We start from the raw sequence: 72,089 nt of genomic DNA on the forward strand, positions 1-72,089 counted from the left end.
CGGACATGGCCGGTCAACTCTACGTCAGCGTTGGCCTGGCAAGGCTCAGGGCTGATTTAAAACAGTAGATGGCGTGTTGAGCCATTTTCAACCCATGAAATGCCGATTTTTAGAGGGTCAAGAGGGTCAATCTTATCGCCGGCGTGACGATAATCAATTTACGGTCAAGATGGCGTGAGCGGTCGATCCATTTGCAAGCTCCGAGACCTGACCCCCCTCCTTACATCAAGAAAGACTACTTTTGCACTGAAAGACGTCGGTTTACATCAAATCACTATTGGACAACTGCGGACAAAAGTGGGAGAGACACGGAGCCGGTTTCGCTTGTTGCGACTGAAAAAGACGACGGCTGTACCGGTGGCTAGCTAAGCTAACTAGCTGGCTAAGCTAACTAGCTGGCACAAACAAAACAACTCAAAACTTTATTGCACACTCAGGTTCCATAACAGATGAAGACATGGTAAAAAAAAACGTCCTGGGACAAAAAAAAAACAACAAAAACAAAAAACGGGCTGTCGACGATTTTAAAAAGTTCGCTCGACTTTCTGACGGAGGAGGCTGCAACGGTCAGACCATCTGAAAACGATTTTGGACGTAGTGGAAGAAGTCAAGGCCCGGAGACTACAAAACACTGAGGAGGATAAAAGAACCGGGTGGATGATTTGGGGCAGTACACGCGAATGAACGACATCATTGTCACCGGGCTAGAGACTAAAACCCGGTCATACGCCCGGGCGGTGACGACGATGAACTCAGCGATCAGGACTCCCAACTCTGTGCAGCAACAGGTGACTTTTGCTTGAGTCTTTTCTTCAGTCTAAGGCAAGAGTGGGCAGCCTTATCCAGAAAGGGCCAGTGTGGGTGAAGGTTTTTGTCCCAACCAAGCAATTACACACCTGTGTCTCTTAATCAAGTTCCGCAGCAAAGACTCTACTGGTTGATTAGTGGGATCAGGTGTGTAACTGCTTGATTGGAACAAAACCTTAATCCACACTGTAATGTCCGTAGACGCCTTGTCTTACTGACATAAGAATAATTCAAGAACGAGCCGACTTCGTAGGTTCTTAACTGTGTAGCTTTTACTAGCGTTCATCCGACATACAACCTTCACAACATGCGCTTCTAACTTCCTGTATACGTCACACGCACTGCACGTACATCCGTGAGTAGGTCAAGTTAAACACGTGACCTTTCATTCATTACATCTCCCCCTCTTAAGATTATTTTCTAAACATTTCTCTGAACATTTACTGCCAACAATTTTAACCTGTATATCACTCCCCTTTTCACAAAAAAATAAAAATCTCCCACAGTACACAAGTCCATACGCCTCACAAATCCAGCCGGATTGCTGGCTTGCTCACCCTGCCAGAGCGAGTAACATACGGTGTGGAAGTTGGCATTTCTGCTGCTCAGGACTCATCCGTGTTTCCACTCTCCCCTGGAGTGACATGGTCAGGATCCCTGCTGACAAAGGTGAGTGTTTTAGGTGTGGCCAACAGGTGGCGCCTGTTCCTTCTGTAATGTTCACCTTGAGCTGTCTCCACTATGTAGGATCTGGGAGTGGAGCTCTGACTGTGAACAACTGCTGGCATTGTCCATGTTTTCTGTCCATCAAGTTTGGTGAGTACTGCGTCACCCGAGTTCAGTGGGCGCAGTGTCCGCACGCCGTTCCTGCGGTTGTAGTAGAAAGCCTGCCTCGATTTGGCTGCGGCGTCAGCGGTTTTGATCAGTTCCTCTTTAGGCCAGGCCGGTTTCAGGTTATGCTGCAATGTGGGTAAGGTGGTTCTGAGTCTCCTACCCATGAGCAATTCCGCTGGACTGGCTCCAGTGGAAGAAGAGGGCGTAGCTCTGTATGTCAACAGGGCGAGGAGAGGGTCTTCCTGCCTTAATATGCTTTTGGCTATCTGAACAGCCCTCTCTGCCTGTCCATTACTCTGGGGGTAGTGTGGGCTTGAAGTCACATGGATGAAATCATAATCCTCACTGAACCTCCTCATCTCTTCTGAAACTAGCTGTGGCCCATTATCGCTAACTACAATTTCAGGGATACCAAAACGTGCAAATGTAGCCTTCAGCCTAGCTACAACCTGACTGCTAGTAGTTGTTGGTAGATTTAGGATCTCCAAAAACCTGGAATAATAGTCAGACACTATCAAGTAGTTTTGCTTTTTGTACTCACACAGGTCTATGCCAACTTTCTGCCATGGTCTGGATGGGAGCTCACTTGACATTAAAGGCTCTTTTCTCTGTGTGTTCTTGTGTTCTCTGCAGAATTGACATTGCTGTATCTTTGTTGTAATGTGCTCTGTCATTTTGGGCCACCACACTGACTGGCTAGCTCTCTCTCTGCACTTAACTATCCCCTGGTGCCCGTCGTGTATTCTGTCTAAGATCACCTCCCTCATCTCTGTGGGAATGACGATACGACTGCCTCTGATGACTAAACCATCTACCGCAGATAACTCCCCTCTCACCTGATAAAAGTCTCTGACTGTCTCCGGCACTTTATCGACATACTCAGGCCAGCCGTGTCTGATGAAGCCCAACACTGTCTGGAGCTGCAGATCCCCATCCGTGCTCTGTTTTATCTCCTGCATCCTTTGAGGTGTGGCAGGCACCTGGCACACGATGGCATCAATGTGCGCTGCAACATCATCATGAGAAGCACCATCTCCGTAGCGCTGCTCTGGGCCTCTTGAGAGTGCATCAGCCACAGCTAAAGTTTTGCCTGGTGCGTATTCAGCCACTGCATTGAAACGCATCAGCCTCATTAACAGTCTCTGGCACCTAATGGGCACATTATCCAAGTCTTTGCTGTTCATGAGAGGCACTAGTGGTTTATGATCGGTGACAAGTCTGAAATTGTCAAGCCCAAACAAGTACTTCTCGAACCTTTCACATGCCCAGACGCTGGCTAAGCACTCTTTCTCGATCTGTGCGTACCTTGTCTCTGCGTCACTCAGCCGTTGGGAGGCAGTAGGCCACGGGCTTCCAGTGTTCCCCGTGCTGCTGGAGCAGAACGCCTCCCAGCCCGTAGCTGCTGGCATCTGCTGACACCACCGTAGCCTTAGTGACGTCATAAAAGGTGAGTACCGGGGCGGTGGCGAGTGCTGCTTTAAGGTCTTGGAATGCTGTGTTCTGTGCAGGTCCCCACAGCCACTCTGTCGTTGCTTTAAGCAGTCCATAAAGCGGCTGACCTACAGTGGACAGCTCTGGGACGTATTTTGCCAAATAGTTCACCATCCCGAGGAACCTCTTGAGTTCCGTCACGTTCTGGGGCTGAGGAAAGCTCTCTATTCCGGCCACTTTGTCCGGGTCAGGTCTGACGCCTGCCTCGTCGATGATGTGACCAAGGAAGCGGACTTGTTTCTGCTTGAACTTGCATTTCGCTTGGTTAAGTTTGAGACCTGCTGTTTCAATGACCCCCAGCGCCTCTGCTAGGCGCCGGTCATGGATTTCCTCAGTCTCTCCATGTATAAGGATGTCATCCATGTACACCTCTGTGCCCTCTAGCCCGGTCAGAGTTTCCGCCATCTTTCTCTGGAAAATCTCTGGAGCACTCGTTATACCAAATGGAAGGCGGCAGAAAGGATACCTCCCAAATGGGGTGATGAAAGTGGTGAGCCCCCTGCTGTCTTCATGCAAGGGGATCTGGTAAAACCCACTTGCTGCATCCAATGTTGTGAAGAACTTTGACCCTGCGAGCCTTGGCATTATTTCCTCCATAGTGGGCAGCACGTATTTCTCACGTTTCACCGCTCGATTCAGCCTCCTGAGGTCAGCGCAGCAGCGAACCTCTTTCTTGTTCGGTTTCAGCACCGGCACCATAGCGGCGCACCATTCTGTGGGCTGAGTCACTTTTTCAATAATGCCCTCATTTTCCATGCGCTGCAGTTCTTTCTTAACCAGTGGTACAAGTGGCAGCGGTATCCGTCTGGCTGTATGTACCGCGTATGGCTGGGCACCCTCCACCAGAGCTATTTTCACTGGGTCTGTTTTCAGCAGTCCACTTGAACCGAAAACTCCACTGACCTCATTCATCCGCTTCACTAGACCCATCTCCACTGCCTCTGGACGACTCAGCAGACAGCTGCCTCTCCCCTTGATCACATACACTGGAAAGGAGTATTGTTTCTCCTTGTAGTTGGTTGTGGCTTGAAACTGTCCTATGCAGCTGATGTTTCCACCTGGGCTTATGAAGCATGTGTCAGGAGGTCCCAGTTTTATGTTTGGCTTCAGCTTTTTAAATGTCCCTTGGTTGATAACAGTAGCGTCAGCCCCCGTGTCAATTTTGAAGGTTATTGGTACATCACTTATTGTTAAACTAACAGTCCAATCTTCCTGACTGCTCTCTTTGCCAACTTCTCCCAGAAAGTACAGCTGTTTAACCTCTTCAGTGACTTCTCTCACCGCTTTAGAGTGACATACACGCTCCCAATGTCCCTTTTTATGACACTTGTTGCACTTACTGTTCGTTGCAGGACACTTCCGCTCATCGGTGTGCTGCGTCTTGCCGCACCTCCCGCATTCATCTACTTTGTTGGTTGCAGGTCTGCTGCCACCATGACGCTGTCCGCCCTTTTTGTTTTGGCGTCCGTCCCGCCGTCGGACAACATTGACGTTAGCCAGCTGGGCCTCTGGTTGGTTAGCTTGGAGGCTGAGCTGCTTTGTTATTGCCTCCGCCTGGCGCACTTGTTCAATGACTTTCACCAGAGTAAGGTCCGCTGTGAGCTGGAACTGACGGGAGAGCACCTTATCTTTTATGCCCACTACCAGACGATCTCTGATATGTTCATCCCTCTTGTCCCCAAACTCACAGTGTTCAGACAGCTCATACAATGTCTGGATGTACATCCCCGCTGTCTCTCCTGGCTGCTGGCTACGTTGATAGAAGCACGCCCTCTCATGTGTGATGTTACGGCGGGGAATAAAGTAGTCGTCGAACTTTTTCAGTACGATATCATAGTCCACTTTATCACCCTCCGCCGCGAAGTCAAACGAGCTGAATATCTTTTCAGCCTCGCTGCCCATTGCATAAATCAGCGAACTCACTTGAATCTCCCCGTCGTCTTTATCCAGCTTTGTCGCGAGCCTGAAGCGCGAAAACCGTTGTTTCCACTCCGGCCATTCAACGGGGCAGTCAAACTTGAATTCACTCGGCGGATTAAACTTCGGCATGACCGTTCGTGTTCAGATACACAGACTATTCTGACACCATGTAATGTCCGTAGACGCCTTGTCTTACTGACATAAGAATAATTCAAGAACGAGCCGACTTCGTAGGTTCTTAACTGTGTAGCTTTTACTAGCGTTCATCCGACATACAACCTTCATAACATGCGCTTCTAACTTCCTGTATACGTCACACGCACTGCACGTACATCCGTGAGTAGGTCAAGTTAAACACGTGACCTTTCATTCATTACACACACTGTCCCTTTCTCGATAAGATTGCCCATCCCTGGTCTAAGGCATTGATGTGTTTCGGTCGTATCATTCAGTTTACAGCTCAAAAAACATGTTTTAGTGTTTAGCACCTCTTTCATCAATGCGCTGATGTATGCGGCGTGATTAGACATTACAGTTCACTCTTGAGGCATCTAAAACAACAAAACAGGCATTGAACATGTTATAGATGAGTGAGTTAAAACAGCAGATGGAACCTGCGCTAAGCTCCCATGACTTGGTCAGGTCTGCAGAAGTCTTGGATGAGCTGAAACAAGTGAATGCAGGTTCGATCTGCTTTTTTGCACTCAGGTCATGTTTAACCCAGCACGAAATAAGATATACGTTTGACTTGCACTCCACTAGATGAGTTAAACCATTCAGCCTTATCTGTTGTAAGTCTATAACCAGTTGAATAGATGATGTAATCATTAACCAGCAAATTAAAAAAAATAATCCAAATTCCAAATTTGTCCTGAGTACTGGAAACTGAAAGTTTAGAGGGTTGTTTTACATGCTGTTTGAAACTGTGGTAAAAGACGTCAACTTAGATGTTGATAAACTCCAATATATTTGTGGCTAACTGGTATTGGCGGCTAATTGATATTAGCTACTAAGTGCCAACAGCTAGCGGAAGTAACTAGCTAAGACACCAAGACAACAGGGTAACGTTATGGTTTAACTTTATCTATTTACTTTAACTTTTGTAATTTGAGACTCACAGATAATGTTACATTTTTCATTTAATAAGAATGTCTCATACCTGCTGCCCATTTAAAAAAGCTATTTTTCTGTTTTATTATTATCGTGTGTGTGCATGTACACTCACTGGCCACTTTATTAGGTACACCTTGCTAGTACCGGGTTGGACCCCCTTTTGCCTTCAGAACCGCCTTAATACTTCGTGGCCTAGATTCAACAAGGTACTGGAAACATTCCTCAGAGAGTTTGGTCCATATTGACATGATAGCATCAAGCAGTTGCTGCAGATTTGTCGGCTGCACATCCATGATGCGAATCTCCCGGTCCACCACATCCCAAAGGTGCTCTGTTGGATTGAGATCTGGTGACTGTGGAGGCCATTTGAGTACAGTGAACTCAATGTCATGTTCAAGAAACCAGTCTGAGATGATTCGAGCTTTATGACATGGCGCGTTATCCTGCTGGAAGTAGCCATCAGAAGATGGGAACACTGTGGTCATAAAGGGATGGACATGGTCAGCAACAATACTCAGGTAGGCTGTGGCGTTGACACGATGCTCAATTGGTACTAAGGGGCCCAAAGTGTGCCCAGAAAATATCCCCCACACCATTACACCACCACCACCAGCCTGAACCGTTGATACAAGGCAGGATGGATCCATGCTTTCATGTTGTTGACGCCAAATTCTGACCCTACCATCCGAATGTCGCAGCAGAAATCGAGACTCGTCAGACCAGGCAACGTTTTTCCAATCTTCTATTGTCCAATTTTGGTGAGCCTGTGCGAATTCTAGCCTCAGTTTCCTGTTCTTAGCTGACAGGAGTGGCACCCGGTGTGGTCTTCTGCTGCTGTAGCCCATCTGCCTCAAGGTTCGACGTGTTGTGCGTTCAGAGATGCTCTTCTGCATACCTCGGTTGTAATGAGTGGTTGTTTGAGTTACTGTTGCCTTTCTATGAGCTCGAACCAGTCTGGCCATTCTCCTCTGACCTCTGGCATCAACAAGGCATTTTCGCCCACAGAACTGCCGCTCACTGGATATTTCCTCTTTTTCGGACCATTCTCTGTAAACCCTAGAGATGGTTGTGCATGAAAATCCCAGTAGATCAGCAGTTTCTGAAATACTCAGACCAGCCCGTCTGGCAGCAACAACCATGCCACGTTCAAAGTCACTTAAATCACCTTTCTCCCCCATTCTGATGCTCGGTTTGAACTGCAGCAGATCGTCTTGACCATGTCTACATGCCTAAATGCATTGAGTTGCTGCCATGTGATTGGCTGATTAGAAATTTGCGTTAACGAGCAGTTGGACAGGTGTGCCTAATAAAGTGGCCGGTGAGTGTATATGTGTGTATGGATGCTAATTATTATGAGACCCGTAACAGTGCTTTGGTGACGACTGCTAGGGCGACACCCAGGTCAGTGTCACTTACCTACAAAGGAACTGTATTATAACTGCTGTTATATGGGTGTAGATATATTTTACTTCCTTTTCTTTTTTTTAATTTTAATTTAAAAAATATTTTTTAATATGGGTGTTGATATATAGTTCTTAGGTATATAAATACTTTTTGGATTTAATATAATCTTAACAAGACCACTGTTCGCCCTGGTTGGGGCTTGTTAGAGGGTTTTTATATGGTTATTTGCCAGGTTATACTAGAAATGGGGGATGCGATCTCTAGGGAATTAGTAGATCAGCATGGGTTCTCAAGGCTCTGTTTTTGTTTTGTAGCTAGTAGGCAGGGACTTTTTCTTTTCTCTTTTCATTTTTAGAAAAAATGTTTGACACTCAGAATACAGGTTATCTTCGTTTTTTGAGCTGGAATATAAAGGGAATTCACAATCCAGTAAAGCGTAGTAGGGTTTTTGTACATTTAAAATCTTTGAGAGCTGATGTCATGGTCTTACAGGAAACCCACCTTGGGTCAAGTGAACACACAAAACTAAAAAAGCTTGGATAGGACAAATTTTCTGTTCCAGGAATGAGAACAGAACGCAGGGCACGGCCATCTTGATCAGGAAGGGTATCCCATTCGTTCCACTACTGACTATTTCTGACCCCAGGGGAAGGTATGTGATAGTGACGGGTAACCTGTATGGTACACCTGTGGCACTGGCAAATGTATATGGACCAAACTGGGATGACCCACTTTTTTTCTCTAGTTTCATAGCAGCCCTCCCATACTTAAATAATTACCGATTAATATTGGGGGGAGATTTTAATTGTGTATTACATCCATATTTGGACAGATCAAACCCAAGACCTAATAGTAAAGTTTCGAAGGCAGGTGCTGTTATCCATTCATTTATGGAATCCTACTCTCTTTTTGATCCCTGGAGAAGAAACAACCCAACTACTAAACGATACTCCTTTTTTTCCTCAAGGATTGATTTTTTTCTCCTGGATAGTAGGGTCCTTCCTATGGTTAGGGGGAGCCAATATAATAGTATTGTTATTTCGGATCATAGTCCTGTACATCTAGATATAGGTTTCATAGACTGCCCTAAACCCCAACGCACCTGGCGATTTGATCCTCTATTACTGTCCAGGGACTCCTTTAAAAATTTTCTCTCCCAGCAGATAGAGATCTTTATGGAATTCAACCATACTCCAGATATGCCACTAACTATTGTTTGGGAGGCTCTCAAAGCCTACCTTAGAGGCCAAATAATCTCATACACAGCACATGAGAGAAAGAAACATAAACAACGTCTAACAGAACTGTCCCATAGTATAGCGGAAGTGGACCGTTCATATGCCGATTTCCCCAACACCTGAACTTTATAAGAAAAAAAATATTATTAAAAACAGAATTCGACAATCCCTCCATTAAACAAACAGAACAATTATTCTTTAAATCAAAACAGACATTTTATGAGCATGGAGAGAAAGCTGGAAAACTATTAGCCCATCAGGTTAGACAGTCCATAGCCGCTAACACTATTTCTGAAATTTGGACAGCAGCTGGGGTAAAGACTGCCGACCCTGACACCATCAATAACCAGTTTAAACAATTTTATATTACCCTTTATAGTTCAAAACCGCCCAGCGACTTGTTGCATATTTCAACTTTTTTAGACGGTCTGACCACACCAAAAATTGCCCTTGAACACAGAGCACAGATAGACAGAGAGATATCAACAGAGGAAGTGATACAAGCAATTAAATCCATGCAGAGCAACAAAGCACCAGGTCCGGATGGTTTCACAATTGAAATGTATAAAGAATTTGCTACCAAGCTGGCACCAATACTTAACCTGATGTATCAGGAAATTTTTAACCAACAGAAATTGCCCCAAACTATGATGCAGGCAATCATATCAGTGTTACTTAAAAAAGAAAAAGATCCCCTAATGTGTGGCTCCTACCGTCCTGTAAGCTTGTTGAATTGCGACATGGGTTAATTCAGTTTAAGGTGCTTCACCGTCTTCACTACTCGGGGGACAAGCTTGCCAGAATCTTTCCCACCACAGACCCTAGCTGTCCGAGGTGCAGTCATAGTCCAGCCTCGATGGGACACATGTTCTGGGCATGCCCCTCCCTCAACAGTTATTGGGGACAGATATTTAATGTATTCTCACATATCTGTAAACAGACCATAAACCCCGATTTTCACACAGCCGTCTTTGGCATACCACCCCCTAACTGTAAGGTCACAACTTTGCAGGCAAATGCTAGAGCATTTGCCTCATTACTAGCAAGCAGACTTATCCTATTTAACTGGAAGTCAAATAAAGCGCCATCATTTTTGCAGTGGTTGAGGGAGGTGCCATCCTTTCTACCTTTAGAAGAGCTCCGATATAAAATATGTAAAACCCGCAAAAACTTTACTTTGACCTGGAGTCCTTTCATAGACTTTATTGAAGGGTTTCCCTTTTATTGAATGTACTTTTTATTTACCTGGTTGTAACGAAAATACTTATAGATACACTACCGTTCAAAAGTTTGGGATCACCCAAACAATTTTGTGTTTTCCATGAAAAGTCACACTTATTCACCACCATATGTTGTGAAATGAATAGAAAATAGAGTCAAGACATTGACAAGGTTAGAAATAATGATTTGTATTTGAAATAAGATTTTTTTTACATCAAACTTTGCTTTCGTCAAAGAATCCTCCATTTGCAGCAATTACAGCATTGCAGACCTTTGGCATTCTAGCTGTTAATTTGTTGAGGTAATCTGGAGAAATTGCACCCCACGCTTCCAGAAGCAGCTCCCACAAGTTGGATTGGTTGGATGGGCACTTCTTTGAGCAGATTGAGTTTCTGGAGCATCACATTTGTGGGGTCAATTAAACGCTCAAAATGGCCAGAAAAAGAGAACTTTCATCTGAAACTCGACAGTCTATTCTTGTTCTTAGAAATGAAGGCTATTCCATGCGAGAAATTGCTAAGAAATTGAAGATTTCCTACACCGGTGTGTACTACTCCCTTCAGAGGACAGCACAAACAGGCTCTAACAGGTACTATTTAATGAAGATGCCAGTTGGGGACCTGTGAGGCGTCTGTTTCTCAAACTAGAGACTCTAATGTACTTATCTTCTTGCTCAGTTGTGCAACGCGGCCTCCCACTTCTTTTTCTACTCTGGTTAGAGCCTGTTTGTGCTGTCCTCTGAAGGGAGTAGTACACACCGGTGTAGGAAATCTTCAATTTCTTAGCAATTTCTCGCATGGAATAGCCTTCATTTCTAAGAACAAGAATAGACTGTCGAGTTTCAGATGAAAGTTCTCTTTTTCTGGCCATTTTGAGCGTTTAATTGACCCCACAAATGTGATGCTCCAGAGACTCAATCTGCTCAAAGAAGTGCCCATCCAACCAATCCAACTTGTGGGAGCTGCTTCTGGAAGCGTGGGGTGCAATTTCTCCAGATTACCTCAACAAATTAACAGCTAGAATGCCAAAGGTCTGCAATGCTGTAATTGCTGCAAATGGAGGATTCTTTGACGAAAGCAAAGTTTGATGTAAAAAAAATCTTATTTCAAATACAAATCATTATTTCTAACCTTGTCAATGTCTTGACTCTATTTTCTATTCATTTCACAACATATGGTGGTGAATAAGTGTGACTTTTCATGGAAAACACAAAATTGTTTGGGTGATCCCAAACTTTTGAACGGTAGTGTATATGTTTACAACTTTATATTGTTTTCAAAAATATGGTTATTATGTGGAATTGGAATAAGAAATCCCTGCGTAGTCTTTTTTTTTTTTTTTTGAGCCTTGGGGGGGAGGGGGGATTCCTGCATGTTTATTTTTGTTGTTGTTGTTGTTGTTGTTCGTGTGCTTTGTATACCTGTTCCAAAAAAACTTGAAAATTGGAAAATAAAGTTTATAAAAAAAAAAGACATCAACTAATCCCAGCACCAACTAAAGTGAGCATTTAACAGCTGTGTCAAGGTTTCTAAAGCCCTCAAAGCTAATTAGGTAATGTATGAATACAGGGGACGAGTTTCCATTTGTCAGCGAGATCCTAATGTACCTCCTCTAGGGGCAATGATTCATACATTACCAGTAAAAAACAAAACAAAAACAGAGAGGTGGACATATGTGATCCCAGGCTTGGACTGGCAATTTGGCAACTGGTAAATGCTAGATCGCCTGGCAGGCCAGCAATGTGGGGGAAAAAATTGTGGGGGGGGGGGGATTTCGACCTGCTGGCAGTGGCTCACTTGATGTTTGAAAAGCCCATGTGATTGAGGGTTACACAATCCCAATTGTCAATAGGTTACTTATACAGTAAGGCAAGTGCAGGAAGTGCTACCCTTGTCCTACCCCACCCCTTCAAACGGATGTGGCCATTGATGTAATGTCAGAGGTCAAGCGGGAAAAAATCAAATCAAGAGAGAATGAGTTGAAACTAAAAGTTCGGATCAAAAATAAGCTAGTCTGAAATGGATAAAGGTCCCAAGAAACAAAAAACTTGCGTGGGAAAGGCCGGAGAGAGAGAGGAGAAAAAAAAAACTCAAGGCTGATGCCGCAAAATGCTTTGTTAACACATTTATCTAAAATATGCCACTAATGAGCACAGTAATGAGACATCTTCTCACTGCCTAAGGTAGGACATGCTATTCTATTCTGTTCTATTTGTTGCTTAAGGCTAATGTGCTATGCTGTTTTTTAAATGGTGTCAAGGCAGTGTTATTATGGCTCAGCTGAGTCACTGTGGGTCTGCTCCAGTAGGGTGCAGGCATGCCGCTTGTCACACACAGCTTGAAAGTAGCAGTGAATGAACCTGTTTAAAATGTCGGTAGCATGAAATCTTGACTGTTAAGGCTGATGTGTCAGTTCCATCAGATCAACTGCAAACACAATGACGGATAATGTACAATAAATAGAGCGCTTTTAATGTCCAATTTCAGACACATTTCCAGATCATCATTTGGCTAGGCCTACATTAAGAATAGCTTTTGTCTAGTGAGGTTTTGTTTCATGATGACAGCATTGTATTTTGTCATAGACTACATTCATGACGTATGATTAGGTCATATTTGTTTTATTCAACTTACTGATTGTAGCATAATTGCACCGAGTGTTGGGTTGCCCATTGCCTAATGAATACAATCCTAGGTGCGCCTCCTGGGGTGCCGACTTTTCTTCAAGGCTATTTCTTGGCTGTTTATTTGTTACTTTATTTTATGAAACCCTGTAAGTACACCTGTTGTTAGGGCGCCAACTATGTTATAAATAGCTCAATATTGCTTTGTGCAACTTATAGGTGAGTATGTTGGGGAAAAAGGGGGCCGGTCCAGACAAAAATGGCCAGGGCCAAATTTTGTTCCCAGTCTGACCCTACGTGTAAGTGAGACTATGTATTAGTAATGCCAGCAATGTTAGCTAGCAACAGTCCAATTCTGATTCAGTAGGGGGGAAATAAAATGAAACTTTAATGGTGAGAAAGTGAGAGTAAGTTTAATACAGGGTTTATAGTGATTGCTAAGTTGCCCAAATTCATGCACAAGACCTCGCTCAATGTTTCCTTTTATAGAGACGTCAGATGAGATAGATCCTCGCTCATCCAGGGCAATTTAGCTGTTTCCTTTTCAGGCAGAACGAACCGGACTCCGCATTCCTCGTTTAATTTTGCTGCGGTACTATTTGATTTCCTGCCTAATTTCATTTAATCGGCTGTTTGGATAGCGCCACGCTGACGCAATTTCAGGTACCTTTCCCACCCTCAGATTTTTGTCAGGTGGAGAGAAATTAGACAGCCGTTGTTTAATACACTTTAATATGTATCAAGGCAGTACGTGCATCATACGCTAAAAATTAATGATTTATTTTTTAGAGGTTAATTACAGACACGGAATATGGTGAAGTTTCACCTTTGCAGATCGTCTCTATGTGCCTTTTACAGATTAACTCAGTATCAGTCAACGTGACACTGCTGTATTTTCTACACGGGGAATCTAAAAAAGCTACAGAAGTGGGGAAAAAACCCTGCGCCATTAAAATAAACCACTATATCATGCGAGTTAACGATGTTAAAGGTTTAAGTTATAAAAGTATGACATTTTGGACTGTCTTAAAAATGAAATAACTTGCAGTGGGTCATGTACGTGTCGTGCTATGCATGCCACAAAACGAAATCATTCTTTTGAAGTGAAATATAATTTCATAGTTTTCTCTGTGTCTGTGGAAACTCTCAGAAAAATACAACCACAACAGAAAAGACATTACAATTAAAGAGACATTTAGTAACAAAGTGCTCCACAACAACAATACAAGTGACACAAACCTCATGTCATCAGGATTGGTTTAACAGAGCTATACTGGAAGGTATAAAGGATTTCTGGGCACGGGAAGTCCGTAGAGGTGGTACCCTGTACATCCATCCTGATGGTAATAACTGGTATTCACCATGGAGATGGCGTGATACGTCACTGAAGACTGCCCGCCTTTCCCCACTTAGTATAGAAGTATAATCGTTGTAATCCTCTCCTGTAAATGACACCTATGTTTAAATCCCTTGACAGTTTTTCATCAGTGTCCTTAGATATCTATATTCTTTTACAACTTCAGTACAGTCACCATTAATAGCTAGTAATGGGCTATATGCACACAGTGGTGCTGACGCAGTTCCGATAAAATTTCTGCTAGCTTGTTCACTTCCGCTCTTCTTCCGCTACCCATACCGTTCATATGATTTTTGTCAAATGGCGACGCTGTCTTAGAAAAAGAAGTTTTAACGTACTGGCAGCATGACAGCTGAACATTGCTGTGTGCCTTTGTGCCAAGCCTCCAGTAAGTACAACAAAGTACCTAGTTTTCATACGTTTCCCTCCGACACAGAAACCAGGCGAAAATGGATTGTCGCTATCCGGAGGGACAACTTCACCATTAGAAGATGCCACCGCCTCCATCCCCAAAAAAGCCCAGCAGAGGATTTGTATTGTCTTGAGGACAAAATGTTAATCCTGTAAATAACAATTATCTCTATACTTACATGAAATCGGTTTTATATTGTTAAAGTTGTTTGATATTGTTTTAGAATTAGAATACTCAGTTTCCCCTCGGGGATGAATAAAGTATTCTGATTTGTTGAAATCATTTCACTTTGTTCAGTGATGATGAAATGAGTTGTATACTGAGGATAAAACGTGAATCTTGTAAATAGCAATTATTTGTATATACACTACATGAAATCTGTTTTATATTGTGCAAGTTATTGAATGTTGGTTTACTGAAATACATTTACTTTGTTCAGTTTAACTGGTACTCAGATTTTTTTGGTCAGCCACCTGTCAGTCAGTTCTGCTCATTTACCTTTCTATCGCAATTACTGTAGTTAATACAAGTCACAACCTTCCAATGCTAATCATTTATCACACTGAGTTAAAGCACTCAAAATAGTTAAAACACTCACTACAGAGAGAAAAAGGAGACATGCGCAGAGCGAAACAGATGGAGTAGAGGGAGTTAACAGATAATTAGAATAGTTATGGAATGGTTATAATTACAGTTAAAACAAGTTCTCTTTCTAATCAAACATCCAAAAATATGAGGGAAATATTCTTCTTGCAACTACATTTATAAGTTTTTTTTGTTTTAACTCAAACTTAATTTAGCCATGCTGTGTGATTTGCCACTTCAGTACACTTTAACAACAAATATTAGTGCACTACAGAAAAACATTTAAACAGTATTACATGATATACACTACCCCTGACTATCCCTGTAACAAAGTGAGCTGAGTAAGGCAGCGTGCAGAGCACTTCTCTGTTGCAGGGAAGCATAGAGGGAAAAAAAGAAAGAAAAAGGGAAATAGTCAGTTTTTTCTTTGTGGCTGTGATTTCTTTGTCTTCGGGAATCCTCAGAATGAACATGTCTTCCTGTGTGTAGGCAACAAAGTCACACCATTCAAGTCCAGAAATTAACAGCTGACCCTGGATCTGCAAAAAGTACGGATGGGATTTCCTTAGTGTATGTGTGCCCTCACTGATCTTAATGTATGGGCAGTCCACAAAACTCGAAACATTTGGGCATTTAATTTCAACAAGGCCAAACTCTGTCTGCCCCTTTGGACCATACACTATGCTATCAGGTGATGACCCCATCCAAGGTGCGTCAGGGGGGATAAGGAACCCACAAGGATATTGACTTGACCTGCAGTACTCTTCTACTGCTGCATGTTCCATGTCCAGCCCCCTCCTCGTGTCTGCAGTCTGATGGCTGGGTCTCAGAAGCCTTTTCGCCAGATTTTCAGCAGAGGTCTGTCCCCTGGTGTGACAGACCTCTCTGAATTTGGTGGAGGTGATGGGGAACTGCCTTAGTTGGTGCCACTCTACACAGGTACTGTGCTGTTTTGTGCCGTTTTCAATTTTGTGAGCTGTCTCGAATGATGTTGCCAGAGACATCATGTGGAGCTGCTGGTGCTCACAGCAAACAAAAGAAGAGGTAGAGGGTCCCAGCCTGTAACCAGAAAGTGGTAGCTGGGGGGAGAAGGGGCATCTGAGTGTGGGCGGGTTTTCGGCACTGCTGCAAAGAATCACCATGTCATTCACCAGACCAGGTTTAACACCCTGCATTTAAGCAAAAACAAGATTTCAATAAACATAAACAAATATCCATAAATAAAATAAAAGTACCATGTTAAATTTAGTTATTACCTTGGTTCTTGGTTCATGCCACTTCTGTTTATTTTCCGTGCAGCTGTGTGTTGGGGGAACAGATGTGACCTTCAGCTGGGAATAAGGTGCAGTCTGGTAAAGAAGTGCTGCCACATGGTTGCATAAAGCTGTACCTGCCACATAGGGGTTCCCATCCCGGCCAGTGTACCTAAGTACAATCTATGAAAAAACACATCTGTTACAATACATACTGTACTTGCTGCAAGTGCAGTTAAACATTAAAACATTACTTTTATAAATAATGAATTAGTGAACTTTTGTTATAAAGAATACACGAGTACAGTCGGAAAAATATGTATGAACTGATTATATGAATGAGGAAAAAATGAACCAAAAAAAACCAACACAGTTTATATGCACTAATGTGTAAATCTAAACTTGTAGCCAAATCATTACTAATCTCACTTCACTCATTTAAAATAATGGAGAACACAGAATGTGTGTAAAAGAAGTTACAGAACCGAGAACACAATATAGTTTCTGTGAATCCCATTACTTTTACACATTTTTTCACACTAGAGTTATGTATGGGGTATCATATGAAATGTAAATTTAACATAGCCTTTAACAGTATTGGATTCAATAGTCTCAAACGGCCAATGTCAGATCTTTTTGTAATACACGTGTGAATAAGTTAATCGTTGTAAATCACATTTCGGTGGCCTTCTGCATACGAAATAGATAGTGATTGTACAGAAAACGGCTTGTGTTCTATTATAACAGGTGTCTGAAATTCAGATTTGACCAGAAATGTAAAGCGCTTTGAGTGGCTGTTGCAGCTAGAACAATGTTATATAAAATGCAACTTGATTGATTGATTCATAAGAGTGATATGATTCACAGAAACTTAATTGATTTGACGAACAGGAACCTGTCTACACTAAACCTGCAGGATAACTTTCCCTTATGCTCAAACTGTGAGGCTTTTGGCTTTTCCTCATAGATCTATAGCACTCAGCCCTAATGGATAGTTCTCCTGTTGAATCCTTGTTTGAAACTGAGATTGACAATGGCGTTAGGAAAATTGTAACAGTGATTGACATATAGAAACATAAGGTTAGCAGTAACTTATCACTACGCTAGCATTGGCTAGTACAAAAACATGCCAGGTGCTAACGTTACACATCCGGATCTTACCTTCGTAATTGTGGATGTAGCTCGAAACGTAAAGTTTGAAGTCCTTCTCCTTTTTTTGGTAACTGATGTATGGCAAGCTTCTTGGATAATGCGACTTAATGTCGTTAACTGTGAGTTTGGGTAGATCTTGAAGAGACCGAGTGGAAAACGCCATTGCTTGCTTCGCTGTTGTTACCAGTTGTCTGTATCACTTCCGGCGCTGCCCGGAAATGATCGAGCTGGCCGAGTCAGAATGCGGAAGAGAGTGTGCATATAGGCTATTGGTGTGTCCTTCTGTTTGCTCTGGAATCAAAGACCATGTCACAGAAAGTTGAATCAGTTCATCTGGACACAACGTTTAATGAGAGAGAAACTTTTCTCTCTCAATAAACGTTGTGACCAGATGAACTGATTCAACTTTCTATGATTTTCTTTTGGATTCCCCTTCCCCCCCTTTTCCCCCCCAATTGTACTTGGCCAGTTACCCAACTCGTCTGAGCCATCCCGGTCGCTGCTCCACCCCCTCTGCTGATCCGAGGAGGGCTGAAGACTATCACATGCCTCCTCCGATACATGTAGAGTCACCAGCTGCTTCTTTTCACCTGACAGTGAGTTGTTTCGCCAGGGGGATGTAGCGTGTGGGAGGATCATGCCATTCCCCCCAGTTCCCCCTCCCCCCTGAACAGGCGCCCCGACCGACCAGCGGAGGCGCTAGTGCAGCGGCCAGGACACATACCCACATCCAGCTTCCCACCCGCAGACGCGGCCAATTGCGTCTGAAGGGATGCCTGACCAAGCCGGAGGCAACACTGGGATTCTAACCAGCGATCCCCGTGTTGGTAGGCAACGGAATAAACCGCCATCCGGACATCCTTTCTGTGATTTTCTTACCTGGATTATTGAGCATGCATAAAAACAAAGATCATATCCTTAGTTTTCTTGGTATTCAGCCGAAGAAAACTAGCATGACACCAATTAACAAACTCATACACACATCCACGATACTTTGTTTCATCTTGTGATAAAACCAACAGTCACTGTATCATCAGCAAATTATCATTAAACATCTGATGAGTTAGCCCTACATTCATTTGAATAAAGAATAAATAGCATAGCCTTTCATATCTCAAACATGAAACCTAAGGCTGCATAGCTTACATGGAGATGAATAAAAGACATAAGAGGTGGCAGTTTAAGTGCGCAGTATCATAAATTGAGCAACAAAAATAATGTAAAACTGTCAAAGTAAAGCAAGACATTAACTTTTTCAGCAGGGTTTGTCAATGTAAAGGTACACGCCTTTCTTGTAACCAACTTCCCTGTTTTGTATGTGTAACTTACTATTGGATCACTTTTCTGTTCATAAAGAATGCCAGTCTGATGCTAATGTACAGTTAAGATCAAAATTATTAACTCCCTTTATGAAACCAAACAAAACCCTTAACTTTTCCATGGAAATGACCATAACCAAAAGTGTTTATAGTTTGTTTCCAAAAGAACAAAGACAAAATCTCCACCAAGCTTGATTAAGATATTTTACTGATGCGCTGAATTGAAACAAGAAAAAACAAAAATGACGGTGCCAAAATATTAGCCCTCTGATAATTGATAGTCAATAGTGTAACCTTTCTGACTCACAACTGACAACAACCTCTTATGGTAGTTCCTAACTCGGTTGGCACATGTCTCTTGAGGGATCTTAGCCCATTGTTCCATGGCAAATTGTTCCAGCTCATCCAAATTGCGTGGTTTTTGAGCATGGACATAAACCTTGAACTTCCGCCACAGATTCTCAATAGGATTGAGATCTGGGCTCTGAGAGGGCCACTCCAGGACGTTGAGTTTGGTGTCCTTCATAAAGTTTTGGACCAACTTGGATGTATGCTTCGGGTCATTGTCTTGCTGGAAGACCCAGCAGTGACCTAGAGCTAGACTGGCAGCAGATTTCTTTACATTATCTTTCAAAATGTCAACATAATCTTCTTTCTTCATGATCTCATGCACCCGAACAAGGTTCCCTGTGCCTGAAGGAACAAAACAGCCCTACAGCATTATGCTTCCACCACCATGTTTAACTGTGGCAACTGTGTATTTAGGGTTGAAGGCCTCTCCCGTCCTTTTCCAAACAAAAGCAACATCCATGTGGCCAAACAGCTCAAGTTTAGTATCAATCAGACCCAAGGACAGACTTCCAAAACTCATGCCCATGTTTCAAATGTTCACGGGCAAACTTCAGTCTGGCTTTGATGTGCCGCTGTGTGAGCAATGGAGTTTTTCTTGGACGATGACCTTGAAGCGCACCACGATGAAGAGCACTCACAACAGTCTTCCTTGAAACATCAAGTCCAGAAGAGGCCAGTTCAGCAACAGTCATCTGGGCAGAGATCTGGGGATTTTTGTTGACATCTCTGACTATTTTCCTCTCCAAAGTTTTTGAAATCTTGCACTTTGGACCACGCCCAGGTTTGTTTCTAACAGAATTTGTCCCCTTGTGCTTTGTTTGGAATGATGCAACGTACAGCTGTTCTAGACACTGTGAAACGCCTGGAAATGGCAGTATAGCCTTCACCCTTAAGATGAGCATCCACTATCTTCTTTCTCAGTTCCAGACTGATTTCTTTACTTTTTGGCATGACGAAATTACTTCTTAGCAAGAATTTAAGAGTAGTCCCTCTCAATCAAGTGTTCAAGTGCCACTAGCCCTATTCATTGGAGTCCCTTAAGTAAAGTTCGATGCTGATTGATTGCTCAGGTGTGAATTGAAAGCTGATGATTGGTCAGGTATGTTTTGAAAGCAAAAAAAAAAAAAAAATCGCATTGCGGCTAGTAATTTCGACCGCCTCAATTTTCACTACATTTGGTATAAAGCAAACCTGAAGATTTATTTTACATTCCAAAATGTACCAAATAGGGGCCTTAACATTGATAAATGTTTTGCTATGTAAAGTTTTATGAATGATGCAAACATTGGGCAGAATTTTAGGGAAATGTGCTATAGTTCCTTGGGGGCTGATGATCTTGACCTTAACTGTAGATCTGCTTTCTGGTCCAACTGAAAAAGATGTCCCCCTGACACCATATGACTAGTTAATTTTATGTGAGAATAAAGTAAGACTAATGTGAGGAAAACACCAGTGGAACAGCACATTAATATGCTGAATATATGAAATTTGAATATGAATATAGGAAATGTTGAAATAGAAATCATTATATTTTGGTAAATGCACACTTTAGCATACATCTGATCAAATGTGACAACATGCAAATAGATAAATACATTTAAAAAACAAAAATAAAACATCTAACCGGGTCTTTTAATATATTTTCTTGTGGCCTCACCTTCCTTATGTTGTGTGCATCATAGTTCTTTGCTCCCTCTGGCCTCTGCTCACTGCTTCCACACATTGTTTGAAACCATCAGCTTGGGTGCATGTTTCTGTCGGCACAGTACCATGATCCTTACACAGTGAGGAGGGGGTAAAGCCTGCTGGACAAGCTTAAGAAAAGAAAAAAAAAAGTGGGGAAGAGGCAGCAGCGTGTTAAAAATTGCCATAGGGGAGCCATTTCCCAGGATGCTCCTATTCCCTTGGCCTTGTGGTGTCGATCTGTCCTTTGTGAGCCAAAGTGTCCGAGACACATTGCGGTCACCAGCAGGCAGAGATACAGTATGGCAGAGACAAAAGACAGTCTGTCTTTCCCCCCCCCCCCGAAGAGAGGTGTGTGCAGCTTATATAATGCATAAGCTCAGCCGTCAGACATTGCATTTTGTATATGGCTGCCATTTGTAAATTAAGATTCAATAATTTAGCCTTCATGTGATAACAAAATATCCTAAATGTAAAGAATTGTGAACTTTTGAATAATTCATTTGCAGTTTTCATACAGTGGTATATTGTATACTGAATAGTTAGCTTTCAATTCTTCCATGTAATACTAATCAACTTTGACTTGCTGAAATGAGTCAAATTCCACTTCCATTAAGATTCTGACAATGCCATTTATATAATATTGTCACATGAATTTTGGGTTGCAGAGCGCTAACAATAAGCAAGTTCATAATGCGCTTAACTGGCAATTAATAGAGACCAAAAATCCTCTGACATCTAACTGTGTTTTTTTTTTGGCACCCCCCCCCTTTTTTTTTTCTTCTCCCCAATTGTACTTGGCCAATTACCCCACTCTTACAAGCTGTTCCGGTTGCTGCTCCACCCCCTCTGCCGATCCAGGGAGGGTTGCAGACTATCACATGCCTCCTCCAATACATGTGGAGTCACCAGCCGCTTCTTTTCACCTGACAGTGAGGAGTTTCGCCAGGGGGACGTAGCACATAGGAGAATCACGCTATTCCACATTAGTCAAGATTTTCTCTCACTCAACAACAGTTAGCATTGTTTCATGTGTCATGATTAATGTGTCAGCCAGCCCTTTGTCCACATTAGAAAAAAAATTGATGGCCAAAAGATCCAATCACAGTGAAAGAGTTTTGCATTTCAGTGTGTGTAGGCATATGGTTATTGGTTGTCTCTTGAGATGGTTAACATCTATAATACTCCATTTTTTACGTCTTGATATTGCTAGAAAAATTGTTTTTTAGAAAAGCATCTTCAAAATCCTTTGCGCTTTCTCAAATGTTTTGTTTTTCTTTGCCTTGTTTTAAATCTACTTACTTGGTAGTTGTTAACTGGGGCTGCAAGGCCGAACCTAATTTGCCAACAAACAGACTAACGGCCGGAGGCAGGGGCTGGGCAGAGCAGGCAGGACTGTGGGAGACACAGAGAGTCAGATGTAGACGAGGAAACAGGTCATGGGCAATGTCTCATCATGAGACTGGAAGTGTAGACTGAACTGAGCAGGCACTATGATCTGGCAAGGTGGGTGTGGCAAGGCTGGGTATATCAGGAGTAGAGTTGATTGCCATAGATGAGATGCAGGTGGTGGACCTCTGCTCTGCCTCCTGCACACCTGCCTCCAATTCTGAAGACGCATACAAACAGGGAAGAGAAACTGGGGCAGGGGGAGTGGCCAAGATATGGGAGACAATTAAGGAGACTGGGACAATAGGGTGAGTCTTGGGAGGACATGGGGGCGGCTGTAACAGTACCTCCCATCTCTGGGCGCCACCTGGCGTCCGACTGGGGTTGTCAGGATGGAGCTCATGGAACACTCAGTTGAGCAGGGGTCCAGGATGTGACGGCAAGGGACCCAGCAGCGTTCCTCAGGATTGTATCCCCCCCCCCCCCAATCCACCAGGTACTGCAGACCGCGGCCCTGACGGCGTATGCCCAGAAGCCATCGGATGGTATATATCGGGCCACCGCCTACCATGCATGAAGGTGAGCGAGCCACTCCTGGGGGGGAGATGGGACTGGAGAGGACAGGTTTCAGATGGGAGACATGGAATGTGAGGTGCACCCGAAGTGAGGCCGTTGAGCTTGAGCCATACTGCCACTGAATTAATAACATTATCCTCTTGAATTCCACCTTCAGCAGCAGGTCCTTGGTGGAAAGCCACACCTCTTGACCAGGGACATAGGTAGGAGCTAGGGTGGGGTGACAGTTAACTTGGGACTGGGACCAGGTGGAGGCATGGCGGGCCTGCACCGATGGCACAGCAACTTCGTCCTCCTGGGCAGGGAACAGGGGAGGTTGGTAGCCCAGGACGCACTCGAAGGGAGACATCCCCAAGGGAGGCACTGAGGTGGGTGTACTCAGCCCAAGGCAGGTGCTGGCTCCAGGAGGATAGGTGGGAGACGTCTATACAATGCAGGGTGGCCTCTAGCTCTTGGTTAACATGCTGTCTGGCCATTGGACTGGGGGTGGTATCTGGAGGACAGACTTGGTGGCACCCAGGGCAGAACAGAGTGACTTCCAAACCTGGGATATGAATTGGGGCCTCTGTCTGAAATGATGTCCAACCAGGATACCATGTAGGCAGAAGACGTGTTGAACCAGGAGATCGGTGGTCTCCCTGGAGGACAGGAGCTTTGGCAGAGGGTCGAAATGCATTGACTTGGAAAAATGGTCACCTAAGGTGAGGATGACCGTTTGGCCATGAGACGGGGACAGACCAGTGACAAAGTCCAGGGCAATGTGCGACTAGGTACGAGGAAGGGATGTAACAGCCTGGAAGGGGGTTTGATGGAGGATGTACCCTGGGCACAGACCAAGCACACCGCGACGAAGCCCTGTGTGTCCTTTTCCATAGAGGACCACCAAAATCGCCGGTGAAGGAAAGAGGGTCTGATCGATTCCAGGATGGCAGGCCAACTTGCTGGAGTGACCCCACTTGAGAACATCAGAACAGATGGCATCAGGGATGAAGAGGATGTTGGGAGGTCCTCCGCCAGGATCTGGCTGGGTCTCCTGAGCTTGACAGATGCAGGACTCGAGTTCCCAAGAAACAGCAGCCACGATGCACGAGGGGGGCAGGATGGGTTCAGGTTGGTGATAGGTGTCATCCGTGATGAGCTGCCGGGAGAGAGCGGTGGGTTTGACGTTTTTACACCCTGGATGATAAGTTAGAATAAAATTAAACCAGCCAAAGAATAAGGCCCAACTGGCTTACCTGGAGTTCTGGCATTTGGCCATCTGAATGTAGGCCAGATTCTTGTTGTTTGGTAAAGGGGTGCTCCGCATCCTCCAGCCAATGGCGCCACTCCAGTGTCATCTTCACTGCCAGGAGTTCCCAGTTCCCGACTTCATAGTTCCTTGTGCGGGGGACAGCTTAAGAGAGAGAGAGGGGAAAAAAAGCACGGGGGTGAGTGAAGTTTATGATCGGCAGGAGAGTGCTGGACGAGAATGGCACCTACCTCCAATATTGGAAGCATCCACCTCTTATGGCACAGTCATAGGGTCAGTGGGGCGGTAGAGACAGGGCATGTTGTTTGCTAAAAACTGAGGATAGATCATGATATACTGAAGGAACCGTGTAGAGGTCTGGGGGCTCAGCAAGAGATTGTGCACTGGGGAGAATCGGAGCAGAGGCTAGGTCAGCGGTCGGGAACCTAAGGCTCGCGAGCCATATATGGCTCTTCCGGTGACGGCATATGGCTCCCAGACAATTTTGAGTTGAAAATTAAAAATTTTTCAAAAAAATCAGTTTGGAACTGATTTTAAAATACTTGTGATATTTCTTAATAATACTGTGTCATTTTAAAGTAAACAGAAATTAGTTTTGAAGATAAATTTCACGGGTCACGGGTCACCCGTGGGTCGGGTCGGGAACCAATGGCTCGCGAGCATGTCCGGGTCATTGTAAAGGTGAAGAAATCAATTTTATCAGATAGCCAACTAGTTTATCCGCTTCAACCCTTGTAACGGAAAAGATGGCGAAAAGAAAAAAAGACGATGATTACCGTGCATTCCAGGCTGCGTGGACAGAGGAATTTGCATTTGTGGAGAGAGCAGGATCTGCGGTATGTCTAATATGCAATGATAAAATTGCATCGATGAAACGGTCAAATATAAAGCGGCACTTCGATACGCACCATGCTTCATTTGCATGGAAATATCCAGCGGGGGACAGCAGGAAAAGGGCATGCGAGGAGCTACAGCGGAGAGTGCAGACGAGTCAGCAGCAACTACGTGTGTGGACCAAGCAAGGTGACGGGAATTCCGCTAGCTTTGCGGGGGCTTTGGCAATAGTAAGGAATGGAAAGTCATTCACAGATGGCGAGTATGCCAAAACATTCATGCTTGATGTGGCCAATGAACTGTTTGATGACTTCCCAAATAAAGACAAAATAATTAAACGAATAAAAGACATGCCCCTGTCAGCAAGAACTGTGCACGATCGTAGCATCATGATGGCAAATCAAGTCGAGGAAACACAAATTAAGGACATAAACGCCGGGACATACTTTTCTCTCGCGTTAGATGAGTCAACAGACGTTAGCCATCTATCTCAGTGCAGTATCATTGCCAGGTATGCTGCAGGTGACACACTGCGTGAGGAAAGCTTGGCTGTTTTGCCAATGAAAGGGACAACAAGAGGAGAGGATTTATTCACGTCTTTCATGGAGTTTGCTAAAGAAAAAAAACTACCGATGGATAAACTTATTTCTGTCTGTACTGATGGTGCACCCTGTATGTTGGGGAAGAACAAAGGATTTGTAGCGCTTCTCCGTGAACATGAAAAGAGAGCCATCCTAAGTTTTCATTGCATCCTGCACCAGGAGGCGCTTTGCGCTCAGACGTGTGGCCAGGAGCTTGGTGAGGTGATGTCTCTGGTCATTCGAGTGGTCAACTTTATTGTTGCCCGAGCTTTAAATGATCGCCAGTTTAAAGCTCTGTTAGAAGAAGTTGGGAATCATTATCCCGGTCTGCTTTTACACAGCAACGTGCGTTGGTTGTCAAGGGGGAAGGTGCTCAGCCGTTTTGCAGCTTGCCTGAGTGAAATCCGGACTTTTCTTGAAATGAAAGGCGTCAAGCATCCTGAGCTAGACAACACTGACTGGCTCCTGCAGTTTCACTATCTCGTGGACATAACTGGCCATCTGAACCAGCTCAATGTGAAAATGCAAGGTATTGGAAATACAATCTCATCCCTTCAACAAGCAGTGTTTGCATTTGAAAGCAAGCTGGAAGTCTTTCTCAGGGACATTGAAACAGGTCGTCTTCTGCACTTTGAAAGACTGCAACAATTTAGAGATGCATGCTTAGCAAGTGACTCCACTCAACATCTGGGTCTCCAGCAGCTAGCTGGCTTTACGTCCAATCTCCTGCAGTCATTCAAAGCACGTTTTGGAGAATTTCGTGCGCGCACTGGTCTTTTCAAGTTCATCACTCATCCACATGAGTGTGCAGTGGACAAAATCGACCTGACATGCATCCCCGGGGTCTCTATCGGAGACTTTGAGCTGGAAGTTGCTGACCTGAAGGCATCAGACATGTGGATGAGTAAGTTCAAGTCACTTAATGGAGAGTTGGAAAGTCTTGCGCGACAGCGAGCAGAGCTGGCGAGGGAACACAAGTGGACAGAAATTAAAAATCTTCAACCTGAAGACCAGCTGATTCTTAAAACTTGGAACGAGCTTCCTGTGACATACCACACAATGCAGCGTGTGAGTATTGCCGTATTGACCATGTTTGGCTCTACATATGCATGTGAACAGTCTTTCTCGCATATGAGGAACATTAAGACCAACCTACGCTCACGTTTAACTGATGGAAGCCTCAACGCCTGCATGAAGCTCAACCTCACCACGTATGAACCAGACTACAAGGCCCTCAGCAAAACCATGCAGCACCAGAAGTCGCATTAAAAGTAAGACATATTTAATTTATTATACGTTAAAAATACTATATGGCTCTCAATGAAATATATTTAGAAATATTTGGCTTTTATGGCTCTCCCAGTCAAAAAGGTTCCCGACCCCTGGGCTAGGTGCAAACAATTATGATGGCAAAATAAACTCCATGCATCAATCTTACCTGTGGTGCAGTTGAAGTATGGGTTGTGGAGTCTCAACCACGGGTGCCCAAGAACTATGGCACACGGGGGCTGTTGATGATATGAAAACTGATCTTTACCTGGTGGTTGCCGGAGAGACAGAGGAGGATAGGAACGGTCTTCTCTGTGACATGGGCAAGGTGCTGGCCATTTATTGAGTTGGCCCCCAGAGGCAGGTTGATGGGAATGGTGTCCAGAGTCAGCTGTTTGGCCACATGCCGATCTAAAAAACTCACATCGGCACTGGAGTCAACAAGAGCAGACAGAGGACAAGGTTGGCCCCACCACACTAAAGTATCCAGTTGAGGGTGAGAGAGGGCGGGGTAAGTGGTTCAGCTCAGCAGTATCTCTCCCACTACTGCCAAGCCGACTCTTGCTGGGCGCGCAGCTATAAAAAGGCCAGCCTGGCCGCAGTATAGACAACTCCAAGTTGAACCGACGCCGATGGTCTTCTGTGGAAAGGCGAGTCGGGCCCAGCTGCATGGGTTCCTGGACGGGTGGAGTCAGGGAAACAGAAGGAATCTGTACAGATGAACTAAGTATGGAGGAGACAAAAGTGGGCTGCTTACCCACCTTCTCCCTTCGGCGCTCCCGAAGGCGGTTATCGATTCAGATGGCCAAAGCGATGAGTTTATCGAGCCCACTAGGCTCCTCCTGGGACACCAACTCATCCTTGATGTTTTCGTTAAGCCCGTGTTGAAATGCCCCCTGTAGAGACGTATCGTTCCAGCCATTCTCCATGGCGAGAGCCTGAAATTCAATTCAACGGCCATCTCAGCCATACTACAGTTACCCTGCTGGAGAGGCATGAGCTGCCTTGTCGCATCCTTACCTCAAACCGGATGATCTAAATCCTTCCTCATCTCCAGAGTGAAGCTGGCGTACATGGAGCAGACAATGGTTTGCCTCTCCCACACCGCGGTCGCCCAGGCAAGCGCAGAACCTCAGAGCAACCCAGTCAGGTAGGTGGTCTTTGCTCTCTTACTGGCGTATGTATGAGGTTGTTGTTCCAAAACAGGAGAACACTGCAACAGAAAGGCTCATATAGGGGGGGTCATCATCGTATCGCTCAGGAGTGGGGACAGATGGGTCGCAAGGCAGGGGCATGGAACTGGACACTATGGGGAGGCTTCAGGGCAGCCACATTGCTTTAGGTCCGTGAGGGACTGTACAGCGGCACTGATTTGATCCGTGACAGTTCTCAGGATCTTGTCATGCTGCCCGATTAGTATGTCCTGATTGGCGAGGGCTTTCTGGAGCCCTTCTATGGTGGTTGGGTCCATACTGACCAGATCGTACTGTTAACCGGGGCTGCAAGGCTGAAACCAATATGCCGACACAGACAGACTAACGACCGGAGGCAGGGGCTGGGCAGAGAAGGCAGGACTGTGGGAAACATGGCGAACCAGGTGTAGATGAGGAAACAGGTTAACCAGTAATGTCTCAAATAAAGGTTAGCCATGTAGACTGAACCAAGCAGGCACTACGATCAGGCAAGATGGGTATGACAAGGCTGTGGGTGTATAATGAATAGAGTTGATTGCCGTAGATGATGCAGGTGGTGGACCTCTGCTCTGTCTGCCGCACACCTGCCTCCAATCCTAAAGACACATATACACACAAACAGGGGAGACAAACTAGGGCAGGGGGCGTGGCCAAGATAAAAGACAAGTAAGGAGACTGGGACGAAGAGGGTGAGTCCTGGGAGGGTGCGGCTGTGACAATAGTACGTGTAAAGGTTAGCTTGGTAAAAGGGGTTAAGGTTTGGGTTAATAGTCTATAGCTTAGTAGGGAGAAAAAACCCAGCCACTGAGTATGCACAAGCCAGTGCATCCTTAGCGCCGGTCCCAAGCCCGGACAAATGGGGAGGGTTGCGTCAGGAAGGGCATCCGGCGTAAAATCTTTGCCAAATCAAATATGCGGATCATAAATAAGACTTACATACCGGATCGGTCGAGGCCCGGGTTACCAACGACCGCCACCGGTACTGTTAACCAGCAGGGTGTCGGTGGAAACTATGCTACTGTTGGGCGAAGGAGAAGGAGAGGGGGAAAGCATGTCCAGAGGCAGCTAGAGAGGAGGAAAGGTAGACATGTGGAGGTGAGAGTTGGAACTTTAAATGTTGGCACTATGACTGGTAAAAGGAGAGAGCTGGCTGACATGATGGAAAGAAGAAAGGTAGGCATACTGTGTGTGCAAGAGACCAGGTGGAAGGGGAGTAAGGCCAGGAGTATCGGAGGTGGGTTCAAACTCTTTTACCATGGTGTGAATGGGAGGAGAAATGGGGTAGGGGTAATTCTGAAGGAAGAGTATGTCAAGAGCGTGCTGGAGGTGAAGAGAGTGTCAGACAGAGTGATGAGTATGAAGCTGGAAATTGAAGGTTTATTGCTGAATGTTATCAGCGCATATGCCCCGCAAGTTGGGTGTGAGATGGATGAAAAAGAAGAATTCTGGAGTGAGTTGGACGACATGGTGGAGAGGGTACCCAAGGAGGAGAGAGTGGTGATTGGAGCCGACTTCAATGGACATGTTGGTGAAGGGAACAGAGGTGATGAGGAGGTGATGGGAAGGTATGGAGTCAAGAAGAGAAATGTGGAAGGACAGATGGTGGTCGATTTTGCGAAAAGGATGGAAATGGCTGTGGTGAATACATATTTCAAGAAGAGGGAGGAACACAGGGTGACGTACAAGAGTGGAGGAAAGTGCACACAGGTGGACTATATCTTATGTAGAAGGCGCCATCTAAAAGGGATTGGAGACTGCAAGGTGGTGACAGGGGAGAATGTAGCTAGGCAGCATAGGATGGTGGTCTGTAGGATGACTTTGGAGACCAAGAAGAGGAAGCGAGTGAAGACACAGCCGAAGATCAAATGGTGGAAGTTGAAGAAGGAAGACTGTTGTGTGGAGTTCAGGCAGGAGTTAAGACAGGCACTGGGTGGTAGTGAAGAGTTGCCAGATGGCTGGACAACCACTGCAGAAATAGTGAGGGAGACAGCTAGGAAGGTACTTGGTGTGTCATCAGGACAGAGGAAGGAAGACAAGGAGACTTGGTGGTGGAATGAGGAAGTACAGCAAATTATACAAAGGAAAAGGTTGGCAAAGAAGAAGTGGGATAGTAAGAGAGATGACGAAAGTAGACAGGAGTACAAGGAGATGCAGCGTAAAGCAAAGAGAGTGGTGGCAAAGGAAAAGGCGTATGGTGAGTTGTATGACAGGTTAGACACTAAGGAAGGAGAAAAAGACTTATACCGACTGGCTAGACAGAGAGACCAAGCTGCAAAGCATGTGCAGCAAGTTAGGGCGATCAAGGATAGAGATGGAAATGTGCTGACAAGCGAGGAGAGTGTGCTAAGAAGGTGGAAGGAATACTTTGAGGGGCTGATGAATGAAGAAAATGAGAGAGAGAGAAGGTTGGATGATGTAGGGATAGTGAATCAGGAAGTTCAGTGGATTAACAAGGAGGAAGTGAGGGCAGCTATGAAGAGGATGAAGAGTGGAAAGGCAGTTGGTCCTGATGACATATCTGTGGAGGCATGGAGGTGTTTAGGAGAGATGGCAGTGGAGTTTTTAACTAGATTGTTTAACACAATCCTGGAAAGTGAGAGGATGCCTGAGGAGTGGAGAAGAAGAATACTGGTACCGATTTTCAAGAACAAGGGCGATGTGCAGAACTGTAACAACTACAGAGGTATAAAGTTGATCAGCCACAGCATGAAGATTTGGGAAAGAGTAATATAGGCTAGGTTAAGAGAAGAGGTGATGATCAGCGAGCAGCAGTATGATTTCATGCCACGAAAGAGCACCACAGATGCGATGTTTGCTTTGAGAATGTTGATTGAGAAGTATAGAGAAGGCCAGAAAGAGTTGCATTGTGTCTTTGTAGATTTAGAGAAAGCTTATGACAGAGTGCCGAGAGAGGAGGTGTGGTATTGTATGAGGAAGTCAGGAGTTGCAGAGAAGTATGTAGGAGTGGTGCAGGATACGTATGAGGGAAGTGTGACAATGGTGAGGTGTGCGGTTGGAATGACAGATTGGTTCAAGGTGGAGGTGGGATTACATCAAGGATCGGCTCTGAGCCCTTTCTTGTTTGCAATGGTGATGGACAGGTTGACGGACAAGATCAGGCAGGAGTCTCCATGGACGATGATGTTCGCGGATGACATTGTGATCTGTAGCGAGAGTAGGGTGCAGGTTGAGGAGAGCCTGGAGAGGTGGAGGTATGCACTGGAGAGAAGAGGAATGAAAGTCAGTAGGAGCAAGACGGAATACCTATGCGTGAATGAGAGAGAGGACAGTGGAATGGTCAGGATGCAAGGAGTGGAGGTGACAAAGGCATTTGAGTTTAAATACTTGGGGTCAACCGTCCAAAGTAACGGGGAGTGCAGTAGAGAGGTGAAAAAGAGAGTGCAGGCAGGGTGGAGTTGGTGGAGAAGTGTGTCAGGAGTGATTTGCGACAGAAGGGTACCAGCAAGAGTTAAAGGGAAAGTTTACAAGATGGTTGTGAGACCAGCTATGTTATATGGTTTGGAGACAGTGGCACTGACGAAAAGACAGGAGGCGGAGCTGGAGGTGGCAGAGTTGAAGATGCTAAGATTTTCACTGGGAGTAACGAAGAAGGACAGGATTAGGAACGATTATATTAGAGGGACCGCTCAGGTTGGACGGTTTGGAGACAAAGCAAGAGAGGCAAGATTGAGATGGCTTGGACATGTGTGGAGGAGAGATGCTGAGTATATTGGGAGAAGGATGCTGAATATGGAGCTGCCAGGGAAGAGGGGAAGAGGAAGGCCAAAGAGGAGGTTTATGGATGTGGCGAGGGAAGACATGCAGGTGGCTGGTGTGACAGAGGAAGACGCAGAAGACAGGAAGAAATGGAAACGGATGATCCGCTGTGGCGACCCCTAACGGGTGCAGCCGAAAGTAGTAGTAGTAGTAGCTTAGTAGGGAGAAAACCAGCTGTCCTTGCTGACTAAACTTAGGTAAGTGTAACACAAGACAGCTTACTATTTTCATATTGGGAATTTGATTTGATGAAGCTGTCTTCATTTGCATTTTCTTGGAGAGGATGTAAATTTGACAGGGTGTACTTGTACATTGAAGGGTACCGAAGAGTCGCAAGTGTAATCTGTAATGAGGCATACACAATATTAGAAAATGGCCTGTAACCCACAGAGGCTTGCAGAATCATTCATAATTCATAATGTCAATTCTCCTATAAGATCATATTGCATACTCCATTTGCCCTTGAACAATGTGAGATCTGAGCAAAGAAAAAACGCTTTTATGCTATATTTTCAGTAAGTCCACTACACATGATGAAGCAGCTTTTATAACAAGATATTAACAGCTTTTATTGTAATGTGGGTGCACATATCAGTTTCATATGGTGTCTCTTGGTTGTCTAAAGGGCTTATGAATGATGTGTTAAAGGCTAAATCCTGACTCTGTGCTTTTGATAGAAATTCGATGTGAGGTAGTTAGGGTTTCATACCTCTAACCATAGCTATGACTTAAAACAATGAAAAAAGGCATTTAAGCAGAACCTTTGGTATAATATTGTTGTTGTTGAGAGAGCGATGGGGCTGACCCCTGGCAGTGAGATGCAGATCACATCACACACAAACGGTGGCATGAGTCTGGGGGAAAAAACGGTGAGAATGGTATTGTGCAGATCAATATGTGAGCATTTCAATATATTTCTGAACTATTTGAGATGTCTTGGACAGGATTCTTGAACTCTTTCTAGATCAGCCATTAGTGATTTAACTTGATGAGCCTGAGCCTGGTGCAATTTCAAGCCAACTAAATACTTTTGCTAAGCGGCATTTAGTTTATTTAAAATCCCATCAGTGTGAATTTGAAACAATGGATGTATGTGTGCTTGCGTTGAGGAATGTCTTTGAGTCTTGGACTAAGGGTTTAATCCTTTCTATACTCCACAGAGAGTGCGGGGGATGTTTCTTCTCTCTCTCTCTCTCTCTCTCTCTCTCTCTCTCTCTCTCTCTCTCTCTCTCTCTCTCTCTCTCTCTCTCTCTCTCTCTCTCTCTCTCTCTCTCTCTCTCTCTCTCTCTCTCTCTCTCTCTCTCTCTCTCAGGGATTAAGCTTGGCCTTGGTAAATATTCACTCGCTGTTGGACCTTCACTGCCTGGGGAACAAACAGATGGGGCACATTCTGAACGCTGGAGCCTAAATAAGACTTACGCATAAACACATCTCTAGGGAATCAACAGAGAGGATAACAGGATAGTGACCAACACAAGACTGGCTTCCAGTCAAAAATGACCATTTAGCCTAAATGTCACCATCTGCAGAAATGGAGTTTTATTTAAGCTTGCAAAGCCCTACTTTCTATTATTTTTTAAATGGGCGTCAGCTTTCAAATATTATTCATGTGCTTTTAGACAATTCTTTCTGAGGAAGTTTACTTATTTACCACTGTCTCAATGCGTCGTTCCATAAAGGGGAAAAGGTGAGTGTGGCAGTGTCTGAGTTAAATCTGGGCAGTTGAATACATGTTCTAATTCGGACCTAATGGCACAGGCACTTTTTCTTCTTCCTCTTGTTAACTCATGATGGTGCTTGTGACAATGTTTAGACTCTATATTAGAAAGGGTAACAGAGTCCAAACACAGATCACATACCATGGGCACTGGAAACACTGGGGGCAGACAGGTGTTCAATGGTCTACAACAGCGCTGCTGGTTTTCTGTTCTGCCAGGAGCTTTATATTCACCTGTTACTCCAGGTCAAACGTTCCTTGATTAGATGGCTGGGACACTTGGCTGAATAGAAAACTTGGGAAATTAACCCCTAACCCCATCTGTAGTATTGCTCAAGGTTTATGCTGCCATAACACCAAAAACTCTGCTGATTGAGTTCCACAGGACTGCCAGGACATTTCCCTTTTGGCCATATGTCCCATCGATGTACAAATCTTAGGCATGTAGACAGGTTTTTCCTGTTGCAGTCCAAAGGTTTCTCTCTCAAGCAGTCGAAACGGGGGTAGTTGTAAGGAGAGGTCAGTTGGATGCAGGTGTGTGTCTTTGTACAAATTGGCTGTTGACTCTCCCTGACTGTAAACTTATTCTCACAGGTCTTCCACATTGACTACAAAGCATATACTAGGTCTAGAGGTTGAATGTTGCAGAGTAAAGCCAAGTAAACTGTGGTTTCTTTCAAAATAAGAAAATAAGTACAAGAATTCCAATTCCAAGGGTTTGCCCTTTTTTAATGCGTTTATTTGAAGGGTTTAAGTGACATCCTTCAGGGGCGTCCAGGTAGCATGGCGGTCTATTCCGCTACCTACCAACATCGGGATCGCCAGTTCGAATCTCTGTGTTACCTCCGGCTTGGTTGGGCGTCCCTACAGACACAGTTGACCATGTCTGCGGGTAGGAAGCCACATGTGGGTATGTGTGTCCTGATCACTGTACTAGTGCCTCCTCTGATCAGTCAAGGTGCCTGTTCGGGGCGGGGGGAGAGGGAACTGGGGGGAATAGCGTGATCCTCTCACATGCTACGTCCCCCTGGCAAAACTCCTTACTGTCAGGTGAAAAGAAACAGCTGGCGACTCCACATGTATTGGAGGAGGCATGTGGTAGTCTGCAGCCCTCCCCGGATCAGCAGAGGTGGAGCAGCAACTGGGAAAGCTCGGAAAAGTGGGGTAATTGGCCAGATACAATTGGAGAGAAAACGGGGGTCCCCCCCCCCCAAAAGTTACATCCTTCAGCAGGTTTGTTTCTTCGGCAGATATTAGGTGTCATCCCTGTCTTTCTTGAGACACTGTGTGACACTGAGGTTCATCCAGAGCTTGAGAAATGCAGACAGTTTGATTGTTTGCTTTGTGCCTGCAGCCTGGTACCAGGAATGGCATGCTGATAGATTGATGAGCTGACTCAGGGGCATTTGTGTTTCCACAGTTGTCCATGCCCATTCAGTTTCTTCCATGCCATAAAGACACACTGGTAGCTAAGATAAATGCTCGGCATTGTGTGAATAGTGAATTTAATGTAGCAGAAAAGTAACAGAAGGCTGGGAATTTATGACTAATCCCAGTCTGTGTTTGCCACCGCGCTGTCACAGGCAGGACAAGGCTATTTTAAATATGATTTTTCCCTATATAGTTTGTAAGTTTTTTTCCTTCTTTCCTGCTTGGTTGTGTCTACGTACCACATGCAATACACCTCCATAATGATCTCCTCCTAAGTACTGTGAGTGTCTACTTGGTTGATGGAGACCAGCGCGGTGTTAAGCAGGCACCTGTGTGAAATTATTTCAGATTTTGAGTGTGCTTATGTGTCATTAAGACAGACAAAAGGACATGGTACCGATGTACCTCTAAGACTAGGTGGTGTTAGCTGGCCCTTTTGCTTTCTCACCATTTTTTGGGGGGGAGGGACCTCCCCCTTTTTTTTTCTCCCCAATCGCCCTTGGCCAATTACTCCACTCTTCCGAGCCGTCCCGGTCGCTGCTCCACCCACTCTGTCGATCCGGGGAGGGCTGCAGACTACCACATGCTTCCTCCGATACATGTGGAGTCACCAGCTGCTTCTTTTCACCTGACAGTGAAGAGTTTCACTAGGGGGACGTAGCGCATGGGAGGATCACGCTATTCCCCCCAGTTCCCCCTCCCCCCTGAACAGGTACCCCGACCAACCAGAGTAGGTGCTAGTGCAGCCACCAGGACACATACCTACATCCGGCTTCCTACCTGCAGCCACGGCCAATTATGTCTGTAGGGACGCCCAACCAAGCCGGAGGTAACATGGGGATTCGAACCGCCAATCCCCGTGTTGGTAGCCAATGGAACAGACCGCCACGCTACCGGGATGCCCAACATGACAAATTATTTTGAGAGTTCTTTGTCGTAATTTATTTGTATGGACTGACAATGAGAGATAGTATGTCCTGATAAAATGTTTTGTGGTCATTAGAAAAAGCACTGCTTCTCTGTTTATTTACTGCATATCTCCGGGACAAGCTTAAATGTAATTTTTGTACCCACCTTCAAAAGTTGAGGCAGCATCTCTATAAATATTATAACACAAAGACATAAGTAGTCATATTCACAATGCAGGTCTTCATTTTATCCAGCATATCTTCAGAGTGCCATGTTAACTGTTGGATATGTAGATGACATGGACATTCAGTCACCATCAGGTAAGTGAATGAGAACAAGTGCTTTTATTTATCGCAGATTAAAAGACCGGGCCTCAGACATGGTCGCCTCTCCATGCTGTGCTGCAGCTCCACAAAGGGGAGGGAATTTCTGCATGGCCGACAGCAGCGTGAGCCAAAACATCCAGATGCTTGTTTAATTCTGTGCTGGCTGAGAGTCAGCTGTAAATTGAACATGGTAGCATAATTCTCGGTGTCTGTTTGTGGTGTTCGAACACCGGTGAACATTCTGCCCGTGCTGCTTCATTGAAGCCCCCCCCGACACACACACACACACACATGTGAATGGATAGTCCATTCAATCCTCTCTTCTTGCAGAAATATGATGGCCACAATATAAACGCACAGTCCTTTTTTGACCAAGGATGAGCCAAGCCAAATACAGCTTCAACCTTTGTGTTACTCTGCACTTCCATTATTTCCATTGGGTGCGTTGTTGCAATCATGCTCGAATCTTAACCTTCACCATTAGTGCTGCATCAAAATACGTAGGTTTACAGTTGAGTTGCTAGGAAACCACAAAGGCTCCCAAGACCGTGCTGTTATTTCTGAAAAGTGCGCCAGGTTTTTCACACCTCCAAGAATAAGTGTAGTGTTCACCAGCTGTGTTATTAGACAAAAGCAAGCTGAGAAATCATGCCAGACTGTCATTCGAATCTCCAGTTGCATTTACGTATATACATTCATTCCTGCCCATGTCCATTAAGACTCAACACTATCAGGTAATGTAGGATCCTGGCCACTTGGGTTGTGCAATAGGTCACCATTGTCAGAAGCTGTGCAAATTGTTACCTGAAACTGCGTTGTTGAGATGTGGATTTTTTTTTATTATTTTTTTTTTGTCGCTGTGAGGCGACAGTGCTTACCATTGGGCCACCATGCTGCCCAATCTTTTGCAGTGGAATCTTTTGTAAATGTTTCTGCTACCAAATTACTCTCTCCCCGTTTCCTTCTATTTTTTGGTGTTATTTTGTAGCACTTTTTATTTTATGCTTTTGAAAAAAATTTTGTGTAGTCATTTTTAACTGTTTTATTCTGTGCCGTGAAGCACATTGTAACCCTGTTTTGAAAAGTGCTATACAAATACAGTTTATTAAACAACTAGACACCACAGAGTTCCCCATTTATGGCCGACTCGCTCTGTGCCTCTCTGACTTTGTTTACCTCAACCGATTCATCATGTATTTGACTTTCAGAGCCTTCTATTTCTTTTAAAAGTTAGCCACAAAATTAGGGGGAAAATTACACTTGAAGATGTTCTTTTTTTTAAAAACATCCAGACTCCTCTGCACTTTAAGATGAAAAGAAGCACATGTCATTCAAGGCATCTACTCTAAGTAATAACAGCGAGACAACTGGAGTACCTGAAAGCCCAGATAGGTGCTCAAAGGGCAGGGAGACGAGTCTGAGTCAGTGGCCCCCCTTTGCACTCAAAGTAGTGCTTTTTACAGGCCCAGAGCAGCTTTGATCTTCCACAGGTAGGGCAAAACTAGATCAGAACATTTAGGATGTGTGTGTGTGTGTGTGGGGGGGGTATTGTAGCTCACATTCGAGAAATTGTCAGGGCAGATTGTTAGAATGAATTTCAGATGTATAACAAAGCCATTTTCCATTTGCAAAATTGAGATAGATCCCAGGTATGATCTCTAATCTGTACTAGCTATACAACACATGAGAATAGCTTCATGCTATTCTGTAAGAAGAACAGGAGTACCTGAGTGCATAACAAATGTTTTTCATGTTTTAAGTCAGTTTTAGTAGAAGATGATAAAGAGTAATGCTGTGTACAAAGAAAAGCAAATTACCAGAAGTTTAATTTAAACAATGAAAGAACACAAGTATATATATTTCAGTTTTACTAATGTGGTAATATAAATGTTTTAAAAGCTGTACTTGTAAGTCTTGCTAAAATGTGGGAGGCGCGAGTGCAGAGCCAAGACAGTGTCTACTGGGTAGGAGTAAGTCCTACCCCTGGGATCTGGATCAGTGGAATTCTCCTCTAAATAGTTCATGGGCCAGCAGGATGGTATTTGTAGTAAATCTCAGGAGATGATACATGTAGCCTGGCAGAGGCTCTACCAGCGCTTTTGTGAATATCAGATGCAGAACTGAGGAGCCAGAGAAGCCAAGCCACTCTAGAGGGTTTTTTAGAAGTCCTAGAAACCTGGGTATGGCACCCAGGTTTCTCCCTACCCTTCAGGTCCTCTATCCACATTCCCTGTGCTGGGTGCAGTCAAACCCTGGGTGGAATTATTCATCTCCTGGTTCACTACAGTACTGTAGTGCAGAAGTTTGAGATAGATGACATGGCTGCGCCACGCCATTCTGCCTTCTGTTCACACTCGGGCCTTTGTTATCTTACCAGTGTTGTCTGCCAAGTTTAGGGAATAAGCCATAGGACGGGTTTCTTTTCCAAGATGCATGTTTTCAATATACATTTCTCCCTCTGGAGATGTAAATCAAGTTAATACCCTTTCCTTCTACTTTGGTGGGTGTTAAGTAATAATTCATAAAGTATGATGGCCAGATGTGTTAAGCATATTAAACACATAACACATAAACACATATTATATTAAACACATTTATATTCAAGATGTTTGCCCCCCCCCCTTTTCTCCTCAATTGTATCCGGCTAATTACCCTGCTGTTCTGAGCCGTCCTGGTCGCTGCTCCACCCCCTCTTTTGAGCCGAGGAGGGCTGCAGACTACCACATGCCACCTCCGATACATATGGAGTCACCAGCCGCTTCTTTTCACCTGACAGGGAGAAGTTTTGCCAGGGGGATGTAGCGCATTGGAGGATCACGCTATTCCCTCCAGTTCCCCCTCCCTCCCTCCCTCCTGAACAAGCGCCCCAACTGACCAGAGGAGGCACTAGTGCAGTGACGAGGACACATACCCACATCCGGTTTCCCACCTGCAGACATGGCCAATTGTGTCTGTAGAGACCCCCGACCAAGCCGGAGATGACACGGGATTCGATCCGGTGATCTCTGTGTTGGTAGGCAGCAGAATAAACCGCCACGCTATCTGGATGCCCGATGTTTGGGTTTTTGCTCTTATCCAGAACAATATATGTCAGCAAACTTTTGTGAGTGACAAACAACTCTGTTTGCACATACCAATTGTCCACACTTGGAAAGCACCTCAAACACAGATGCTTAAGTAATAAAAGACGCCATGATGGGACAGCATGTCCTATCGTTGCTGAGGCAGAATGACCTTCCTCCATAAGGATGTCATGGAGACAGAATGAAAAGTACTGCTCTGTTCTTGTTTTGAATAATGCTGAAAGATTTAACCAACACCCATCTCGCAGTGTCATCAAAGAACATGGTAAAATGGGCTACTTGCCCTGGACATACGGACACCATCAGCTCCTTTTCTGCTGTCACCATGGAGACCCCTCTCTGCCCGTGTTTGGTACACCAGCCCTCTTTACCACACAAACGTGCATGCAGTATATAAGCTGTTACACCGAACGTGCATATCTCCATTCACACATAGGTGAATTTGCCCTGAAAATGTGCAGGGTAGAAAGATCACTTAGTCATCATGCTATACTAGGTAGGAAAGAGGCAGCAGATTGTAATGTTATTCAGATTATATTTAAAGGGTTAACCTCCTTGTTGCGAAACAATTTTTCGAAAGAATGGGTCCCTAAAAATGCAACACAACCCTTTAGAGTAATCTGTTTTGTGACAGAACTGGCACACAGAGAAAACTAATGATTATGCCTCCACAAAATGACGATGTAAAGTGTTCTTTAGTCAAACGACTGCTTTTTATTTGTTATGTATGTATGTATGTATATATATATATATATATATACACACATATTTCTATGGTATTATCCATCCTCTGTTAACTAGTAATCGGACATATAATTTAGTTTCCTTTGCAAAATAATCCTTTGCATTGTGGGAGTTTCTTCATATGTTATCATTTGAGTTTCAATATAGAGGATCCTGGTGGTTACCTAAGTGTCCCCAATTCAGTTTGAGCCTATTCTAATCCCATGGTGTCATATATATATATATATAGACACTTTTGTCAACGCATCAGTGACACACACGGTACCCTCCTTGTCTTTATGAGACACCCCAGGTTAACTACTACCTAACTTTATCCCTAAACCTAAGCACTGAGAAACTTGTAACGCTAAACTTTGTCACTACTTAAAGGTGCAACGAGGGGTGTCTGGGTGGCGTGGCAGTCTATTCCGTTGCCTACCAACACGGGGATCGCTGGTTCATATCCCCGTGTCACTGTGGCTTGGTCGGGCGTCCCTACAGACACAATTGGCCGTGTCTGTGGGTGAGACGCTGGATGTTGGGTATGTTTCCTGGTTGCTGCACTAGCGTGCCTCTTCTGGTTGATTGGGGCGCCTGTTTGGAGGGCAGGGGGAACTGGGGGGAATAGCGTGATCCTCCCACGTGCTACGTCTCCCTGGCAAAACTCTTGTCAGGTGAAATAAGCGGCTGGCGACTCAACATGTGTTGGAGGAGGTATGTGGTAGCCTGCAGCCCTCCCCGGATCGGCAGAGGGGTGGAGCAACGACTGGGACGCCTCGGAAGAGTGGGGTAATTGGCCACATTCAATTGGGGAGAAAAAATTAGAAGAAAATTAAAAAAGATGCAACGAGTAGGATTTGTTGGTTGTGGTTTGTAAACACAGCATTCAAAGTTGGCCCCTCCTCCCCGGCTCAATGTCACCGGAAGGACACGCCCCCTGACCACAGCTTCCAGAACACATCCCAGTGTACAGGCCAACTCTGTGTTGCTTTGCTTACCATCCTCTCATTCAGTGCTCGCCAGTGGGTGAAAGCCAACCCCAGATTCACTCTCATTTTGGAATGAGCTTTGTCTGCTTGGCGTTTCACCTCGCTATATTTGCGTCTTTTCGGCACCATGTCCACCATTGTCGTAGCTTCCTCTTGGATGTGTGCTTACGATCCCGATCTGGCACCTGGTCGGTATGTTTTTATAGAGTCCCGCTGCCCAAAGGTTAACGCCCCGATACGTCCTGTACACAGCAAAAGGAAAAACAAGGAAATACAGGCAGAGGACAGGGTCTTTGCAATACAGACACCCGCCACACACGTCTAGTGGACCATAAGTGATGATTCAGAGGGATTACTTTTGTATGAGTCTATTCATTGATTTTTAGGAAAATCCTACTTTTTCTACCTTTAACCTCTGCAATTAATGTTCACATGTCAGGCCAGAATTTCACATTGTAGTCTATGGATCACCCACCGTGTTCCAAAACAGATGCTTCGTCAAAATGGTCGGTATATGATGCCATGAGATGAGATTGTGCTGTCAATTTTCATGAAGCTAATGAATACCTTGAGTGAAACAATCGAGGTATAGTTTCTCCCGTGCATCCATACTTATTTTTTTGCAGTCTGTTTTTATGGCATCCATCCTCTCATATTCTCTATTCCTTTTGGGTTTCTGGGAATTGCCTCTGATGCTTCAGGCACGTGTGTGAATTAAAATCCCCTTGCCACAGGTATCTCCAGGAGTATTGCTTCTGCTGTGTGGATAAACCACTGCTGGAGTGGAGGAGGGATGAGATAGGAATCAGCCTTCCTTTGTTTAGATGGAACTCTCTCTCAAATGGCAATCTGCCAGCCAAGTACACGACTATCTCTACGACTATGGCAATTGCACAGAGAGGACACCTGTCAACATACATCATGATCATGTGTGACCTAAACTGATCTTTTCCAAGAGCAATGTTTATGTAATGTGACAAACCCACATGTAATGACAAAATGGATGCCACTCGACCGAACATGATGTGTACAGAAGCATGTACCTACCACATGGGGATAGGCGCTGGTTTCAGAACCCTGATATTTGTATTCGGTTGCATTTTTGATACTCTGCTTTTACACTCAGTCCCTCGGCTGTGGCCGTTGGAGGATAAATACAAAGTTGACAGTGAGAGTGAACCCGCCATAGATTTAAAACCATGACATACTGTATATTATACTATGGGAAAGCCCCCATCAGTCCTTGTTGCTTTTCCAATCCATCCCCCCATCTCTGCTCAACTCTTGATGGCTGCATATCTCTGGATTTAAATGGGAATTATAAGTTTTTTTCCCCTCCCCTTTTCTCCCCATTTGTATCCGGCCAATTACCCCACTGTTTCCGAGCCGTTCTGGTCGCTGCTCCACCCACACTGCCGATCCGAGGAGGGCTGCAGACTACCATATGCCTCCTCCGATACACGTGGAGTCACCAGCCGCTTCTTTTCACCTGACAGTGAGAAGTTTCGCCAGGGGGACGTAGCACATGGGAGGATCACGCTATTCCCCCCAGTTCCCTCTCCCTCCCCCCTGAACAGGCACCCCGATCAACCAGAGGAGGCGCTAGTGTAATGACCAGGACACATACCCACATCTGGCTTCCCACCCACAGACAGCCAAATGTGTCTGTACGGACGCCCAACCAAGCCAGAGGTAACACAGGGATTCGAACCGGCGACCCGTGTTGGTATGCAACGGAATAGACTGCTTCACTACCTTGACGCCCTGAATTATGATTTTTTTGGGTTAGAGTTGAGATCATGATTCTCAGTCACGATTCTCAGACACATCCATTTTGTACAAAACAATACTATGAATATATTTCAAAACATTATTTTGAATAACATGCAATGTACACAAAATGTAATTCTCATATACACTCACCGGCCACTTTATTAGGCACACCTGTCCAACTGCTTGTTAACACAAATTTCTAATCAGCCAATCACATGGCAGCAACTCAATGCATTTAGGCATGTAGACATGGTCAAGACGATCTGCTGCAGTTCAAACCGAGCATCAGAAGGGGGAAGAAAGGTGATTTAAGTGACTTTGAACGTGGCATGGTTGTTGCTGCCAGACGGGCTGGTCTGAGTATTTCAGAAACTGCTGACCTACTGGGATTTTCATGCACAACCATCTCTAGGGTTTACAGAGAATGGTCAGAAAAAGAGAAAATATCCAGTGAGCGGCAGTTCTGTGGGCGGAAATACCTTGTTGATGCCAGAGGTCAGAGGAGAATGGCCAGACTGGTTCGAGCTGATAAAAAGGCAACAGTAACTCAAATAACCACTCATTACAACCGAGGTATGCAGAAGAGCATCTCTGAACGCACAACACGTCGAAGCTTGAGGCAGATGGGCTACAGCATCAGAAGACCACACCGGGTGCCACTCCTGTCAGCTAAGAACAGGAAACTGAGGCTACAATTCGCACAGGCTCACCAAAATTGGACAATAGAAGATTGGAAAAACGTTGCCTGGTCTGATGAGTCTCGATTTCTGCTGCGACATTCAGATGGTAGGGTCAGAATTTGGCGTCAACAACATGAAAGCATGGATTGATCGATGGGCTGACTTAACCCGCTTTCGGAGGGCCTCCACCGGCCGGCTTTGCCGGCGTTCGGGTGGCCGGTTCCTTCGGTCTTGCGGAGTTCACCCAAGGGCGGCAACAACGACATGACTCTGGGCGCCGTCGGCTGCGCGGTGGGGTCCCCCATCTCCGGTGCTACTCTGGGAACCATGAAACAAAGCGCGGTGCGGGGCGCCTCGCCCTGACGTCCCCTCCGTGTGCCTCCGGGTACCTGACTCTCGCCCCTCTCCTCCGGGGAGACGGCGGGGGGTTTAATGCCTCCACGCGCTGCGGCAAGGCTGGGAGCGCGGCGGAGCGCCCGGAGTGTGTTTTTTTCTTTGAAACATGGCGCGTGTTCGGATGAGTGCTGTCCAACGTGGACACTTGAAAGTGAAGCGTACGACAACTCTTAGCGGTGGATCACTCGGCTCGTGCGTCGATGAAGAACGCAGCTAGCTGCGAGAAGTGATGTGAATTGCGGGACACATTGATCATCGACACTTCGAACGCACCTTGCGGCCCCGGGTTCCTCCCGGGGCCACGCCTGTCTGTGCGTCGCTTTGCCATCAATCGGGAAGGAGAGGGTCACCTCTCCCACCCGCGGCTGCGGTGTCGCAAGCCTCCGCGCTTTCGTCCCTCACAAGTGAAGACCGTGTCGTTTTCAGTGTAGGCCCCCCTCTATGCTCCGTTGTCCCACACGCACACCCGCCTTCGCCGGGTCCCGCATGGGTCGGCAGTGGCAGCCGGTGGGCGCGACGGTCTTGGTCTGTGTTTCGCCGCTGACCGCGTTACGCGTGCGGGTCGGGGTTTCCATGAGCGCCGAGAGAGCAAAGGCAGCTGCCGTGCACCAGCCACGCACGCACGCACGCCATCCACGATCGGACTACGACCTCAGATCAGACGAGACAACCCGCTGAATTTAAGCATATTACTAAGCGGAGGTCCATGAATACTGGGATGGCATCCAGCGCTTTATCTGTGCCCCCGTCCATAGGGTTAGTGGTTGTGTCAGGAAGGGCATCCGACGTAAAATTTTGCCAGATCATTATGCGGATTGACAAGACCGCCATCGGTGTTGTGCCCTCACAGGGTACCGATGGAAACTGTCGATTCCGCTGTGGCGACCCCTGGGAAACAGGGAACAAGCCGAAAGAAGAAGAAGAAGACTAAGCGGAGGTCCATGAATACTGGGATGGCATCCAGCGCTTTACCTGTGCCCCCGTCCATAGGGTTAGTGGTTGTGTCAGGAAGGGCATCCGGCATAAAATTTTGCCAGATCATTATGCGGATTGACAAGACCGCCATCGGTGTTGTGCCCTCACAGGGTACCGATGGAAACTATCGATTCCGCTGTGGCGACCCCTGGGAAACAGGGAACAAGCCGAAAGAAGAAGAAGAAGAAGAACATGAAAGCATGGATCCATCCTGCCTTGTGTCAACGGTTCAGGCTGGTGGTGGTGGTGTAATGGTGTGGGGGATATTTTCTTGGCACACTTTGGGCCCCTTAGTACCAATTGAGCATCGTGTCAACGCCACAGCCTACCTGAGTATTGTTGCTGACCATGTCCATCCCTTTATGACCACAGTGTTCCCATCTTCTGATAGCTACTTCCAGCAGGATAACGCGCCATGTCATAAAGCTCGAATCATCTCAGACTGGTTTCTTGAACATGACAATGAGTTCACTGTACTCAAATGGCTTCCACAGTCACCAGATCTCAATCCAATAGAGCACCTTTGGGATGTGGTGGACCGGGAGATTCGCATCATGGATGTGCAGCCGACAAATCTGCAGCAACTGCGTGATGCTATCATGTCAATATGGACCAAACTCTCTGAGGAATGTTTCCAGTACCTTGTTGAATCTATGCCACGAAGGATTAAGGCAGTTCTGAAGGCAAAAGGGGGTCCAACCCGGTACTAGCAAGGTGTACCTAATAAAGTGGCCAGTGAGTGTATATATATATATATATATATATATATATATATATATATATAAAAGGGAAAACATTTTACAAAGATATCTTGGTAAGATACTACCTAAACTTAACCACTACCTAACCTGAGCCCCAAGCTTAACCACTGTAACTGTGGTTGCTGGCACTACTACCTGAAAATGGACTTTTGTGTATGCATCGCACAACATTTTTCAAGTTGTGTTATTTGTATGCTGCTTGTTGAGAATGTGAATCAGCAGTCCTCGCCGGTCACTTGTTTTCCAAGAGAAGATCAGTAGAGATGCTCTCATGGTGTGCTTGTTGTGTCTACACGTGTATTTACTTGTATTTACGTGGCACAATGTCATTGGTCACAGCAAGTAAGGGAGCACTCGGTTTTATGCGCCAGTCATCCAAATGTGAATGCTGCAGAATCATTGCCATTTATGATTCAAATCACTTTGAGAAATTAATCATGATTTTATTAGAATTTATTGTGCTGCTCAAGCGTGTGTGACACAAAGGGGTACATTTGTGAGACTGTTACAAAACGAATTGAGCCACCAAAAGGAAGCTATTAGGGAAATACAAAATAGTTAAATCTTTTAGATTGTGTAACTTTATATATTCCCATGCCGTGAAGCTTTTTACAACCCATTGGTCATATACAAAGAATGCATATGGGCATATGATGGCAAAAAAGTACACACTTCAGAATCAGAATCAGGTTTATTGGGCATGTAGGTTTGCACGTACATGGAATTTGACTCTGGTTTCATGGCTCTCTCAGTGTACTTAACATTCACGCCTGAGGTAGATGGACATGACAGAGTGCACCAGTATACATACAATGTACAGTACAGTATATACAAAATGGTTGGATATATTTGACAATGTTAGGCGTTCATTTGAACCTCATAAAGACACCCTCAGTCCTTTATATCTGCAGAATGGGGTAACTGGCTGTCTTTCGACCAGAGCGCACATTCAGAAAGATATCTATGGCAAGAGCCACATCACAGAGCTCCCATCTTTGTAGCTTCTTGTCCTTTCAGGCAGTGAGTCACCCCCAAAGTACCATCAGACAGAGTAAACAAGCCTGCCTTTGTTCATCAAGGTAATCTTGTTTGCTCTGCAGCAATGTCTGTAGAGGACAGCAAACTGCCACAGGGATAAAGGTCTTCTCTGCAGACTTGTGATCTCCGCCTCCATGTCTTCAAAGCAGATGTCATGAAGCAGGCTTGCAGCTGGGCATGCAGGCATAAAGATGCATGCAGTGCCGCTGGACACCAAGGGTGACTTTTGCAGCTACAGTGCAAACTTCTCAGGTGGCACAAGTAAATTGACATAAAATGACACAATAAAAATAATGGTAAAGAATATGGTGTTTTACCTAATGTTTTTTTAAAGCTCTATCTGTTAACATAGGTAAGGTTTATATAACCAATAGATTAAAAAAACACGTCATAATCTAAAGCTATTTAGAGTTCCAGTGCTTCGGTTATAATTTTTAGGAAAAAAAAATGTTATGGCTAGTTTCTTTTCACCACTGGAAAAATATGTGATGCTGTGTGTGGGAAGTTTACCATTTAAAGTGATCTCTGGGGCTCATAATTACTCTCCCAGTGAGCAGCTATTAGAAGCAGGAGGGGCGGCTGGCAAATGTGTCACAACAGGATAGCTAATCCACCAAAGCTACAGCTGCTACAGAGATTGCCTTTTAACTCGGTGCAGCACGTCTCCAAGAGTTATTGTTCAACTCTCACATGCAGCATAAAGAAGAACATCAAGGGGTGTTGGTGGGGTGGGCCGTTTTGGAGGAATATATGAATTTCCCCAAGAAAATAGAATGGTGAAATGAAGTCTCTTGCGCATGACCTCTTGCGCATGATTCAAAACACAGTTTAATGTTAGGGTTTTCTTTTCTTATCTTTTTCCTTTCTCATCTCTTTCACCATTGGATGTCAAACCCCTGTTCCTTGTGGCATTTATATTTTCACTTATGTTCTGTGCGCTCCTTGGCGCAGATCAGAATAACACCCCATTATAGACAACAAAACAGTGCTTCTGTCTGACGGCACTTCCTAAGAGTCAGCATGTCACAGATAGTGTTGTGATCAGTAGAGGCGGAACCAAGCGCAGACACAGACAATGGAATTCAGTAATATAAAAGGGGTTTATATTGTAGGAATAAAGGGGAATGAGGATGGCAGGTAAGATAGAAGGTAGAGAGGCAGTGGCAAAGCTGAGCTGGTCAGGATGGTGGTTAGCAGAGTTGAGCTGAGCAGGACAGGCAGATGAGGGAGTGAATGTGGCTGGCTAAGGATAAGCTTGAGGGTTTAGTAAGTGAGGCAGGGGACCGGAGAGTAGTGACAAGTAGCACGAGGAAACAGGGTAAGTACAGGTAATGCAAACAACATGAGGAATAACACTGAATATGCATTTGCAGCGTGACTGAGAGCTACATTACCACTGTGGTTGAAACAAAGATCTGGTGAGAGTGGATGGAGAACCGGAGTAGATAAACTGTAGAGTTAATGAGTTGATGGAAGGCAGATGCGCAGGCTGGGCAGGTGAATGAGCCCCAATCAGGACAGAGCTGGAGAGTGCCAAGAAAGGGAGCTATGCCCACACACACACACACACACACACACACACACACACACACACACACACACACTCATTCACACACACACACAAGGGAAAACGGGAGACAGAGGCAAAAAGGGAAACATGGAAACAAGGGAAATAATTGGAATACCCCCCCAATGAGAGCCTCCAGGCGAACAACCAGACATGTCAGGGGGCTCTCTATGGGAGTCCTTGATGAGGGAAAGGCCCAAGATCATCTGGCGGGACATCCAGCTATGTTCCTCTTGGTCGTATCCCACCCTGTCAACCAGATACTGGTAACCACGGCCTCGGCGGTGTACACCCAACAGCCACTGGGCAGTGTAGGCCGGGTGGTCGTCAGTGATCCTTGTGGGTGGAGGGGGAATTGCTGGAGGGTACAATGGACCAATAGCAACTGGTTTCAACTGGGAGACATGGGAGGAGAGATGGATTCTCATAGAAGGAGGCAACTTGAGTTGGAGGGATTGATGTTACAGTCTTTCTCATAAGGTCCAATGTATCGAGGTATTAGTTTTCTGGATTTGTTTTCTAGAGGGATATTGCTGAAAGAAAGTCAAACTCTGACTTGGCTGGTAGTTGGGGGGTGGAGTCCAGTAATGGTCAACGGTGCGCTGGTTGTGGTCAGTGGAGTGGAGCAGGCATCCTTCCACACCTTGCAACAGCAGTGAAGGTGGGCCTGGACCGAGGGTATGGCGATTTCATCCTCCTGAGCAGGAAACAGGTGGCTGATAACCCAGCGAGCATCCAAAAGGTTACATGCCTGTGGCAGCACTGGGCAAGGAATTGTGAGTGTATTCAATCCAGGGAAAAGGATTACTCCAGGTGAATAGGTTCCAAGCTGTGACAAAATGAAGGGCAGCTGAATGGTCTTGGTTGGCCTGCTCCATCTGTTCATTGGTGTGGGGATGGTAACCTGATGAGAGACTCACAGACACTCCAAGAGCCTGACAGAAAACCTTCCAAACCTGGGATATGAATCGTGGTCCATGGTTGGAGACAATGTCAGATGGGATTCCATGGAGTCGGACAGTGCTGTGGACCAGGAGGTCGGCAGTTTTCAAGGCTTTGGGAAGTTTGGTTTGGGGCACTAAATGTACAGCCTTGTAAAATTGTCTACAATGATGAGTATGATGGCGTTACCTTGAGATTGTGGAAGTCCGGTTGCAAAGTCGAGACCAATGTGGCTCCATGGTCAACTTGGGACTGGATGGGGATGGAGTAGGCTGGTGGATGGCAAGTGAGATGCCTTACTGCGAACACGCAGTGCAAGCAAGCATGAAAGCATGGGTGTCCGCATCCATGGACGGCCACCAGAAATACTGTTTCAGAATGGACAAAGTTCAGCTTATACCAGGATGACAGGCAAACCAGGAGGTGTGAACCCATTGAAGGACATGTGAGCGGACAGAATCAGGCAGAAAAAGACATTTATAAGGGCCATTCCCTAAGTCCGGTTGAGTTGTCTGGGCTTCCTTATCAAGGAATTCAATTTCTGAAGTCACTGCAGCCACTACGCACAATGCGGGAATGATGGTATCCGGTTTGGCTGGATTGTTGTCAGGGATAAACTGTCAGGAGGGGGCGTCAGGCTTGATTTCTCTGGAACCGGGTCGGGTCGGTAAGTGAGAGTGAAACTAAGTCGTCCGAAAAACAGCACCCAACAGGCTTGATAGGAATTGAGTTGTTTGGCGGTCTGGATATAGGCCAGGTTCTTCTGATATGTACAAACTATAAATTGGTGTTCTGCTCCCTCCGGCCAGTGTCGCCATTCCTCCAGCAGGGGACAATTAGTGGGAGAAGAATGCACAGGGGTTGAGTTTCTGGTCGGAGCTGAGCACTGGAAAAGAACAGCTCCAACCCCTGTATCTGAAGCATCAACCTCCACGATGAACTGCCACGAAGGGTCTGGTTGGACAAGGACAGGTGCTGATGTAAAGCATCACTTTAGCTCACTGAAGACAGCAGGGGTCCAGGAAAAGGTTCTAGCTGAAGAAATGATTTGGGTAAGAGGCGCGGCCACATGGCTGTAGTTGCTGATGAACCTTAAGTAAAAGTTAGTGAAGCCCAGGAACCACTGGAGTTGTTTCAAGAATATGGGTATGGGCCACTCTGCCACTGCCTGAATCTCTCCGGGATCCGCCTTCACTCGCCCAATTCTCTTATGATGTATCCTAGAAACCCAACAGAGTTGACATGGAATTGAATTTTTTCAGCTTTGATGAACAATTTCCCCAGTAGTCATTGGAGAACTTGCCCCACATGCTGGATGTGTTCCTCCGTGTTCTGGGAGAAGATAAGAATATCATCTAGATAAACAAAACCGATCAGTTCAGAAGATCACAAAGGATATCATTGACAAGAGCCTGGAAGACAGTCGGCACAGCTGGGGGTGGGACAGATATACAGGCATACTTTTGAGAGAGACTTTGAAGAAGTCAATTCAATTTTATTTGTGATGAGGAAAAGAGAACAAATCTCTCTGACCAAGGCACTCCGTGTAATTAAAATGTCTTTATTGGAACTTGGACATATCCAAAAACGACCTAAAAATGCCCACGCGTAGTGGCTCGGGCCTTCTTCAGGGCATAGTGAGACAAAACAGGGGATATTCCATTGCCTTAAAATTCCAGATCCAAAAAGTTTCCTGCTGCAGCAACTTTTTCAATCTACCCCCCCCCCATGTACAGATTTCTTTATCATCTCAATACCCTGGACTCTTAAAGATGAAGGGTCGCGATGGTGTATTTCTCTATAGTGTTTGGCCATTGGATAATCTTCATTGTTGATCCTTATTGCATATTTGTGTTCAGAAAAACGTTCTTTTAATTTCCTCTTTGTCCTACCTACGTAAAAGCACCCACATGGGCACTGTAGGCGATATACAACAAACTCAGAATTACAATTAATAAAGCCATTGGTTTTGTATTCTTTTTGGGTTTTAAGGTCAAGGAATGTCTTGCACTGAATGACACCCACACAGTGTTTACATGACCCGCACTTATAAGTTCCCCAAAGGTCTTTATGCAACCATGTTTTTTCTTTTGAGCCTGGCAGGTAACTCCTGACAAGTTTGTCTTTTATAGAAGGTGCTTTTCTGAACACTGTCGTAGGTGGATTTGGGAAAATTTCCTTTAGAAGTGGATCACTATTAATCATTTTCCAATTGGACCTGATTATTTGTTTCATCCTGGAGGCACAGCGGCTGTATTGTGTGATGAAGCATGGTCTGGGATTGTTTTTAACCATATTAGTTTTCTTCTTTTTCGTTAAGAGGTCAGACCGATTTTGGAACTGGGCTTTTTTTACTGCATCATCAATCAAAATTGGGGAATAACCCCTTTCACAAAATCTCAATTTCATGTCTTTGGCCTGTTCTTCAAAATCTGAATCATTGCTGCAAATGCATTTCAAACGCTGAAACTGTCCAAAGGGAATGTTGTCTTTAAGTCCCTTGGCATGGAAACTGTCAGATCTGAGTAAAGTGTTCCTGTCTGTACTCTTTCTATATATTGTGGTTTGTAGAGAGCCACTCCCATCAATAGAAATCGATAAGTCTAGAAAGTTTACAGACATTTTGGAATAGTCAATTGACAACTTGATGTTAGAATTTGTCGCATTGATATAATCATGGAATTGTAAGAGTTTACCCTCACTTCCTGACCAAATTAAAAGGATGTCATCAATAAAGCGACCCCAAAATACAATCTTATCACAAAAATGATTATTCAATTGATTGTTTATGAATGTTTCTTCCCAGTGACCCAAGAAAAGGTTTGCATAATTCGGCGCAAAACACGCACCCATAGCTGTGACCTTTAAGCTGTCTGTAAAAAGAGTCCTGGAAAAGAAAGACATTATTGTGTAAAGTCCATTCTGTCAGAGTGAGTAAAAATTGGTTAGGTGGTACGCTATCAGACCGGAATGACAAATAATGCTGTAAAGCTAACAGGCGTTCCTGGTGGTCAATATTAGTATAAAGAGAGGCTACATCCAAAGTCACCATGAAACAGTCAGTAGCACTGTTAATATTCATCAGTTTGCATAAAACATCAGTGGTATCCTCAATGAAAGACGGGAGATCCCGCACTAAAGGTTTTATAAAAAAGTCCACAAACTGGGAACACGGCTCTGTCAATGATCCATTGCCTGAGATGATTGGTCTCCCCTCAGGGTGTTCCAGATTCTTGTGGATCTTAGGCAGCATGTAAAAACATGGCATTTGTGGATTCTCATTCATCAGAAATGCAAATTCATTGTGAGATCCAATTCTGGTCTTTACCATGAGATAAGATGGCCCTTAGCTCAGTTTTCATTGCCTCAATTGGGTTTCTTTTCAGTTGTTCATAGTAGACACTATTGCCCAATTGCCTTTGAGCTTCAGTGACATAGTAACTTTTATCCATTACCACCACTGCACCGCCTTTATCTACTACTACTACTACTTTCGGCTGCTCCCGTTAGGGGTCGCCACAGCGGATCATCCGTTTCCATTTCTTCCTGTCTTCTGCATCTTCCTCTGTCACACCAGCCACCTGCATGTCTTCCCTCGCCACATCCATAAACCTCCTCTTTGGCCTTCCTCTTCTCCTCTTCCCTGGCAGCTCCATATTCAGCATCCTTCTCCCAATATACTCAGCATCTCTCCTCCACACATGTCCAAGCCATCTCAATCTTGCCTCTCTTGCTTTGTCTCCAAACCGTCCAACCTGAGCGGTCCCTCTAATATAATCGTTCCTAATCCTGTCCTTCTTCGTTACTCCCAGTGAAAATCTTAGCATCTTCAACTCTGCCACCTCCAGCTCCGCCTTCTGTCTTTTCGTCAGTGCCACTGTCACCAAACCATATAACATAGCTGGTCTCACAACCATCTTGTAAACTTTCCCTTTAACTCTTGCTGATACCCTTCTGTCGCAAATCACTCCTGACACACTTCTCCACCCACTCCAACCTGCCTGCACTCTCTTTTTCACCTCTCTACTGCACTCCCCGTTACTTTGGATATATATATATATATATATATATATATATATATATATATATATATATATATATATATATATATATATATATATATATACAAGATAAAGTAAAATAAATAAAAATAGGTGCAATAATGGAGAAACACTGGGAATATGGCAAGTACTTTATTTACAAAATGTTAAATGAGAATTTTAAACAAGTTATTTACAGAATGGCAAATTGTTGTAGAATAAGTTATTTACAGGGTAGTGTGGACTTAATGCAAAGTGTCCATGTGCAGAGGGCACAGTAGGGCAGATATACTGCACTGGGTTTGTGCATGTCAGTGTGTGTGCATGAATGTAGGTTTATGTGATGTTGTGGTGTGGAGAGGATCAAAGGGGGTGTGGGGGGCAGTATCAGTATTTGTGAGTGTCTGGTGGTTTGTTGGCAAGGCATATTGCTGTAGGAAAAGAGTTGTTCTTGTGATATGAGGCTCTAGTTTTTATAGACATTAGCCTCTTGCCAGAGGGGAGTGTTTTAAAGAGACCATGGCCTGGGTGGGAAGGGTCGATGATGATCTTTCCTGCTCTCCTCGGTGTCCTTGAGGCGTACAGGCCCTGGAGGCACAGCAGGTTGCAGTCAATCAACCTCTCAGTAGTGCAAAGGATACAGTGCAGTCTGTCCTTGTCCTTGGTAGTGGCAGTAGCGTACCAGATAGTGATGGGGGAGGTGAAGGTGAACTCGATGATGGCGGTGTAAAAATGCACCATCATTGGCTTTGGCAGGTTGAACCCCCTTCAGCTGCTGCAGGAAGTACATTTGCTGTGCCTTTTTTGTGAGAGAGCTGATTTTCAACTCCCACTTGAGGGCCTGGGTGATGATGGGGCCCAGGAATCGGAGGGATTCCACAGTGTCAACTGGAGAGCCACACAGGGTGATGGCGGCGGGTGGGGCTAGGTTCTTTATGAAGTCCACAAACATCTCCTCTGTCTCTAGAGCACTGAACTCCAATTTGTTTTGGTTGCACCAGGACACCAGATCATCAATCTCCTACCTGTAAGCAGACTCATCCTCACGAGAGATGAGCCCAGTGAGGGTGGTGTCATCAGCAAACTTAGGCGCTTGACTGACTGGTGACTGGAGGGGCAGCTATTTGTATAAAGGGTGAAGAGTAGAGTGGAAAGGACACAGCCTTAAGGGAGACTAGTTAGTCCATGGGCCAGACGATATTTCGGTACACTCAAGGTGGCAAAACTTACTTATAATTTTTGAAAGGATCCAAAATTCTCACAATATTTCTCACAAATATAGAGGTCACTTGAGCTCTTCAACCCGTCAATAACACACATCTTTCTGCAATTTTCGCCTAAACTATATACTTTCTTTTAGCCCTGTGGCATCTAGGAATATCAGGGACACAAAACACAAAAACTGGAATACTCGCAGGACTGTAAAGATTCAGGAAATGTATAATATACCCATACTATTTCATTGTGTGAGGTGATTGTGAGCCTTAAATGAGAACTAGACCAAAGCCAGTTAGGTCACAAACTGGTCTCTATACATTTGTTTAAATACACAATCAAAATACATGATAAAAAGGAATACCATAGTGAGGTAATGAACTATTTTAATATTTTAAACAACACTGACATTTACATATACATATACTTAGTCAATGATACATGTAATCCCATATCATTAGTGGGTATATGTAATGGTAATGGGTAGGGTAATGGGTATATGTGAATATGGTTACATTATTGTTATCAAGCTCTGGGTAACCAAGTCCAGAATCAACATCCTGTGCATCAATAGACTACTACCACAGTAATACCATCAGAATCATCACACTGTCATTCATCAAACTGCTCGTTTCTCTCATCATCTGACTCCCCAAGTTCAAAGTCCAGTTCTGGACCATCCTGCTGTTTTTGGTTACTGCAGGTCTGTAACCTGCACATGTCTGTGCATGGAAGTCCATTTGACAGGCACATGCAGCTTGGCATTTTGCATGAATGCACACACTTGCATGTTAGCATTTCCAAGACCACATCTGGTGCAGGTGGGGAGCGCATCCAGTAAATGGCCAGCTTGCCTTCATCGTCTGTCCATCCATACTCAGTAGGGCTTGGTACCACAGGGTTAGCCTGCAGACAGCACTTCCATATTGCTGCCTGATAGTTGGCTTGTTGAACATGCATAAAGAGACAGTCTCTACATGGTGGCAGCTGGCTGGACTCAACCTCTCCCCTTTTGGTGCAGAAGAGCTGGTAACGCAGTTTGTTCACCTCAGCAGTGCTGCTATTAGCAACATACACCCGACAGGTGAACTGCTCAATTTTCTGGAACAGCTCATCACTCACATTCCATGTCTGTCCCAGTTGACTAAAAGTCTCTTGGCAGGAAGTGTGCTTTCTCACTATCTTCAGGGCATTCAGCTTCCCTCGACCAGCGAATGCACTGACAGTGTCGCAGCCTGTGAAGGCATGTAAGCCAATTAGGCTGTCACAGATGCTGTCTCCAAGTGAACTTGCCAGTTTGGTGATGTCGACAAACCGTGTGCGGTTCTGAGTCCCACACTTCTGGTAGATGGGACAGGTGATGTCCTTCTGGAAGCCAAGACAAAGCACCATGACATCAGTGTCCTCAGCTGTGATGATAACTGACTTTGAGCCCGCATTTGCTGCATGCAATGCATGCAGGAGCAGACGGGTGTCAGCTTCTTCATGTGTGGAGTGCAGTTCTGCTGCTTCCTCACACCCATCTTCTGTCAACTTGTAGCAGGTTTCCTCACAGGTCATGTACAACACCTTGCCATGCAGCATAGCTCTGTATCGTGGGAGTTTCCACTCTTCCACCAGAAACTTGATGAGACTGGTCTTGTTGGAGGAACTGCACAGAAATTTTCTCCACTGCTGGACGTGCAAGATTCTTGTACTGGAGAGTGATGTCTCCACCCCGGTTCAGTCGTTCAGCATCTTTGATCGAAGTCTGGTGATAGACATCAAAAACAACATCCATCCTCCCACTCTGTGCTCCCTCATGGAGGACCTGGGTCAAGGCTGACTCTGCCACCTGTGCAAAGGTTTTGTTGTTGCCATTCATTTTTTGGACCAGGCTCATCCCATCAATGATGGAAGTAGATGGGATTGGGATGTCTTCTGCAGGAGATACATTCTTTTCAAGCTCTCTGGCAAGTGCAGCCTTGTTTGTTTTTCGTAAGGACCCATCAGCATTTGCCAGTGCCCATGGTAGTGGGTCCAATGGGTAGGCAAGGACATCCTTCAGATTCACCTTCCTGCTTTCAGCCACCAGGATCATGTGACTGAAAAGGTTTCTATCTGCCTTCAGAACCACATCCTGTGCTTTCTTTCCATGAGCTTGTTTTGTGCTGACATTGGAGAATGTTTTCAGACTTTGCTTGGTCATCTTGTCGTGGAATTTCACAGGTGGTGGGTCTGCATCTAACCTTGTTTGCTGGAATGCTTGGTAGGCCTCTTCTCCTTTCTCAAGAGCTCTCCAGAGATCTATGGTCACATCAGGTGGAGCCATGTTGCCAGTGGAGAGGCTAACCAAATCAATCTCATCAGGGGACATAGGATTGAGCAAGTTATTCTCCATAAGGTCCATGAGAGACTGGACATCTGCTTCATCTCTCTTGATCCTTGGACTCTGTAGATCTGGATGAGACCATTTGCACCTGCCTTGACCTGTCAGGTCTCTCAGCTGTCTGAGGTACATGCTTCTATACTCAGCTGTGAGATAATATTTGGTCACAGCTCCTGGCTTCAAGCTGAATCCCTTTGTCCCTCCAGCTGTTTGGGTGTCTTTGTTCACCGTTTCTTCTATAGCTTGGTCAACAGGGATTCGGCCAAAGGGATTGGTGGAGCCCAGTTGGACTGAGAAGCCTCCTTCCATGAATTCTGTGTACACATCTGGGTGTGTGATGGGCAGCTCAGACATCTGGGCGTAGTAGTAGGGGAGGTAGCTTGCATAATTCATCCTGTCATAAGCAAAGCACCATGGGATCATTGCTCGAATGCTAGCCAAGTGTAGCATCCAGTCTCCCTCTCTGGATGCTCGGATGAGCCCCAACAAGATTTCAACCATGTCCAAATAGGACATCCAGAAGTTCGAGAGGCTGCCGTTTCCACCTCTAAGGAACTCACGGTAGACTTCAAATAGATCCATGATGCGTGTACAAGAGCTGTTCTCGAGGACCTCCTTCAAAGCATGTTGTGAGACTTCTTTCCCAAGGCTGTCAATGGTCTTCAGTGTCTCATTCAGGTGAACCATGTCATTCCTGTGAGTTTCTTCCAACCAGGACAGGAAACCATTCAAGGTCAGTCGCATGAGAGCCTCATACAGGAGCTTGTGTAGTCGCACTGCCCTGTTGTACTTGCGGCCATCCATAACACCAGCAATTGAGCCTTCTGCAATCATGCCAGACTCAATGCAGAGGTCTTTGAGTCCAGCATCTTGGAAACGCTTTCCTATTATTGCCAGCAGTGTGCAGATGGTGTGGAATACCCCAAGCCTAACGATGATATCATGGAACTTGTCATGGTGTTTCCATGTGATCTCGACAGCCTTTGCATACAGGGCTTGGTCAAAGACACAGACAATCTTCCTCAGGCCTAAGCACTGCATGATGCTGAGTGACTGGTTAAGCACCTCGTTGACAGTAGACATTTGTGTCGCTGGAGCATTGATGGTAGGCAGATAGCCTATATTGTCGGGGATGACCGTCATCTCTCCTCGAGTCAGGATGTTGAAGCCTGTCCAGCTGCTGACTGACTGTTCTTCTTGTTGTGACATGCGTGCTAGGACCCAAAGAAGGTTTTTCTCTCTGGCAAGCTTAGTATTGGCTGCAGTATCGGCATCTGACTTTTTGCTTTGTGGTGGCCCTACCCGTTGTCCAGCATTGTAAGTTGGTAACATTGGTGGGGGTCCATCAATGCTTCTCTTCTTTGTTTTGGGAACAGTGGGCATGGGTTGGACAGGAAGTGGGTTGACTGGCTTTGCTTGCACAGCAATCCCATTGACTCTGTGAGATGTTCCCTCACCACTGACAGTTTCTTCAAGACGGTCGATATTGTCCCCGGCTAAAGTTGTGAATATGCCAGGATGGATGTTAGCTGGAAGGGCAATGCCACTCCCTGATGATGAGAGTTTCTGGAGACACAGGGCAGTGTTGATCTCTTCCATCTGTGAATAGGACACACTGTGACCAAGTCGGTTGAGGATGTTTATCAACTCTACATTTCCTGTCAACGATTTGACACTGAATGGCAGAACAATGTGCTTGGAAGGCTTGGTATTTCCACATGTCACTGCATATACTATGTCATGGCCAAATGACTGCAGAAGGCACTGCACTCTCTGGGATGCATGATCAGGATCATTTGAGCCTGTGAGTAGAGAGTACAGGAAGATAATGAGCGACTCTGGAATGGTAGGACATTCTGCTTCTGGTTTGACTTCAGGCGGCCAGGTTTGAGGAACATCTTGACTTTTAATGTCTGCTCTCAATTTGATGGCTGCTTCGGCTATAACATCTTGTGCACTGACACTTTTCAGGGTCTGCAGCTCCCTTTTGAGAGACTGATTTTCTTTGGCAAGTTCCCTCATGGACAAGTTATTGGGATAGAGGAGGAATTTTCCTTTCTCATCAGGGAATATCTGCAAGGCTCCAGCAAACTCACTCTCCAGGTTTCGCCTTATGTGCTTCTTGGTTGATTCCTTGACTTGGGCAATGCCTTGGGAGTTCATTGAAGCTACCAGTCTAGAAGAGAGATCAGTCATTGTCATCACTTGAGGATTGCCAAAAAGCTCCATCCTGATGAAGAGGAACAGCTCATTGTATGCCTTATTCACAGCAGCTTCATACTGGGCTGCAGCATCATCATCTTCATTGCTGGCAACCTCTCCTTGGAAACCTCTTCTTTGGTGTAAAGTCTATAGCATGACCTGTGGTAGTGCCCTTCAGCTGCTACAAGGTCTCTACTCACAATGGCAAGGATTCTGCTGTCCCTTTTCTTTGTGGCTGCACTCCTGATCTTTGCATCAGCTCGCAGTTCTCGACACTGCACCAGTACTTCTCTCGTATTCTGTCTCTTGGAATATTTGCTGTTTTTCTGACAAAATATGCACTCTGCATCATAAGTCCTAGATGTACTTGGAGCATGTCGAGCTACTCTCTTAGATTGTTTCTCTTCAGCAGAGACACAACTTTTCTTTTGTTTTACAAGGAGGCCATCAAGAATTTGCTTCATAGTGAAGATACTGCGACACTTTCTGTGGTAGTAGATTGCTGGAATCTGTCCCTCAGGAATGTCTTTTGCCAGTTTCAAAACTGGTGCATGATTTCGTATCTGAGCTGCCCTGAGCAGAGTTCTCCATGAGTCGACACTTTGTAGTGAAACCAGCTTATCTGTATCATCAGAACAGTGGATAATGCACTCCACCCGTGGGCGCTTTGGTATTGGGTAAAAACTTGCTTGTTCACCAGTGGCCATATTCAGTCAGTTTTCACCTGCCACATACAAACAAATACATGTAACTTAGGTGTATGAACACTACTAAAACAAAGTTTACTTTGCTTCACCAGCGTCATATTACCATTATTTATCTTACATAGCCACAAATAGATACATTACCTAGTTGCTATGCAACAGCTGTATTTTGTCCGCATGAGGCCGCTAAAATCAACACAAGATGAAAGTTCCTCGTAGCCACTTTAACTAATCATATTAACATATACATTAAAAGAACATGCTAACATTATGGGAAATTAGCTTACAATCTTCTCCAGAGTGAGACAAGAAGATAGATACCAGTTTCCTCTATATGTGTTTAGTAGAAAGCTATCTGGCTGCACGTTAGCCTAGCTTAGCACAATGAATGGAAGTACACAGTACTGGTTATCCTTGGTTGTTGGCCAACTAAGAACTGTCCAAGAGTTTAAGCTGGGCTAATCAGTACCAGGGGTGTTGAAATGCTATATTTGTAAAAATCTGGGCAAATACACAATCGTGAGAGGCACAGAAACAGGTTTCCTGAAAGAAAAATGAAATAGCTGCTCATTTGGAAAGGTTATCATGTATTATTTTACTTCTGTTAGTGTACCAAATAAAATGGCACCAGTGAAGTTGTGTCACCTTGGGTGATATCGATATCTGGTCTGACCCATGGCCTAACTGGCTTTGGTCTAGTTAGTTTCTTAGTAATAATGCCCTTCTAATTTAAGGTTCACAATCACCTCACACAATGAAATAGTATGGGTATATTATACATTTCCTGAATCTTTACAGTCCTGTGAGTATTCCAGTTTTTGTGTTTTGTGTCCCTGATATTCCTAGATGCCACAGGGCTAAAAGAAAGTATATAGTTTAGGCGAACATTGCAGAAAGATGTGTGTTATTGACGGGTTGAAGAGCTCAAGTGACCTCTATATTTGTGAGAAATATCCACAACAGGGCTTGAATGAAAGCTAAGAAGGTCCCCTTTAAAATGATACCAAAGACAATATTATAGAACATTGAAAAATGTCCTGACCATGAGGCTAAACCAGGATATGCACCAGCGTCTAAAATGCAATTTACTTTAGGGGGTGGTTAACTTCATGAGCTGATAACTGTGATACAGCTGCCACTCAGGAATGGTTATCATACCAAAATATCATCTACAGACATGGATCCTTTCAAAAATTATAAGTACGTTTTGCCACCTTGAGTGTACCGAAATAGGAAATTTTGGGCTCTGGCCCATGGACTAAGTGCTGATGGACCGGGAGTCAGAGATGGGTTTCCCCAGGTTAACATGCTGCTTCCTTCAGATAGGAAGTCGGTGATCCACCTACAGGTGGAGTCAGGCACGTGCTGCTAGAAGAGCTTGTTCCTCAGCAGATCCGGGATGATGATGTTGAAGGCGGAGCTGAAATCTACAAACAGGATCTTGGCATTGGTTCCTGCAGAGTCCAGGTGCTGGAGGATGAAGTGGAACACCATGTTTACTGCATTGTCCACAGACCTGTTGGCTCTGTAGACAAAATGCAGAAGGTCCAGGAGTGGGTTGGTGAAGGTTTTAAGATAAGGAAGTACAAGGGACTCAAAAGACTTCATTACTACAGAAGTCAGGACGAAGGGTCTGTAGTCATTAAGTCCTGTGGTCCTGGGTTTTTTGGAAAAGGGGATGTTGGTGGAAGTCTTAGAAGCAGACTGGGAGTTCAAAATGTCTGTAAATACTGGAGACAGTTGATTGGCACAGTGCTTCAGGATGGAGGGAGAGACAGAATCGGGAGTTCAAAATGTCTGTAAATACTGGAGACAGTTGATTGGCACAGTGCTTCAGGATGGAGGGAGAGACAGAATCTGGTCCAGGTGCTTTGCAGGGGTTATGTCTCTTGAACAGTCTTTTGATGTCCCTCTCAGGATGGAGAATGTCATCTTTGGGGTGGTGGTGGTGGTGGTGGGGGGGGGGGCTTCCAAGGTGGGCAGTTGTGGAGCGGATTGGGCCCATGCTGAGGTGGGAGAGGAGGAGCTGGTGGGGTGGAGTCACAGGTGATGGTGTCAGGACTGTCCCAGTGTGTTTCAAATTGACAACAGTACTCATTCAGATCATTGACCAGAAGCTAGTTATTAGTGGAGTGGGGCGCTCTCAGTGTGTAGTTAGTGATCTGTCAGGCCCGTCCAGACATAGGCAGAGTTGTTTTCTGAGAACTGTTGTTTAAGTTTCTCAGAGTACAGTCATTTAGCATCTCACTGCCTTGCTAAACCTGTAGACTCTTTAAACCAGACCTTGTCCCCACTCCTAAATGCTTCGACCTTTTCCAACATTAGCTGTCTGAGTTTAGCTGTAAACCAGGGTTTGTCATTGATGTAACTAACCCTGGTGTGTGATGGTACACGGCTGTCCTCACAGAAGCTGATGTAAGACGTCACAACCTCAGTGTACTCGTGCAAACTGTTGGTCGGTAGGTCCACCTTTCATTTTGCTGGAGAGCTCAGTTTCACGATCTGTTTTTGAACAGCTGGAAACCTGCCAGCTACAGCACAGAGTCTGGTATTGATCCACACAGCCAAGTTTCCATGAAGCAACAAAATGCAAGTTGAAGAAAAGGCTCTATCCTTCCCCACCAGTAGATGAAGTTCGTCTAGTTTGTTGCACAGTTGATTGCACGTTAGAGAGAAATATTCCTGGCAACAGAGTGAGTAGTCCATGTCTGCGGAGATGCATTGAGCGCGCTGGCACGTTTCCCTCTCCTCCGGCGTTTCACTGTGTGAACAAAGGTGAGCGTACCTTTGACCAAAATGTCTAGTAATTCCACAGATGGGATGAGAAAGTTGGGAAATAAATCCATAGAAGTTTTTTCACTTATGTTCATAAGGTTAAAGACCTCCAGGTACTGTAGAAAAACACTGAGTTTGAAAACAAAATAATACAAAACAATGCGCACCAACACACCGACGCTGCCATCCGCAGCACCGTCTTGGACCATCATAGGTGGGATTGCTTTGTTCATTCACTCACATTTTCTGTCAAGGAAAAAAAGAAAACACTGCATTTTTTCTTTTTTGCACTGTCACACCTTTGTATAATTTTGCTTCCTGGTTTGTAGATAATGCATGAAAAACTCAGATATGGTGTTTTATTTGATTTAATCTGGCTTCTCTTCACTTTTGATTTATTTTTCATACACTATGTTGTTGGCTCTTGACAAAGTCAAAGGCACAAGAGTTTAAATTCATTTTGTGTTTGATAAGTTAGAATATCCACTAAATGATCAAAGTCAAAGGCACGAGAGTTTAAATTCATTTTGTGTTTGATAAGTTAGAATATCCACTAAATGATCAAATATAAATGTTTTCCTTATTGACAGTCACTATTTAACAGTAACAACATACAACATGAAGGATCACAACTGAAGTGCCACGGTGGCGCAGTGGTTAGTGCTGCCGCCTCACAGCAAGAAGGTCATAGGTTCGAACCCTGGGGTTGTCCAACTTGGGGGGGTCATCCCAGGTCCTTTCTGTGTGGCGTTTGCGTGTTCTCCCTGTGTCTGCGTTGGGTTTTCTCCGGGTGCTGCGGTTTCCCCCACCATCAAAAAGACATGTATGTTAGGGTTAATACTCCTGTCTGTGCCCCTGACTGAGGCATGGCAAGACAAACTGGAGTTGGTCCCCGGGCGCTGCACGGCGGCTGCTCACTGCTCCTAGCTACACAACTCGGATGGGTTAAATGCAGAGGAAGCATTTCCCCACGGGGATCAATAACGGCTATGTAGCTCCATTTTATATATATATATATATATATATATATATATATATATATATATATATATATATATATATACATATATGTGTGTGTGTGTGTGTGTGTCCAGGTTGGTGGAGATCATGTTGATTTCATTGGGCACATCTTTCCCTGGACTGTAGTGCTGTACTGTGTGTCACACTGGTTAGGTTTAGAAATAGTGATGGCACAGGCCCATGGTATGGTCATTAAATCAGTTGACATATCTGGGGCTCGGCTTTCTGCCTCGTTGCCTGACAAAGAGGAGAAACAGTCCTTTGATTGACAGGATAAACTTTCCAAGGTCGGCTTCCTCTCCAGGTCACCTTTTCAGTGTAGATCACCGTGGTAATATCTCTTCTGTCAAGAGCCACTCATTCCCCATGACAGTCTACACATCGACCTGAAGATGGTCTCCGTGTTCCCTTACCATGTTATTTCACAAGCAACTTCACAGGCACATTAACAGGGAGATTGTACCATGTGTCTAGAATATGAAGGAAAAAAAAGATTGTTGCTTCCAACCTTGTGCAGTCAGAGCAGGTGGGCAGTGATGGTGAGGTCGGGGGTGGGTGGGGGGGCATGATTGCAACCCCAGCTGCAGCTTCTAGAAACTGAACCGAGTTTGGCTGCAGTCATCATGGGGCAAGTAAATGGATCACATCTTTTACGTTGGTCTCTACCCAAGACCCCACTCAAGTGACCTTTGGGAAAAGCTGGGTGAAATACTGATGAGTCCACCAAGGGAATGTGTCAGTTGAATGTGTGGATGATCAAGACGAGAGTCAGAGACTCAAAACAGAGGGAGAGAGAGCGATGGAGACAGAGAGAGAGAAGGGCAGTAAAAGAGCGTGACAGGAAGGCAATAAAACAGCATGAAGAGCTGGACAAACACATCCAGGCACAATGATGTTTAGATCAGGAAAGGTCGCTGCAGTTCCAAATGTGTGGTTACAAAGTGATAGAAAATGATGAGCAGGAGGAGGAGCGGAGAAATAGCGATAACAAAACAGCAAGCTCTGTTCTCCGAACACTCACAAAAGAACCCGTGCAGATGGTTTTTGAAAGTCAAAGGCAAAATAATCACCGGTGACTAATATCACAACAAGGTTGTCTTTGTGTTCTGATGATGCTGTTTGGTATGCATGTGTATTTCACAGTGCATCTCAAATGGTGACACATCATTGATTTGTGCGCACCACTATGATGTGACTCCTTGTCACCACAGCCAAGTCTAATAATAATAATAACAATAACAACAACAACAAAAATAATAATTCTGTAAGCGAGTTACATGTGAGAACAGCTGGAAATGAACAGGGGAAGTGCTAAGTTTTTCAAAACAGTCACCTGTGATAATTATATGAACATTCACACATCTTTGGGAAATTGGGAAGAGCAGACTTACATAACACAGTAACATAAGCACAGACACACATGTACACAGAAATATTGTGAAAAAAAAATTTGTACCTGGTATGCCGAAACTGCTGCACAAGGTTCTTTTTATTCTATAAAATACTTTTTATAGCAATTTGAAAGCATTTGAGTGACTTGCCTATGCCACCTAATTGAAACAAACGATAAAGAAAGGTGCTATCATTATTTTGCTTGGTGTATTTCCAGTGTTAACTCGTAGCTGTACTGAGGCAAATAAAGATATGGTGGCATACTGCCGTAAGGCATTTCATTGTATTTAGTTTCATGTAATACAGAATTTATTGACCTTTTCATTTCAATCATAGTTTTACATTCCAACAAGGCATGACAGAATTGAAATGTGAATAAAAAAACAGGCCTGCAAATGCTATATACTTATTCTCCTGCCAATAGAAGGTAATAGTAGTTTCCGCTTCCATTGTGGGAAGATGGCGGCACAAACTCTCGTTTGCAGTGGCCTCACCCAGTACCGGTGTGAGAAGATGGCAGCATGAACTTAGGTTTGCAGCGGCCTCACCCAGTACCGTCCATGAAGTGTCTTTGTCCACGTCTGCACCTAAGTTGTCTTCATTTGATGGCTGGGAGAGCTGGCCCTGGATCAGCTGGGAGAGCTTGGTCTCTATTGTCCTGTGGGCCCAAGGACCCACGGCCCTGCCCGGAGCTGCGCCCGAAGAGGAAGCACCGAGGGCAGTCTGACAGGACACGGAAGCGGGGCAGGCTAAGCTAACTGCTAGCCCATGCAGACCGGCAGTTCCAACAGTCATTCTGGCTGGCGTATCCCAAAATTGGTAGTGGCAGTAGTGTACCAGATAGTGGTACGCTGCTGCATACACATATGTCCAGATATGTTGGATATGTTTTTGTAGTTTTGTAGATTTGTAGCTTTTTTTTTTTTGTAGTTTGGATATAGTATGTGTTCTTATAGTTTGGAGATGTTTGTCTTTGTGTTGCACTGCTGTGGACTGGGGAAACGATATTTCGTTTCATTTCAAGTACATGAAATGAAATGATTAATAAATGTTTCTGATTCCTGAATAGCTTTTAATCTGTGCATCAGGCAGCCTGTAAATAGACTTTTCACATCACAGCACCACAAATGGAGTATAACCTGTAATTCTACCCAGATGGGAACCATCAGGGCCCTCTAGTCGCCCAAGATATTCTAAAAAATGATATTCAAAAAGTCATCAGTTTTATTTATATTTTATGAATTCGTAATTTGACAATCAACATCCAAGCAAAATGTTTCTGAGGAAATAAACCCTTCAAACAGTTTGAATTCAAAATTCAGTTCGTGTCGGAATGTAAAGGATTAAATGAAAGAAACCCTTTTGTCTACCTATCAGAATTTTGCTGCCTCTGCAGTTGCTAGGAAGGAAATGCTATGCTTTCAGCTGTGTGATTGGTGATCTAGCTGTAATTTTACAGCGGTCCAAGCAATAGTAATTCAACGAGAAAGTAATTTCAAATGACAGCAAATTTGACCTATCAGACTTCCGGTTATGGCGCGGTGCTAAGAGGTTGCAACCTTTCAGCTCTGCTGCTGGCATGTAATTGATTCTGCAGGACTAACCAGAATTTTATTCAAATACAAGCCACAAGAGTACTGGGTATCAAAAAGGTCGCAAAAAGGCGACAAAAAAGACAAGGAAATCACGATACGAGGATGAACATTTGGAGGGTGAAGAAATAAACGACACCATGGATGACGACCTCGACGAAGGCGATGGTGAAATATCAGATTCAGGTGAGAATAGCAATCAAGACATCATGAAAGCCATAATTTCCTTGAAAAGAGGATTCAATAAGAAAATTGATGTGATGCAAGCAACAATTATTGATATAAGAAAGCAGGTACAGGAATGCACAGGGCGCATTGCGCATGCAGAACAACAGATTTCTGACTCTGAAGACAACATTAATAGGCTAATATCCAAAGTCAGCACGCTGGAATGCACAGTTAAATTTCTTACCAACAACGTGGAAGACTTGGAATGCAGAAGTCAACGGAACAACATAAGACTGGTGGGACTGCCAGAGAAGGTAGAGGGCCATAATACAATTACATTCCTGGAAAAGTGGTTACCGAAAGCTCTGTGACTGGAACCATGGGAGGTCTAGGTACTTGAGCGGGCTCATAGAATCGGTGCCCCACCAAACAATGACTCACACAAGAAACATCCAAGAACAATTAATATGAAGTTCTTGAACTTTAAAGATAGAGAGCGAGTATTGAAGGTAGCCAGAACCAAAGGAAAAGTCTTATACAACAACGAACAAATCCGTGTTCACCTGGACCTCTCTGCTGGTGTACACACGATGCAGTGTGGCTATGATGAGGTGCGAAGAAAGTTGCGAGACAAGGGGATCCATAAGCACAGAATGATGTCTCTGGTGCAGCTCCTGGAAACACGTGCTGAGAGGTCTCTCACTTTCCAGACTCTGGCTGAAGTGGACATGTTTGTCCAGTCGCTTTGAATGATTGAGGCAGACCTGACAATGCAATGCTCCGTCAGGAAAGTGTAGTGGCAATATAGATTATTCTATTTTATAGCACTTCCACACAGGGTAATATGATCATCCTTTTTGTTTATCCTTTTCCATTGGATAGAACTGTTTCATTTCTCTTTTCATTCTCATGGTCAAAATAAATGTTCACCTTTATTGATGTGGATATTGGGCTTAATACGGATTGGAAAAAGGGAAAACAATGACATTTATGCACCCAAGCAATGGACACTTGAAATGTCATTTGCTTATATGGGACATTCAGCCCATCATGGACTTTACATGGCCAACAGCTTTATTATTTGATTCCTTTGATATTTTCTCCATCTGTCAGCGTGGGTTCCAGGCATGTGTTGTGTGCCCCTTTGACTGTTGTGTACAGGTTGTAAATATTACATAGTTAATTTTTACAAACTTTAAGAGGTTAGTTAGCATTCGGTTAAAGCAGTTAGAGCTAAAGCGAAGGGAATAACTAAAAGTGAGAGCTAGATGGTTCCTCATAGTGCGTGGGACTGTTTTGCCCATAAGTGGTAGTTATAGCATGGGAGAGGAGGGGGGTTTTCAGTGGACATTGGCTCCACTGGGGATTTGGGGTGGGTTTTATTTTTTATTCTTTTTAGTATTTCTTTTCCACATTTTGTCTATGTGTGTTTTCATCAGTGTATTTTACCAAGACGATTCTTGAGGACATATAATGTCTGATAGCTGGAGGGTAAAATTTACTTGATGGAACTGTAGGGGTTTGAGAAAAATTACAAAGGTGAAACAAGTGATGAGCAGGATAAAAGTTGCAATCAAAAATAGTTCTTTTGCAAGAAACCCATCTGCTGAGTGGGGATAGCTCCAAAATAAGAAGAAGATGGCAGGGCCAGGTGTTGTCTGCTCCCTATAAACCACGCATGTTAGTGGGGTCATGAAACTAATTCATAAATCTGTCCCCAAAATATATTTAAGGACCCTGCTGGTAGATATATCATGGTCCAGGGTAATTTATTATTTGAAAATATAAATCTGATAAATGTGTATGGCCCAAATGAAGATGATCCCAAATTTTATAATAATCTGTTTCAGACTGTTTCAAATCTCCCTGGGCATAATAGTTGGCAACTTTAATTGCACATTAGACCCATTGAGAGACAAATCATCTGGCTTAGATAATACACCAGGGCGAGGAAAACGATACACCAATTTATGAAAGAATTGAATTTGTTGGATATTTGGAGACATGGTAAATCAAATGCAGTAGAATATTCCTGTTCTTCCAGCACTTATAAAACTTACTCACTTATAGATTACTTTTTAGTCACAGCGTTACTTTTTCCCCAAAATTGATGAATGTCATTATAGCAGTATGGTTCTATCTGACCATGCAGCTATATCTTTGAGTTATAAAGATACTTGTGAATCATCCCCAGAAATGCTTTCAACCAGGGTGGCTTGTGGAACCCACATTGATAGATTTAAAAAAATTTTTTTTTTTTTAGAGTTGACTTGTATTTTGAATGCTACACTTCCCAAGCACAAGATGGGAGACATTCAAGGCATTTATTAGAGTTCAGATAACTTGTTTTAACAGCTTGAAAAAAGAGTGCCCAACTTGAAATGAAGACATTAGATGAGAAAAATAAAAGAACTAGCAACAGATATCTACCAAAACAGGCTTAGTTCTATAGATGCACATGCAAAACTACTCCTACTTAGATCACAGTATAATGAACTGTCATCTAACAAAGGCGCTGTCAATTTAATGAGACTCAAACAGTCCTGACCAGGGGGAAAAAGCCTGGGAAACTTTTAGCATGGCACATTAAACAACAACAAACAGAAAGGTCTATTAACTGCATTGAAACTTCACACGGTAGAACTATAGTGGACCCAACAGAGATTAATCCGGGTCTTCTATGGAAAATTGTATAGTTCTGAGTGCTCTTCCTGCCTGGATATGCAGACACAATTCCTAAACAAGCTAATATTCCTAAAATTTCTGAAGAGGAATGTAGAGCATTAGATGGAGAATTAACAAAACTGGAAATTGTAGAAGCGATTGGCTGTATGCAGGCTGGAAAAGTGGCAGGTCCAGATGGCATCCCTATAGATGTTTATAAAAAATGTCAGTCTAAATTACTTTCACCCCTTTTGGAGATGTCTCAGGAGTCCTTCAGGAATGGTCTTCTCTCCACATCCATGAGGGGTGCCCTAAAAACATTACTTCCAAAACCAGGAAAACCAAACAAAAAATGTGAAAATATGCACCCAATTAGCCTCTTAAATTCAGATACAAAAATACTTTGCAAAGGTCTTGCAAGAAGTTTGGAGTGCCTGCTTCCTCGGGTGGTGGAAGAGGACCAAAATGGATTTATTCAAGGTAGACAGGGTTTTCACAATGTCAGACAAGTGCTCAATATTTTATACAGCCAGAGAGGGGCGACAGACACGGCCTTACTTTATTTTTATTGTATTTTGTTGTTTTATCTTGACTGTGCATTATTTTATCCTGTCAAATAAGGCACCTTGTAATGCTGTTAAGAAAAGGTGTGATATAAATAAAGTTTATTATGTTATCACTCTCGATGCAAAGAAGGCCTTTGACTGTGTTGAATGGCCTTATCTGTTTGAGGTGCTTACCCGCTTTGGCTTTGGGGATACATTTTGTATATGGGTTAGATTGCTTTGTACTGGGCTGACTGTAGAAATTCTGACCAATAATTTGGTCTCTAAACCTTTTAACACCTCTTGAGGTTGCTCACAAGGAAGTCCTTTATCACCATTGCTATTTGTTCTTGCAATAGAATCATTTGCTATAGAGGTGAGGATGCATAGTGACATTTATGACATTTATGGAATTTGAGAAGATCATTTAGAACATAGAATAGCACTCTTTGTCGATGATGTAATCTTTCTCTTAAATTAATCTAACAGTTGTATTCCTGCACTTGCAATTAAAACATTTGGAAAAATATCTGGATACAGAATCAATTATTCGAAATCAGCTATAATGTTACTTAATGACTTAGAGAGGAATATAGCCATGTTTATGCTTCTATTTTCAACCTGATGGACAATTTCACATATCTGGGTATAAAAATTGTCCCTGAAATGAATAAGATCACTCGGATAAATTATGACCCAATTCTGGAAGCTACTACCTCGTCAGTAGAATGTTGGAGAGCTTTATCTGTCTCAATGATTGGCAGGATAAATATTCTCAAAATGGACATATTCCCTAAATGTCTGTTTGTTCCAGAATATCCCTCTGTCCCCTCCCTCGTCTTTGTTTACTAGAATTAAGCAATTGTTTACCAACTTTATTTGGCAAAATAAACACCCCAGACTACGTCTATCTTTATTATAGCTACCATATGACCGAGGAGGCCTTAAATGCCCAAACATCCAATGGTATGCCTGGGCAGCTCAACTGCAGTCCATCATGTTTTATTTTTCATCTGAAAACCCTCCTGCTTAGATGGATTTAGAATCTTGTTCTGTTATGCCAAGCTTACTATTGCACTTGTATTTGTATTCAGCAGGTCACAAATACCTGAGAAAAAAACAGACAACCCTATTGTATTGAATATGGTTGACATTTGGTTTGACACTTGTAAATATTTGAATATAAACTCCTCCTGGTCATGCTTCAATCCTATTTGGGGTAATGTTAACTTTAAACCAGGGAAGGAAAGTGCAAGATATGTACAGTGAAGATAAAGTACTTATGTCCTTTGCAGAAATATCAATTAAATATGAGATTCCAAAGAATCACTTTTTCAAATATCTTCAAATTAGGAACTTTATATCTTCATCTTAGGGCGGCACGGTGGCACAGTGGTTAGCGCGGTTGCTTCACAGCAAAAAGGTTCTGGGTTCAAGCCCTGGGGTAGTCCAACCTTGGGGGTTGTCCCGGGTTGTCCTCTGTGGGTTTGCATGTTCTCCCTGTGTCTGCGTGGGTTTCCTCCGGGTGCTCTGGTTCCCTCCCACAGTCCAAAGACATGCAGGTCAGGTGAATCGGCCATACTCAATTGCCCCTAGTGTGTGTGTGTGTGTGTGTGTGTGTGTGTGTGTGTGTGTGAGAGAGAGAGAGAGAGAGAGAGAGAGAGAGAGAGAGAGAGAGAGAGAGAGAGAGAGAGAGAGAGAGAGAGAGAGAGAGAGAGAGAGAGAGAGAGAGAGAGATGCCAGGGTGTCTCCCCGCATGCTGCCGCCGCCCAATGACTGCTGGGATAGGCTCCAGCATCCCCGCGACCCTGAGAGCAGGGTAAGTGGTTCGGATAATGGATGGATATCCTCATCTCAAAACTATTCATTAAATATACCTGTCATTTCCTCATTAGAGGCAGCAATTAATTATAGGACATTGCCATGATAAAAGTTTAATTTCATCTTTGTATGGCTTGTTTGAATCTGAGTCTGATGAATACTCAGAATCAAAACTGAGATCATAGAAGGAAGATATAGGTGATGGAATATCTTTAGAAGACTGGAGTAAGACATGTAGGAAGGCTCAGAGGCAGACACTTAACAATAGCTTGAAACTTATACAGTATACATGGCTGATACATACATGTATAAGTCCTGTTAAATTGATGCCTGTATCAAGTGTAATGAGGCAAGAGGGACACTATACCTCTGTATATGTGGATGTGTGAAAGTGAAATCCTTTTGGCTAGATATTATTAAAATGATTGATCAACAACATCAAAAACATCAAGCTCGAAAAAAGCTTTGATTTAGAGGGTAAGAAATTGAAGCTCGAGCTGGACATAGTCATTTGTGACTGAAAGAAAGAATCACAATGCCTACCATGGTTTGACAAATGTGCGCAGCCTGGAAAATACATTAACAGAGGCATGACATACCCATGTACAGACCATGCTCTAAGGGCAGACGCATCATTTGAAA

General features: G+C 44.4%; 1 non-coding gene across 1 annotated transcript; it reads left to right on the plus strand.

Annotated features, from left to right (window-relative positions):
* Positions 1 to 43,823: 43,823 nt before the first annotated feature.
* On the plus strand, positions 43,824 to 43,977 carry LOC130110863 (5.8S ribosomal RNA). Its single transcript, XR_008810081.1, has one exon. It is a non-coding gene; the product is annotated as a 5.8S ribosomal RNA (ribosomal RNA).
* The last annotated feature ends 28,112 nt before the right edge of the window (positions 43,978 to 72,089 follow it).

The sequence above is a fragment of the Lampris incognitus genome, chromosome 3, assembly GCF_029633865.1.
Source record: "Lampris incognitus isolate fLamInc1 chromosome 3, fLamInc1.hap2, whole genome shotgun sequence".
Lineage (NCBI taxonomy): Eukaryota > Metazoa > Chordata > Actinopteri > Lampriformes > Lampridae > Lampris > Lampris incognitus.